Raw genomic sequence first — 70,328 nt, forward strand, 5'->3', positions numbered from 1 at the left:
TTCTGTGGCAAGCCCTGTTCCCAGTCACGTCCCGGTAGGAGTGCTGCAAACCAGATGCCGCTGCATCCAACCCACAGGCAGGATATTTGTCACCCCGCTCTAGAAAAATAAATTCTGCTGGCTTCTAATTCTTATGTAGGTAATGATTAGCTTAACAAATTTACAGTCACCCAGCAAACACTAATTCTTTCATCAGACTGAAAATGAAAATTGTTTGCCATTTGCAAGGTAATAAATGTATTCTGAGTCTCGACAGTTTATTTTTCCATGTAAAACAGATTTTGTACTTAGTATCTTTTTTAATAATCCCAATTAAATAAAACTGGAGGAAAATAGCAGTTAAGCTGCTAACAGATTATATATAAATAATTTACCACTTCTCTGTGTTTCCCTCTCTGCTGTGTTGCTACATGAGAATTGTCAACATTTCCTTTCTCAGGAAAAGCAAAGATGGTTCTCTTCCCCTCTTCAAATATGGGGAAATGTGACTTATAGCCTTACAGTTGAGTGTGTTAGAAGGTTTTCAATTTCTCTGTCTCTGGAGAAGAGTTAATATCAAATACCATTTTTAAAATACCCTACAAAAGAAAGAAATATGTGATTAAGCACTTGGCCTAATGGCTGTTTCCTTACTTTGTTCTTAAACAATTCATGGACAAACTGTAAGAGTAACCGGTATCATTTTAACTAGTATTATTCCCTTATGTGAATTAAGAGAGCTATTTGTAGGTGAAACTGCAACCTTATAACCACTAAGAAACGAGAGGAATGATTCCCACAAGAACAAAAATATTTGCCTGTTGTGGAATATAGTTCGATATTAGTGTTTTGGCTGTAGTAAAAAGACCCTTGACAGCATTCTAAGTTTGTAAGTCCTCCATTCTGTAAAGAAGCTTCAGGTTTGGTGCCAAATCACTGGAAACGGTATTCGGTTGAGTTGAGAGCTAAATTTTGGCCACCAGAAGTCAAAAGGAGTCATGTCATTGTCCAGGATTTAGCAGATGCAAAGTATCAGGTCCAAAAAAAAAAAAAAAAGACCCAGAGGCAGCTTTGTGGTCTTGCAAAACAAAAGAATAAGGTAAAAATAACGTCTTTGTGTTCAACATACCTGTTATGACGGCATGTTATTGCAAAAGAGCTCTGTAAATGGAACATCTGTGGACAAGTGAATGGGCAGTGTTATTACAGAGATCTTAATCATAAGCCATTCTCATCTCAGTGTTTAAAATATGTACTTCAAGAATGAGGATGGAAAAAGTCTTTCAGTGGCACCAGGGATTATCAGACATGTAGGGATTCTGAAGATGCTCATAAATAGTGGGTGAGAAAAATCTGACATGAAATCCCTTCAAAGAAGAGGGATGACAACAGAAGCAAAAACACAATAATCTTTTATGTAACCTTTCCATGACCCATCCTGCGCAACTCATAACGCTGGCCAGAAAAGGGGAAGCAGAAGCAGCTTAGTAGCACACTTGCCATTGGGAAGGAGTGGTATCACTTTCAAAATATTTAACTTCCAAAAAAACAAAGTTTTTGAAAGAGCATTTGTATTTGGTAGCTATTATATATCTGTTCAAAAGTTTGGGCTTTGGAAGTGTATTTGGCCAAAGAATGGTGTCCTGATTATGTTTTCTCCCCTTCTGTTTCAGGGTATTATTGACTACATCTTCTACTCTAAACCTCAGCTAAACATACTTGGCATTCTTGGACCTTTGGATCATCATTGGTTAATAGAGAACAATATAAGTGGTTGTCCACATCCACTCATCCCTTCTGACCACTTCTCACTTTTTGCACAACTGGAGCTTTTGCTGCCTTTCCTGCCCCCGGTAAATGGAATCCATCTCCCAGGCAGGAGGTAGTCAAGTACATCTTAGAGGGTAACCTCAATCAAACTTGTAAAATTGTAAAATCTGAATATAGAGGAGTGAGGTATGGCCAACAGGGATTTTTTCTTAATGATCTTAATTTTAAATCTAATTATTTGATAAAGATATAGTAAAAGCCAGGTGCTATCAACAGACACAATTCTGAGCCCAATATACTTTGTATACTGTTAGACAGGGATTGGTGCGTTTGCGCCTTTCTTTAATTTGTAACAATTAATCTTCCTGTTTGTTCTATCCAACGTGACATTTTTCATGCCTTGAAATAGGGAATTATTAAACAATATATTCTCTTTGCACAGATATCTGTAGCACTACTTTTTTGAGGCCAGTAGTAACATCCGGAGAACATTCTTCCGTACTTCACTCCCTCCTTTTTCAGACTTGTTTGTAAAATACAGAATTTGAATTTAGCCTTTATTGATTGTATATGAACAACAGAAGACCTGATTTATGAGATTTTGTACTTTAAAAAAAATCAGATTTGGAAAATGATTGTATTGTAAACTAAGGCTAAATTTTTATGTTTTCATGTGTTATAAAGGCCAGCTTGTAAAAGAAGTTGCAACAGGTTTTCTCTGCTAATGATTTGCACTGTTAGGGTTTTGTTAGCCCTTTTGTACTACTTTTTATTTTCAATTGAGAACACTGCTTTTTAAACCTGAATCTGTAAAATGTTACAAATATTACCGAGTACATGCATTTCTGGTTTTCTAACTTAAAAACCTAAGTTCCTGAAGAACAGATAAGCTAAGCAGTGAACAATGAGTAGATCTGTGTGGACTGAAAACTATCATTGATGTGTATTCATCTAATCTTTTTTTTTTTTTTTTTTTAAATCTCTAATTTTAAATAAAACTAGGGATGTTTGTGTAAAGCTTTTTAATTTCTCTTGTCAATACTTCTTGTCCTATCTCCACTGTGCCTGCTTCAATTTGTTCTCAACTAGCACTGCCTGTGCATGCAGAGAGAACCTGTTCATCTTCTTTTATCTTTTTTAAATAATGTTAACACTTGTGAAAATTTTATGAAGATACTTTTGTATAAGCTGTGGCATCTTGTTTTCCTTTGTGAAGCATTGAAAATCACACTTTTTTGAACATGTTCAGATTATGGGTACATAGTTTCTAGCTTCTAATACCTATGCACTGCTTCTCTGTGTCATTGCACAGTGCTTTTTTCCACTAAGAAATGCTATCATGTGAATCTTCTTCAGTTTAAATATGTTTCTCAGTCTCAGAGTAAAAAAAAAATTACATTTTCAGTTTATGAAGCAGTGTAAATTAGATGCTTTTTCAGTACAGGTCCCCAAGACAATTCTTCAGATCACTTTTAAAGTGTCCAACTCATATTTTAAAGTGTCAAGTAAGACTTAAAGTTGTAGTATATCCTCAGTGCCATTAGTCTCATACAGCCAAGTATATAACAGCTAGCAAATATAACTCATCTTTCTGTCCTAAAAGGGAGAACTTACCCACTCCTTAACTAATACAGCTTCAATTATCAGTGTAATGAGAGAGAGCTTGGTCTAACTGCTTTTGTTTCAACTGCGGGCAGGGAAGCAAAAGGACACTGAGCATTAAAGAAAATGTTTTTGAATAGTGTGCATTTTTTTTTGTATACACAACATGGATTTTGGTAATAATGATTCTAAATTTTATGAAAGAGAAGTCAGCACTTAAACGTGCACAAACCATTCTGTTTTAAACAAAATTGAAAATTACAAATAGTTCAGATATGTAAAATGTGTGTTTTAAATTTTAGTAGGAAAAATCTTGATCTTGAATCCTTGTCTGGGACCTGATTCTTTTCTTGTTTTGTTTTTTAGTTGTGCAAACACCAAACATGTCCAGTTTATAATCAGTACATTGAAATGCTGGTAGTGTTGATGTAGTAGACTTAATGCGTAGTGTTATTTTTTTCTGTTTGTTTTTTTGGGTTTTTTGTAAAGTGTGAATAAAAAGTGTTTTACTCATGTTTCCTTAACAATGTGTTGGTAATGTGCATCATGACAATTTCCAGTGATGACTTGCTAAATTGGCACGTCAAACTGAGCAAACTCTTTATTTTCCTGATGATCTGGATTATATAATGGGTCCAGAAAGCTTTACAGAAGGGGAAGGGAAGCACTTATTCATTTTGTATTTCTTAGAGGGGAATAATTTACTTAAATAGATGCTGGAGCTTGAGTGCACTTGTTAGATTCTAAAGGTTTGAGCTTTACACAATACATTTTTCACCTGTATTTGTTAGTCTTAAATATATTTGAATTTATGGCAGCATATTAAAACTTTTATGATATATTGTGTCTTTGGAGACTGTAGTGTTCTTAACTAGACACATTGCAATCTATGAATTACTTTTGAATAACTTTTTCTCCACCTTTTTAGATGAAGCCTTCAGGCCAGCCCATTGAATGCAATGAACAGGTTTCATTGACCTCACTGGGTTTGAAACATTTGTAAGAGTGGCTCTGAGGCCTACTAAAGGAGAAATATTTTGAATATATAGGAAAAGACCAGATGCGCCAAAAGTGAACCAAGGTAAACTTTTATCAAGCAATTTTAAAAGAGAATGTTTTCTTGTGTCAAACAGATCTAACTAAAACATCTCAATTTCCAGCTATAACAAACAAAATAATGCAATAAACCATCTGCCTTCACTAAATGCAGAATGTTTGCTTTGTAAATGCTCTACAATATGATTATTTGCAATACTTTTATTTTAAGGTGGCTTTGGATGTTGCCATAATATACCTTCAGTGTTCTTGTTGTAAAAATACATAGCGAAAGTCAGAAAACATTGGTGAGTTTGAGGGATTTCATTCAAGTTATATTGGATATTCTGGGGCAGTTCTTGCCACTTGAAAAAGTACTGTCTGCCATACCTTGTGTAGTTCTTATTTACACACACAAAACAGTTCTGTGCATCTAAATTTTTAATTTGTGGTATTTCTTAAACTAAAGAAGTGGAAACAAATACAAAGCATCAACATGCATATTGCAGCTTCTTAACATAAAGAAGTAGGCAATAAAAAATCTCCAGGGGAAGGTGTTTGTAATTATTTTGTCCCTTTGGCGACTTCAAAACATTTTAAATTGGCTAGCATTTTGACAATAAAACCAATTTACTTTTACAACTACAGTTTGCATACAACTCTGATCTAATGTTAACAAATGAGTTTTTTTTTTTAATAAATTCATTTAGGATTTGTGCTTAGAAAAGTAGCTTTAAGGTGTCAGGTTTGCTTTTTAGCCATGCAATAAAAGAAACTATGTTAAAGACAGAATAATTACAACATTTAAAAGAAACTCATTACAATGTAAAACTTACAGCTGTTTCAATTAACTGCTTTAGTAGTGAGCCTTTTTCATCCAGCCAGACACAGTATTTTTAGTATGTTAACTGCTTTTTTTTTTTCCTTTGGTTGCATAAATTTTAACACTTAAGTGTCTTGGAATGTTAAGTAGTGTCCAAAATAGAATATCTTAGTCTTTATTCACAGTACTTCTGTATAATGTGTAATGCACTGGACTAACTCTTGTTTACCATTCATGTAACAAAAACCAGCACATTATCTGCACTAAGCTCAAAGAATGTTGCATTTGTCTATAGGCAGCTCTTCAATAAGATAAATGGGAAACTGAATATGGTCTGATGGTAAACAAGGGCTTTTACTGTTCTCTTCAGTGGAACTTTCTTCTTGGTCAAATTTTAACTAGCTAGTATTATATTTATATATACAGGGTCTTCTTTTTTTCTTTACCAATGTATTTTCCTACTCATAGCTGACCAATAAATCCAATATCTGTTTCAAAATTTTTTGAAGTGTAATTTATATTTAACCCAATTTCTAAACCTTTCATAAATTGTGTGAATTACCCAAGTAAAGTACAAAATCTGAAATTCCTTGAAGACTTAATCCTTTTGTATAGTAATCTGCACACTAGGAACCAATTCGAATCGTTCCCGTTGGAGAGGCATGAACTGGAACTCAAGATACTGCTTCCTTCAGAATCTGGAACTCTATCTTCAGATCTGAAGTGTGGAGTTTGCCTTTGTTTCTGTACTGGGTTGCACATCAGCCCTCCCATCTTAACACCGTGTCAACGTGGAAGATGTTCAAAACCATATTAGTAGGTTAAACCAGCGGTGTTCAACCTTCTAGCTCAAGTGCCACGCTGTGGGCCAGATCCCATGGGTGGGGTTTGTCGGTGGGCCTGATAGAGCATTGGGTTGGTGTGTGGGGTTGGTCTGTGGGTGTGATCCTGCATACTGGATCCAGCCAGAGAATAGTCCTGTGTGCCAGCATAGCATTCTGCTGCCACCACTCCACTGTCCTATTTCAAGACCCATGCAGAGCTGAATGGGCTGGTGAAACAATCCCATGGGTCAAATTTGGCTCATGCACACACAGCCTGGGTTAGCACAGTACAGGCCTCCCTACTCCACTGTACTAACAACCTTCTCTTCTCTGCAAGCCAGGTTTATCTGTGGGGGGGGGGGGGTGTTTTGAGGATCTGCAAAGCAGCAATTTGCCAATTAAGCTGAAGTATGTAAAAGGGATTTCAGTGAGTGAAAAACACAAGAGGTAAGTGATTCTTGGGTCGGAAAATACTGTTTTAAAGAACATGATTTTTAGAGAAAGATTGCTTCAGTTCAAAATTATAAAATGCCTAAACATAAACGTGTACATAAAGATTTTGTTACCTTTTAAGTTTCAATTTTTATGGAAAAGTTCGTCTTCTTTTGATGCTTCTCTTGACAAAATTTACTTTTTGGTTTCCCAAACACCTTTATGAGCTATTGGACAATTGAACATCCATTAATAATCAACTGGTGACATTCTGGAAGTGAAAGTAAGACAATTCAGATCTTTTTGATGTGAAGGTCTTTGTATATTTCTGATATGTCATCTATTTTAAGTTATTCCTAGTGCAAAGATATTTCCTAAAGCCTTCAAAAGGTACAGTTATGTACTATTTCATTGGCCTTACAGATATTTCTCCTTAGACAACAGTAACAGCAGATCTCATTCAATTCTATTTACCGCAAGCATATATCAAGATTAATGCCTGGAAACGTCTGAGCTAAATCCAGACACTCAAAAAGCCCACGGCTAAATCGCTTCAATCTTTTCAGGGTAGTCTAAGCTGTGTAGATTGAATGGATAAGCAGCGAACAGACATTCACCTTTGATTCCAGAAATGCAGCCACGTGGCTGCAGTGGCCCAGGCCAGAATCCAGGGGTGGGCGCACCAGAGCACACCTCTCTGCTTGGCTGAAGCAGACAACTTAGGCCAAGGCTAGCCTGCCCACCCTGCAAGGGGAGGGACTAGTTTGCAGGAGATGTGCAAAGCATCCTGGGATGCTGGGGGACTGTGAGTTGACTTGAATCTGGAGGGGATTTAGTGACCTGGACGAGGGTGTGGAGAGCACCCTGTTCAAGTTCGCTGATGACACCAAGCTGTGGGGTAAAGTGAATACACCGGCAGGCAGGGACCGCATCCAGGCAGACGGGGATAGGTTAGAGAAGTGGGCGGATCTGAACAGGATGCAGTTCAGCAAGGACAAGTGCAGAGTGCTGCACCTAGGGAGGGAACCAGCATTATGGCTACAGGTTAGGGGCTGACCCTCTCAGCAGCACAGAGGCAGAGAGGGATCTTGGAGTCAAGACTGACTCCAGGATGAATATGAGTTGCCAATGCAACAAAGCAATAGGCAGAGCCAACCGCACCCTGTCGTACATCAACAGGGGCATCACTAACAGGTCCAGAGAGGTCTTGCTCCCCCTCTATGCGGCGCTGGTCAGGCCGCAGCTGGAGTACTGTGTCCAGTTCTGGGCGCCGCACTTCAAGAAGGACATGGAGAACCTGGAGAGGGTCCAGAGGAGGGTCACTCATATGGTTGAGGGCCTCTGTGGCCAGCCCTATGAGGAGAGGCTGAGGGACCTGAATTGTGGCTGCCTACAACCTTATCAGGGGCCAGCAGCAGGGACTCGGGGAAAGTCTGTTCACCAGGGCCCCCCTTGGAGTCACCAGGAACAATGGCCACAAGCTGAGGGAGGATAGGTTTAGGTTAGATATTAGGAAGAACTACTTCACTGTAAGGGTGGCCAGAGCCTGGAATAGGCTTCCCAGAGAGGTGGTGCTCTCATCTTCCCTGGAAATCCTCAAAAGGAGACTGGACAGGCACCTGGCTGGGGTCTTATGACCCCTGCCACCCCCAGTGTTCCTTCCTGCCCATGGCAGGGGGTCAGACTCGATCTGTCTAGATCCCTTCCGACTCATTGATTCTATGATTTGGGTCATGTTCAGTAAACTGATTTAGCCTAAATCAGTTCAGTCTGATACAACATCCATCCAGGTTTATCTTAAACCAGTTGCAGCCATCTTGAAAGCAGTTTATGTGCACTGAACTGCTCTTGTGTTACAGAGGTGAACCGGTTTCTGGTCACTTGCATGAGTTTATGCATAATTTCTGTCCCTAGCCCTGATGTTCAGGATGGTTGGTAAGGCTGTGTAGGATACTTGCACCAGTGAAATGCTTGCTTCAGTTTTGCAAGGTAGATTGTCGCTTCCTTGTTTTCCAAGGGCCAGTCTGGTCTACTCAGGTTCCAATTTAGTTGCACATGATCAATTCCATTGAAGGCCATAGGTTTGTACGTGTATAATTGAGGACCCAGTCTGACTTGCAGTGCTTTTTTTCTACTGGTGCTGAAGTGAGAGAAGGGAAGAGTCCATTCTTCTTCAGTTCAAGGGGTAAATTTGAGCCACCAGTTAAAATTTTGCTAACTTGTAGTGAGAGCATTTGAAATATAAATACAGACACTTGTACTGCCTTTTTTAGTTGTATTTCAAAGCAGAAAAACACTCTTGCAGCTTATATTAAATCCATTTACAATGCAATATGTTGACTTTTCCCCCAGCAGTCTGATGTCCTGTTTTCTTGCCAAACAATACCACCCAGTTCAGGTGGTTCCCATTGTGTTTATTTTCAAACAACATTTGGCTATGAAACTGTTGCAGGCTCCAAACAGAATTTATGAATCTAGCCCCTGGCTTAAAAATGTCCCTTAATAAATGTTATCCCACCCAGTATGGAAATGAGACCTGGAAGATTAATCTAGACCTATGCAGTCCTGCCACTAGATGGTGCACATAGTACAACTGTTATGTATGTTATATTAGGCAGTGGTGTATACTGTTTTTTTTTTCCTCATCACTAGAAACTGAAGTACATATTAAACAATTACTTCCTTGCTGCTGCAGTAGCAGGACATTGGCAGTGCCCTCCTCTCTTTCCCCTTGCTTCACCTTATGGCATGTTACAGGCCAGAAGTTCTTGGTATTTCACTGGCTTTGGCTATGCTTTTTAAATGTGCAGAATTGTCCTTTAAGAATATATTTGCGTTAAAATGTAGAGCTGGTGAAATCTTACATCGTTTCTAGCATTTGCCAGCAGCTGTTGCTGAGTTGGCAGGTGTTTAAATTCAGCCTGTACAAATTCTGCTTTCTTGGAAAGAGAATTGGAAAAGGCATAGTTGCATAGTTTAGCAACGGTAGAATCATTTTAATGCTTTTCTTCCACCATTTTAAATCTGCTTAACTTTGTTTTAAATGATAGGACAGCTAGTCAAGTGTGAACATGGACTCTTACTTGACTCTTCCTGACTTGATACTTATTTGGAGTCCAGTTTACTAGCAAAAAATGAATTTTATGCAAAATATCATGGAGGTACTAAGGGTTCTTCCTGTAGTAAGAGTAAGATACAGAACAATTGCATGCATCCCTGCAACTGATAAAGAACAGGAAAGAGCTGCTCATGCCTCCCAATACTAGTAATGCTCGGACAGCTTTGGCTTCATTATCTTCCACTAAGCTAGATAAAGCCATTGTATAAACACCGTGTGCAGGGTCACTCTGACCACGCACAGAGTAGTTAATTCCTGCCTGTCAGTGTTTGGCCTCTTCCTTTTGACTTTGTCAATGAAACTATAGGCACCTTCATCACACTTGAATGATTTCTTATGTATTATTCCCCCAAGTTTAAAAAAAAAATTTTGGAAAGTTCAGCTAATTTAAATCATTCCAGAGCTTGTCAACAGAAAGTGTCTATTACCCTTTTTTATAGATGTTAACTTTCTCTAAAATAACAAAACAGACAGGAAGATGCTTTCATATTTATTAAATTCAATACTAAATCTCATGTTACAGAAAATAAAAATGCAGTATTTGGTTCTTTAATGAACAAGCCCCCTTAAACATCAAAGGGTGATTTGCAGTACACTGCTGTCCTTTAAAGATAAAGAAATAGATGTAATGTAGATAGATGTGTGTATATACAGATGTATCGGGGGGGGGGGTGTAGAGAGAGAGAGAGCGAGAGATACTATGTCAACCAAAGGCTTAATTGCACATTTTGAATCATAGCTTTAACTTAGGAAAGACTCCTATGCTTTTGCTCTTTGTGTTCATTTTCTTGGTGAAAAATCAGATGCTGGGTTTATTATTTTTCTTTCCCTTCTTCCTGTAAAAGAAAAGAGTAACTCTCAATAGTCTAAAGAACAGTTTTGACCCAACTGGTAACCAACTATCCTGTGCAAAACCCTAGAGCTAAAATTGTAGTCTTTGCATTGCCTTTCTCCTATCCCAGTATTCTCACTCTGAGTATGCAAACTTAAATGGGTTGGAGTCCATACACACACAGACAGTCAGTCTCTCTCTCTTTCTCTCTCCAAGCCATATGGTCTTATACATGTCTAAGGTTCTTAGCTGCTGTAATAATACCCTGACCCTAAACTGTCATGGTATATACATATTATTTCTGTAAAACTTTGGACACAAAACAAGGAAATATAAAGTTCAGTTACAGAAGATGGAGTAATCTTACCTGATGAGCTGCTGGAAGATTGTTTTAATCTGTGTTGCTTTGGGATCCAGGCATATTTGTCTGCCAGTTTTCAAACTTACACTGGAAGAATCATTTTAAAAAAAGCCTTTTAGAATAATGTTTAGAACCTTTGATCATAAAATTTTATTTTCAGTTATAGTAAACCTGAATCGTACATTATTTCCACATTTTCACAAGAGGTAGATTCAGGGAAGATTTCTATGGTCTTGATTTGTTTGTGACCGAACACAATTTTATCTGTAGTCTGAAGGCACAGGCATCTTGCACCTTTCATGTTTATTCCTGTAAATACAGAACAATAGCCGCATCAGTTAATGCGGCTTCTTTGGTAAGCACATCAAGTCCCTAAACAAGTTGAAATCCATCTTGGCTTAAGTTTCAAACTTTTGGTTAAGTTAAGTTTATGTGGGGTTTTTTTTAGTTATCTGCTCTGTAACAGTCAATTAAAATATGAAAACAAAGCAAAGAAACTTACTGTATGAAGCAGTTAGAGTGATGAATGCAAGTATAACAATTAGCTTGCACGCCATCCCTTCTGTGAGATCTTTCTTCCTCTTCTGGGTAAGACTCATTGTGTTGACAAATCTAAAGCTCATGCTGGTAGACCACAGAGCCAGTAGCTTAAATACGTTATGAATGTAGTAGCATCCGATTCTAAATGTACAGCTGTGGAAATGTCAAATACGGTAAAGTAGAATATTTTATTTTTATCCAGTGTTCATTTAATGGAAAAACATATTTTAAATGTATTTCCAGTATAGGGCGAGATTAGGCAATAGTGTCTAAAGATTAGGCTAGTGGTTTTCAAATTTGTGGTCTTTAGATTACCAATGATCGGTGCACTTTATTACCAATAGGATTCTTTTTGCCAGAGACCCCCAGGGATTGACATAGCCCCTCATCCAATATGGTATCAAGTAAACTTTATTAGTAACCCCTAGAAAATATTACAGGTTTCCTTCTTGTAATACGACCTGACAAATCTATCGATTCTTTTTCTCAGCAGTAATCATTGGGGGTACTGGGCTTCGGGTCTTCCGCTGGGAGCGTGATGTTTGGGATCTTCCATAGTCCAGTGCAGGGTGCAGCACCTGTGTCTGTCTTCCCAGAACCACTGCATGCTTGTACACATTGCTTTGTATTAACTAATTTTATAGTTTCATACTAATAATTGTTCGATCCCTTGGCATAAAGGCCTCCCATAGTACACCGAGCCTATCCTACTTTTGGTTATCTTTCCTTAGAGGGAAAGTGCTATACATTGTTCACCTATAATACTCCAAATACAGCACTTACTTCTTCCAGTGCCTTGTAAGGCACTCTGTTCAGTTTTATTGCTTAGTTCCAAGAAGGCCTGGACCCTTGCTAAGAGCCTTAGCATGACTCAGTTTCCCTGCTATATACTTGTGTCTAAAGAGACCTGGCTCTTTGCATGGCTCCCATTCTTTACTTCAGACCCCAAAATTGGTTTAGAAACATCTAAAAATACATTAAACAAGTTTCAGATGTGTTAATGTCACATAACTGATTTCTACAGTTCTTGCAGGGATGGTATTCAGACCCATAGGAGAACATACTGGAGCATGGAGGAATGAATCCAGAAAATGAGACTGCTCTTGGTTCTGGAGTCATTCCACTTCAGTATGTGTGTCATGGAAGATTTAAGTCCCCAAGGGATGGAGAAAGATAACGAAAGTCCAGTGGGGAAAGGAGCAGGGAGAGTCTAGGGCCTGATGACTTGGGGAAGAGAGGTCATGAGCTTCCTTTCGGTGTTTAGCACTGTGTCCAGGAGAGCAGAGAGGAGTCTGACCTGGCCTGTAGAAAACCAAAGACTCCTGTGAGCTCTAAATGGTTTTTAAACCACTGTATGTGGCTGTAACAACTGTCATGCGTAGTTGCCAACATAATTGGCATGTAATACAATAGTGCTGGTACTGCTCCCACTGTAACAAACTGAGAGCTGCAGCCTTCCTACTTAGGAAACTCATGAAAAAGTAATGACCTGTTATTCGTGGTGTGTATGAGTGAGACAGCTGCCATAGGCTGAAATTTCATTTTCTGTATCATTCTAATTTAAGCGTGGCCTACCCGACAATACTTGAGACAGATTTCAAATAACATGTGCCTAAGCAACTAATAAGCATCATCCATGCTCCAGCTCAACCATTAGATTAGCAGGTGCACTTGCACCAAAGCAAGGGGTTGTACTTGGCTGCTACACGCAATGTATTTACATTGAGACGGCTGGTGAGGGAAAAATAAACTTGTCAAGTGAAGAACCCTTTTCTGGCAAGCTGCATTTGCTACAGATTCATTCTGCAAATCCTGGAAATGTTTCACAGCACAGTCCTGGTCCAAAGCCCTTTGAAGTCCATAGTCTAGAGTTTTGCTTTGACAAGTGAAAAAAACCCAACAAAAAAATCTTCACGCTGCTGACTCACCGTTGAGCAGAAGTTCAGAGGGCTGGCTGGGCCAAGTATAAAATCACAAAAATCGCTGCAGGAAAACTCTTCTAGCTGTCTACTTTGCTCAGGGTTTTGTTTGACAACTGCTCATTCACTCCCCTACTAACTCTCTGATGCCCTAGCATGGATGGCTTATGTCCTGCCTTTGTGCTCAGCAGCATGTGTGTCACCACAAGAATGCTGGACATACATTTTGGTGTTGCCTTCAGTAATACAAAAGAAATAAATTCATGAGTCACATTATGAAAATGCAGTGCTATCTTAAAAGAGGATCTTCCCTTTCTTGTTGCCCAAAACCCAGCAGCCAGTTTTTGTGGGCTCAGTGCCACACCAAATTGCATATTAAGATGTTCCATTCTTCACGTGGCTCTGTAGACTTCTTTTACATTTCAAAATAATAAAATAATAGCCACAGTAGAAAAGCCAAAGCAGCCAGCATTGCCATACTCCAGCAATCATTCCATAAACCCATCGAATATGCGCAGCACGGCCCAACCCTGAAGCTTTTGGATTGGTGTGTAGGCTCAAATCCTAGCCCGGTCCCATTAATGTCCATGATCTTTTACCATTCATCTGCTTTAGCCGAAGCTCAGGATTATACATTCTTTTTTTAGACTTGCAAGATCCAGCGTTCTCCCTTCAATTAAACCTTTTTGCCTTGTTCAGGAAGATGCACTGGGTAGTCCTCTAGGTGGTGGGAATTCAGAGATGCTAGAACCTCAAAAACAAGCTCTACAAACACAGGTTATATCGTGCTGGCGCGGTAGTTAGAGCAAGCATTGGTCAACACACTTCCTACTCTCGTCAGGGCTTTGCTAAAGCATTGGCCAAAGTAGGCTTCACTGGAGCAGCGACCAATGTATGAGCTGTTTAGACAAGCTTCAGCTGGGACGTGCATACCCAAAGCTGGTACAAGATAACGGAACGAGACGAGATGCGCAATACTCGTCAAGGAGGAGAGCCAGGTACATCGAGCGTGGGAGGGTGCAACACTTGTATGATAAGAAATAGGAACACAGGGATCAGGATGCATAACAGGTTCGGGGCAGCCTAGTTACCAGCAGAGTATAAAATGCACTTTATGTTTATTAACATGTGTTACTTACTAATGTGGGCTGATCTGTATATAAAAAAAGCTGGGAATCTTGGCACTTTTACTGGCGGGGGGGGCGTAGTTTGTGTTAATACCTTGTCTCAGGCAGCCACAGGCTAGAGGGAGAGAGAGCACTTTAATGTGTTTTACAGTCAATAATGATCTCTGAGTCTTCACAACTGAAGACGCCTGTGGTCTTTCTTTGTATGTGCTGCGATCTTCAGAGACTAGAGTCAGAGATGCGCGGACAGTGTGGAAGAGAAGCTTGTTGATGTAATAGAAAAGGATTTAAACATAAAAAGCACACAGCCAGAGCAGGGTCCTGCTTACAAGAAAGAGCAGAAGCAAGGAACACAAGCTATGCTGCACTGGGGTCTTCACTTCTACCACAAATGCATAAAAACTTGGCTTCAGATCTCTACAGGTCTTTTCTGTAGTTGAAGACTACCAACCCTATGATCCTATGACCCCAGCTGACTTCCTGCCCTTTGGGCAGGGGGCTGGACTCGATGATCTCCCGAGGTCCCTTCCAGCCCTGATGTCTATGAAATCTATGAAACCCTTTCAACAGATCTTGTTGCACCCTGGGATTTTCTTGAGCATTTAAAGCTTCAGCTTACAGGTTGCCTCACTCTGCCAAAGTGCTGGGGTGCTGTTTACAGCTCCCTGGAGCATTGTTTTGCTGATATTTAAAATAGTGGAGAGAGCTGCAGCCCCACCAGACACAGTAAAGTATGCTTTTGGCAAGAGAAGCCTTTGTGCAGTGCCTATGTTTTGCTCTGCTTCTCAGCTCCTAACCACTTTGGAGGCTGAAAGCATTTCACCTCTTTTTTAGTGGAGCAGGGAACTGTAAGTCACCATCACAATGTCAGTGAAACTGAACCCCAACATTGGGCCTTAGAGGCAGCGTTTCCAGGAGTTTTGGTGGGGGCTTGAGTCAGCCTGGCTCGGAGCCCACTGCCGTTCGCTCTGGGGTGGGGGGGTACTTGTTATCTCCCCACGTGTGCCCGGCTGGCTACTGGCTGCGCACCCACCTTTGTTTTCCCCCTTCAAGACCCCCAGTCTGCCGTCAAGTCCACCTGGCCCTTGACCCCGTATCAGTTCTGGTTCGTCGTGGGCTTTTCCTCCTCCCCCTTTTTTCAAGGCCCGATGGTGGTAGAGGGATTCCTTCTCCCTCTCCCAGGCTGTGGGGCACAATGGCAGAATGACCCATGGCTCACACAGCTGCTGGGCCCCTGGGGCTTCCTGCACTCCCCAGCAACCTGGCATCGTTTGCACACCGGCAGGTACATGTGCCTGGGCAGGGGAGCAGCGCTACCTGCGCCTTGCGGCAGCCCTGATTGGCTGGTCCTCAGGGCAGGCTTCCCTCAGTACCACAGGTGTGCACTGCTCAGTGCCCGTCTGTGACCTTAAGCCCATACCCGCTGCCCGGCCACAGTGAAAGCCCTGTGCTTGATGCCCCTGCTTGGCAGTGGCCTGGGTGCCAACAGCTATCCCACATTCCCTGTTCATGACTTCTAGCTCCTGCAAGCCACTTCCTGTCTCTAACACCCCCCTCCCCACCCCGAACTGAGCCAGCCACAGATGGAGAGGCAAGGCACCCACAGGCTGATTGCTACAGGGGCTCTAAGGACGTGGGAAGCGCCGTGAGCTGTGGCCGCGGGGGCTGGAGCTCGTGGAAGGTGGCCCTCTGCACCAAGACTGCATCTCTGTGTGTGTGCTTGCGTGTGCACATGCATCCATCCTTTATTTCTTAGGTCTGCAAGCAACCAGCACTGCCACTCAGTCATGCATCATATTGCACATTGTGATTTTGCAGCAGCATTTCAACCATTTGCAGCAGGGTGGCATCTGTGTTGCCTAGCTTTGGACCAGGAGAGCAGCCCTTGGCCTTCCCACAGCCAAAAGTCCTTGTATGGAAATGTCTTCCTTCCTCCCTCCCTCCCTCCCTTAGAGGATGGGCGCAGTTAGCACTGTTTTAGCAGTGATGATTCCATTTTAGCAGCATATTATTTATTTTCAGTTGCTTCCTAGACAGGGTGCAGCCTGTTGTCTTGTGCAGAGCCTCGATGGGCTTTTAAATGCGGGGATATCTCCTTTCCTTGCAACCCGCTTCAGACTGACACTTCCACCTGCACTGTGGGTATCTGCGTTCAAAGCTAGAGGTTATCAGTTGTTATGAATCATTTCATCTTGATTAGTCCCTCTACCTGTCAGCTTCCAAGAGACCAGGTCTGAAAGAAGAATACATTATGATACATTACCTTTGTTGTAAGTATTTTGCTGTATTTGCCAGCTACTTATCGTTTTATGCCTGCAGTACCTAAACCAAACGCTGGTCAGGAGATGTGAAAACCTTCCCCCCCCTTCTCCCTCCACTTTATTTAATAGTCCCCAATCCATTTCATCGGCTTTAAAATATCCTCTTTCTCCATGCAAAATGCCACCACGCTTTGCAACTGTGGCTAAGTGATGCATAAATGCAACAGAGGGATCGCTTTGTCTAGCAATGAGATGCAGACACTGTCTCTGGGGTGAAATTTTGCAACTGTATAAGTGCACAGAAACACTATTCAAGGTTGTAGATCAGGTACTTAGGAGCACTTTATGTAGCTGATATACCTGAGGGAATGATGTTAAGGTAGGTGCCTGACTGAGAACTTGGACAAGGCACTGCTCTCGTAGAACAGGGCATGGTGATGGTAATGACTGAGCAGAAACTTTCTCACACCTGAAAAGCAGCTCCGGCACTGTCTGTCGATACCAGACTGGAACATCAGAAATTAACACCCCCTCCTGGAGTCCTGGTTCTTGTAACTCTCCCTTTTGTGCAGTAGCATCAGCCATGTTTTATTTAGCTTCTGAAATCTGCTTCACATTATATAGATGCTTCTTTCAAGCTAGGTGTAGTTCTCATTTAACTTTGCTCTCCCATCCACCCAGCTCACCCCCTAGGACAGCTTGTAGCCTCTGTTTGCATTCATGGACTATTTTTCTACTGAAATCTCAGAAATACAAATTCCAGTAGTTTATATAATGGAGCCAGACATTTTAGATATGAATGGGACGTTTCTAAACTATGAAACTAATATATTTTTTTTCCTTGGCAAGCATTCTTTAGGTTTAGCACCTATATTGGTATGGTTAACACTTCAGACGGTTAAACTTCCTCGGTTACTGCTGATTCATGGGTTTTCCAGCTCTATAATTTAGAGAAAGATGCATATCTTATACCTCATGGTAGATAAACTAAGCAGACTTGTTCCCCTTTCCATATCCGTTTTCTCCTTTGTTTCCTCAATGCTCAAATTATGCACTGTATCTTTCCATTCAATGTTCAGCTAGATTTTAACATGCTATAAAGACACACAAATGCTCGTGGCTTGATTTGCTGGTTTGTGATGGTCACTGTCTATTTAATAACGTGGCCAGGAAAGTAGAAATCCCAGGAAAATTCAAAAGTAGATGCCAGAATGTCCTTCCCTTATGCAAGTCCGGGAAAGACTATCTTTGGGTAACTCCATTCCCCTGAAAAAGGCCCCAAACTTCCACCCCTGCAGTGCTGCAATCCTTTCCTGCCTCCCCCTTGAAGGTCCATGATAAAGAGAACCCATTGGTTTTACGAGTGGGCATGGAAGGAGCTACAAACTTGACTTTCTCCCTGGCGTTATAACGTTATAAGAGGGAGCTCGCACCAAACCAGCTCTTAGTACTGAACTAGAAATAACTGCCAAAGGGAAAAAGGTAAATACCAGCTAGTTACAGGGATGTCTCAGGCACTGCAAAATGGGCTCCAAAAGGGGTTTTCAGGATTTCAGCTTTGGAGTTCGGCACTTAAGTTCCCTTTAAAGGCCTATAGTTGTATTTTGCAGCCAGCTGGCAATCTTCAGTGTGTACTTGTGATTGAACCGTGTGAACTTGCTGCCTTTGGGAGAAGGGTGAGGGGGGTTTAGTTTCTCATTACAACATTTTCAGTAAGTTTGCACAGGCTGGTGGTTATTACGTTCCTATTAGTCATGTGTTATCAGAAATAGTCAAAGGGGTAAAAAAAACCAAAAACACCCCCCACACTCAACCCTGGTAAGAAGAGTATGAGCCATAAAGACAGTGCTGCAATGTGCAAATGCTTGCATGCTACATAGATCATTGCATGCTAGTGCAACCACTTCAGTGGCTTTTAGTTTGCTGAGTGTTGCCTATTAGCACTAATGGTTACATTGCTCTGTAGGGAACTTTGATTTGAAGAGATGGTGCAGATCTTCTCAGAATCCATAAACTACCCTAAGAGAGAGTTGCTTCCATTTTACAGGGAGGAAAACTGAGGCCACGAGGCTATGACCTGATGAAGAAATCTTAAGTTGCACTTCTGAAGATGCTGGCTCAGGCCACTAGACCTCCTTATGATGCCGGCAAACCCTTCAGCCTCAGAGGCAGGGCATCAAAGGAGTGGGGGGATAAAACACAGAGGCTGGGATTGCCGAGTGTCCAACAGGAGTAAAAGCAGTAACGGGAGTAGGGTGCAGACTACTAGTCTCAGCTGAGCACCGTTGAGTAGTGCATTAAGCAGCCTGATTAAAATCTGCCATGTGTTGTTTGTTCTTTCATCCTCCCCCTCCGGGGAGAAGCAGTGCAGTGCATTATGTATTGAAAAGCTGCTTTTTTTTTTGCGTTCTTCCTGCAATCATTCCATATTATATTTGCTTGCAACCATTTTTCTAGGATAGTAAATGTGGCTTCACCTCTATCTGGTAACTCAGATCCTCAAAAGGATGTTGGCAAGTCATTCCCCTCGGGGCGGGCTAGGCACCTAACTGCCCAGAGGCTCTGGGCATATTGTTATTTATTTGTAAAGCATCGGTATCTCGAACAGGAGATGCTTAGACCTAGAAAATAAGATAAAATGTTTCAAGTAGCACGGAGAACAGCTGCCCTTTGTGGTTTAAACAATGCAACTGAGTAGAAATATCAGTATTGCCAACTCTCGTGATTTTTGGTGTTCTTAAAGTCTGTGCTTCGGGAACGTGAAAAACTTCGCTCTTGCTTGTAGATATGTATGTAAATATAAACATATATAAAAAAACCCCAAAGTTTTCCACATTCCCCAAGCACAGACTTTAAGAACAACACCAAACAATCCTGAGAGTTGGCAATACTGAGTATGCACTTGACTAGTCTTGTGGGTGACCTGTCGGTCCATCACGTGGCCTGTCTTCATGACGAGACTTGACGGTTCATGGTGCACCAGCATTTCTGCCATGTGAACCGACAGACAACGTCAGCTTTAAAACGTAAACTTTGCTTTGAAAGGAAACTGCAAATGTTAATGACATGACATTTTGGAAGTGGCTGCACAGATCGTTTTGAAAATGCTTCTTCATTTCTGTTTCCAAAGTGTCAGAAGTGCTGGTGGAACGGGCAATTCCAGGTTTTGAGCAGCTCTGTGTTTTCCCCTCTGCCACCTTGTAACTGAGTTCTGTAAAGAGGAGTTGACATAAATCGCATCACCCCTGCTCTTGAGCTGTCCGCTAGATTGATTAGCTGTGGTCAGCCAAATGTCCATGAGTTTAGAGCTCTGTTTATTTGAATCCCCATGTTGAAGCCAGTGAGATTTAAATGTGCTTAAATGCTTTACTGATTCAGTGCTCAAGTAATGATCGGTGTTAGATTGGGAGCAGGTAGATTACATCTGTTCTCCCATGCAACACACCACCTAGGCCACCAAATCATCTCAGGAAAGATTATTTTGGTGTCCCTGTAATACAGGTGTTCACGTGTGTGTGTGTGTGTGTACATACAATATACAAAAGCTGTAATTATTTAAAAAAGGGAGATGATGGTTTTTACAAATCCCTTTTATTTACAATGAATGCTTGCATCTCACATTGCAATGTGTAGTATTTAGTTGGATTTAGTATGAGCTTCAGGTTCATCAGGCGTTCACCACAAAATGCACGTATAATACAAACTGCACAGGAGAAATTGAAGACCAGCATGAGAAGAAGCAGGTAGCTTATATCAGAATTGGTTCATATCAATTTTACCAGGATATAATATAGATTAAAAAGAGCATCTCAAGAAAAATGCCTTATACTCAAGGGCTTCGTTTGAAATGTGTCATTTTCGAAGCAGCTGTCTTCACTTCAGAGATTTCTGAAAGAGAAAAGCAAACACCCAGCTCAGGCAATCTCCACAGCATGGTTTCCTACCAAAGACTCTCCTTTATCTTAAATGCTTTAATTATTCAAAAATAAATGCAGTTCTGACGAAGGTACCAGACGGATGCTTTGCCCATTCGCAGGGATAGGACAGCAGAGAGAGAAACTGCAAACGTGTCTGACTGCAGCACAAGTGTGTCACAGTCAAGCCCTGGAAAGGCCAGGCTGAGAGCACGACTTACACCACTGATCATGCAGACGTGCATGTGTGAACAGCTTCCTTGGCCTCAGTCTGACCACGCACATGTGTAATGTTAACTGCAGCCACAGTTTGCTGGTTCTTGCTGACCTGAATCCTTTGGCTTTGCTGGTGAAACTTCTGCTTGCAGAGTTTACAGCTGACATCTGGCTTTTAATACCATTCATTCCAGTTGGAGGCATGAGCAATTTTCTTTTTTAAAAAGACCATCATAAAAAGAGACACAAGCCCCCATTTAGTCACAAGTTTCCTAAGTTGCTTAAGAATCGGTGCCACTTTCTTGGCTTTAGGGTTCAGACAGTTGCTGGATCCTCTTTTCTGACTGATACTCTAATATGATTAAATTGGATATTACAAGATGCAGTGTGGCTCAAACTTTTAATATGAAGCAGGAGGCAAAAATGGCTTTTACAGGAGCTGCTGGGAGGGAAAAGGTCTATATTTTTAAATCCTGCAATCCAGTCATTTTGTTTTGCAGATGAGTGCGCAAATAATGCCCACGGTCCATGAACAGGTGTAGGTTGTAACCGTGTTGGTCTAAGGACATAGGCCACGGTCCATGAACACACCTGGGCGGGAAGAATTTAGACCATATTGAACAAGGGTCACTGTTATAGTTTCAACAGTCAAAGGGCAGCAGGTTGAATTAAGCCTCTCGGAGTTGCTGTGTTTAGGGGTAGGTTTCATCCTCTTGGATACGTTATGGTGTAGTGTTTTAACGCGTTTGTACCAGTGAGATGGAAATCGAGTGCGTAGCACTAATTGCAAGTGAGAAATGTCAGCAAATGTCAATATGAATACTTTAACTGGAGCAAGGGAAGAGAACTTGTCGGTGGAAAGAAGCTAAAGCTTTTCGCATCCCCCTGCTAGCACGTCCTGCCTTGCAACAGGTGACGTGGTCACCGTCTTGAAATCCAAGAGAGAAGGATTTTGCAAATAAAAATTTGGGGGGCATTCGACGTTTTTTTAAAGTGTCTGGCAGCCAGAGAGAGCAACAGCGAGACTCTGTCCACGGGAGCAGCGCGCCGCTACGCAGCCAGCGGTGGCAGCACCACCACGCTGCTAACCGTTGTGAGCACAGCTCACTCCCCTTTCCTCTCGCTGATTCAAGCATGTTGCTTGCTGGCTGCAGCTATTAAGTAACTCCAGCTTCGCCCATTCGCAGACAGAGGGGAGGGCGAGTGTTAGTGGTGGAAAGCCCCGTGCCAAATTTAAGCCCGAGCGGGAACATGGCAGGAAATCTGGTCAAGGTGAGAGCCCGTGTTATCTGGCCTCTCAAACTTTGCAGAAGCAGCTATGCAGTGTCTCTTCCCCCACAGTTTATCGCTTGTGCTGAAACTAAGCATTTTGACTGAGACCACCCTATTCCCCCGCTTCAGGTTCACGGAGGCAGGCTGGTGCTTCACGGAGCTGGGATTCAAGACCTATTCCTGTGTCTGTGGCACGGCACAGGGTTTCACCACAGCAGGGGACGTCACAGGCCGCTGTAACTCAGGGTAAAAACAGACACTGCTGAACCAAAGTGGATCCACTGTGCTGGGACACGTCCCAGCACAACTGATCTGCTTTAGTGGGCGACACACCTCTCTGCGTTGCTCATCAGGGCCCCTGCCTGATGCAGGACAAGGGGCGATGTGCTCCCCTTCCCTTGGGATTTCCCAGTGCTTTGCTGTCCCGTGTCAGGTGCTGGGCTGACCCGTGTTTCATGTGGAGGCATGGGGAACCGGGGAGTCCCCAGGCGAGGGGAATGCATCCTGCACCTCTGTGTGACAAACGGGTCAGCACGGGTCCCGGTATGAAGGCGCCGGGCAAGTAGGAGTCCCTAGGCCCTCTGCCTCCATGCTGGGACCTGCGTGGGCTTTTCCTGCTTGTGGAGATGTGCCCCTGGAGCTGCCTGGGGCATCCCTGTAAGTGAGGAAAGCCAGGCAGGTGCTCCAGGGACTTGAGGGGCCCGATCCCACCCAGCGTGTGCGGGATCCTATCCCCCAAGCTCTATCGCCACAGAACAAATAGACATCAGCTGCCATAAAGCAACACAAGTTATTATTAGTGTCTTTTGTCACGGCACTGATGTGGCAGACAAAAGGTAGGGACGTCCATTTGCTTGGCATGTTCGCCCACGCGCCACGTCCGGTGACATCTGTTTCTACCCTCATTGTCCCCACTGCAGCAAGCTTTGTTTCATATTTCCGAAGAAAGGGAGAAACAGCAGCTGGCCATTGGCTCCATCCATTAACAAAGGGAAGGAAATTTCTGCCTGACATCTGCAGAGAGCCAGTTCAGCCTTCAGGGGAAACACGAAGCTTTATTTTCCTTGCATGTCTTTGACTTGGCTAGCAGGGCACCAATGTCCACGACTGTAAAACAGTCTAAGCCCTCCTTGAATCCCACTACATTTTATCTTGCTGACGTTCTGCAGCGATGAATTGCATAAGCTGACCCGGCACAGCGGGCAGGAATAGTTCTTTCTGTCTGACTTAAGCCTTCTGCTTTTTATTTCCCGTTACTGTGGCCTCATTCAGACAAGACACAGGGAGTCAGGACGTGTTCATCCATGCACAGGAGCCAGACCGATGCAGGGAAGTGTGTCTTTATATAAGGGTTAGTATGGTCCACAAGCGCAGGAAAGACAGCGCTCCTCTCCCTGTCATGCCCATAAAGAGTGCAGACCAGCGATAAATCAGACCCAGGATCAGCAGCAAGAGGACTAACCCCCAGCAGGTTCACCAGTATCTTTTGCTCATGGGTGGGAGTGCAGCCCAGCTTCCCCATGTCGCCACAGGTTGCAGTTTTGCACCTGTAATTTGGGGGAGCAGGGGACACAGTCAGCTGCTCAGACTTCCAAGCAGCACCTCACTTGGGGTCCACGATGGGCGAGGAATAGTGGGTCGATGCTGGTCTCAGAATCAAGTCCGTTGCCCGCTGCTCACATTTCTTGCCCTCGAGCCGAACACACCAGCGCCTCCTTTTACGAATATGTTTATAAGGGACTTGTCATTACTGGACCAGCCCACGGCGGCACGGTCGGTCAGTGTGTGTAGTACTGACGTGAAGCACTAGCTTGGTGCAGACGTGCTCTGAGCAGGGTTTGAACTCGGTTTCCCGTATTCATTTCTTTAAGCTAGCTCTAAGCACCCTTACCAATCCTACTTTAGGACTTGCCTGGATCATAAGGTTCAAGACAGGGACCATCACATGCCATATATTGGTCCAGTACCTAGCATAAAGGACCCCCAACCCGGGTAGCTGCTAGGCATTCAACTGAATGCTAATTGCGGCCTGCTTGTACAGCGCAGGCTGACGGGGAAACGTAGAAAAGTGTTGAGCAAAGTCATTAATATTAGCGCTAGCATGTCAGCAGCTAGCAACCTGAAATTGATAATCTCTCTTGTTTTGAGGTGAAGAAACAGGACCTCGGCAGGAAAGATGCGATAATGTTTCCGCTCAGCCTGCCGGCGTAGGTCCACGTAACACACCTGGCGCGAGGGAGGGACAGGAGCGGTGTTGGGCAGCACTCCTGAGAAGTGCCAGAAAGTCTTCTCTTTCTAAAGGGATTGTGGCAAAGGGAAAAATGATTTAAGTATCAATCAACTTGGGGACTTTTCTACTTGATGTCTCACCTATCAAATCTGAAGCAGGGGCTTCCCGCTGCTGGTTTTGCTTCACAGTGCTGCTGACTGCAGAGGCTTTCTGTCGCAGAGAGGAGAACTAGCAAGTATTGTCTGCAAGCCACAGGGGTAATGCAAGCAGACATTTGTGGTTAACACCCATCTTTGCTAAGCTTCCTGTGGTGCTTACTGCAGGCAGATGGTCTTTCCAGTAGCCCGGGCAGACTCACAAAACCTGCCGGAAACGATCGACAGAACACGAATACACATGAATTAATGAGCCGGCCAAGAAACTAACCATTGTTTCAAATGGATGGGGGTGTTCTAACGATGCCCGTTAGGATCCTGATCCAATGACAGGCAGATCCCCTTTAACCTCACGGGGTTTGGGTCTGCTGGGGGGCATGCCAAAAATTGTCCACCTTCACCTCCTGAGATATGGCCCCATGTCACGGCCCTGGAAAGAGCCGCATCTGGCAGGCATTCATTCTGGAAAGGATATCAGAGCCAAAGGCGTGTGTATTTACACCCCACCCATTACCTTCCTACCCCCATCTCATGCTGGAGTTGAAAAGCCATGCTCCAGACAGAGAAAAGTACTGGCGCTTCGCAAAGACACCAAGAAACCGGTATTGCAGTGCTCGCGCCCTGCGCTAGAGCCTGGAGAGCGACAGGCAAAGGAGCCGGCCCTGGTGCTGCGTGCGGGGTTTGGTGCGCAGTAACGAGGTTCTCTGGGATTCGCTTGATTCTTCAGATACATTAGCTCGGGCCATTTGCTTTCCTTTTTGTGTTTGTTTTCAGTGAGTCTGCAAGGAGAAGAAAAAAAAAAATGTTCCCTGGCAGAAATATTTGTGGAAAGAAGATAAGACAGTCACTAATAAAGCTCTTGATTTGGGGCACAGGAGAACAATGCACTCCTTTCAGAAGCACGCAGCCGAAAGGTCACGTGGAAGACGCGGGCATCGCCTGCACGGTGCCGTCCGCACGAGGATGTGGAGGTCAGATGTGTCGTTATTCTGTGCCCGTGTTCCTTGCACTATTTTTCCCCTTGGATCTCTGTTCTGTGCACGACTGAGTGGAGACTGCAAAAGGGCTTTGCCCTTAATCATGCTGCTAATAGCACAGCTGGGGCTTTCACTCACTAAAGCCAAGTAAATCCTGCCCAGTCACCAACTCCTCTTTTCCTGCCCTAAAGCTATTTCACCTTCTTTTTACTCCACTTAGCACAAGTCTCCATCTGGACTACTGGTAGCTCATCACAAATCTATGTCCTGAAGAAGCATCAGGGCAGCAATTAGGCACAATTACACTGTTACTCATTTTGAGAGTCGCTTCTCCTAAGAGCTTTCTCTCGCAATTTCCAAAGCAAATGGTCCTTTGGAAATTAACCCGCCGCTTCGAGGGCTACGTGGTTCGCCAGCCGAATACTGCTCTGCTCTCATTGTAAATTAGCTGTGCTCCCCTTTCCAAAACTCTGTTTAATGTGCAACCTTTCCTGCCTTCTGCTGGACATTACCTGCCCCTAACTGATTAATCTTTAGCTCTGTGTCCATCTATCTTCTGCTCCGATTTCTGAGCTTGGAGAATGCAGCACACCTTGCTCTGCTGCTCTCTCACCGCTCCCCCTGCCTTGCTCCCTCACCTAGGTCGCACCGTGCTCAGGTGCAGCGATTTATGGTCGTTGCCGCCTCACCTGTGTGCTGCTCTGCAGGCCGGAGGAGGGGCGCCTGAGGGCACCGGTTACCTGCCCCTGGGCTGTTGATCTGCAGGCAAGGAGCCTGACTGGTTCCTGTCCCCTGGGCTGGTGTACCAAGGCGAGGACGCAGGTGAGTCCTAGGAGCTCGGGGGAACAAACTGGAAGTTGCTAGGAAAAGAAATGACTGAGAGGAAGAGGCAAATGCAGGCACAGCAGATTGCTGTGGGAACGGCCGTCTCCTTTCTAGCTTGCTCAAGCTGCTCTCGGGCAAGAGCAGCAGGCAGGCCTCACCACACCCAGGGGATTTGCTGGCTGGGCTTGCAGTGCCAGACTCGCAGACCAGAGGGGCTTTCAAGAGTCCCACCAAATGGGCAGGGGAGGAAGCCTTAGAGAGAGAGAGTCTGCAGACCTGGGCTATGGACCTACCCCCCAAAAGCCCAGATTCAGTTCCTGCAGATTTGGGGCATCTGGCTCTCTCTCAGCCTGTTAAGGGATGGATTTCCCCCCAGGACAAAACCAGCTGGTTTTATCCTAGGTCAAGAGCTGTCATTCAGGTAGCTCAAACATAGTTTCTAAAATGGAGATGGGCTTTCTGGCTGGAGCGCCCTGGTCGCTCACCCGCGAGGTGAGGGAAGTGTTGGGCACTTCGTTACCTGACCGGCCTTCGCCTTCAGACGGGCAGGGAGCCGATCACAAACATTAGGTGCTTTTGCTTTGCAAAAGCGATTGCGGCCGAGCCGAAGAGCAGAAGGTTTGAGGTTGACTGAAGTCAGCAAAACCGAGTGCCTCTCTCCTGGGGTGTCTCGGTGCTGTTACGGTACCGCCTCTCACGTCTCGCTCTCTGTGCACCCTCACCCTCTCCCACTCTTCCCCTCCTGGTTCGCACCTGCCCCCTGCGTTTTCCGCTGCCTTTTAATGTTCCCTCTCTCGTCTCCTCGCCTCCCTTTGCCCCTTTGCCTTCGTGCACGCCAAGCTCTGGGCTGTGGTTGTTGCTGGCGAGGTGCCCGAGTCAGCGTGGCAGTGCTAAGCACTGGCGTGCCCAAGGGCCAGATCCTAGAAGTCACTTGGACGCTGCAGTGGGACTTGGGGGGAGTTTGTGTCCGAGCTAAACTAGGCTTCTGAAAACCCCCGTTCTGCAAAAGGACCCAGTACCTACGGGGGAAGGCTTCTTGTCACAGGTTCACGTGGTGAATTATAGACCACGTCCACTATAGCCCTCAAGTCTCCTAACTCCCAGCCCTCCTTTTGTGCCGCATCTTTATAGAAAGCAAGCAGCGCAGCACTGTTACCACGGTTGTCTTATTCTAGGCAGAGGGATGCCCAGCACACGTCTTTCCAGCTTCCTGTCTACACAGGCCCTAACCTGAATTGCCCTTACAAGTTGGTGAACTCCTTTATAGTCCCAGCTCCGTCTGCTACAAGGGCAGGGCCTCGCTAGGTCAGCTCTTTGACTTGTTTTCCCCGTGGATGAGTTCTCATCTTCAAGATCCCTGCTGAGTCCATGAAAAGCAGCCTCTTCTCCCTTGTCATTATGGCTCTAGAGACCTGGCTGCTGCTTAATGCCACCTCTTGCATTCACCAGCCAATTCCTGTTGAGCAACAGCAGCCCCTGCTTTCCACCTCCCACGGCCCCAAAGCCAGCCTGCCCCAAAGGAAGGAAACTGGGCCCAGTAGCTGAACGCAGTTGTGCACTGCTACACGGTCGAGCAGTGCACAACTGGGCACCTGAGCTGCTTCAGCCTTTCAAAGATGGGCACGCACGAAAGGGAGTCACCAGCAAAAACGGAGCTGTGCCTCCATATTGCGTGTAGGGTCATGCATCCTAAATGCCATGTTGGCAGCGTTTGCATTGAAAATAGCAGGCACTGTACCGACAAGTAAAACAATTAGGTTGGATGTTTTTTATTTGCATCTGCTCTCCAAAGCACTGATGATACATGCAGTAGCAACAACAGATTTGCTAGGCATTGCAGCCTCATAAATATTTAGTTGAAGAGTAATTACAGAATAAAGCTGGGAGGGGGAACGGGAATGACACAGAAAGGACACGGTATCTTTCCATCCAGATGGTGCCTCAAGAAAACGGTTAGCACATACAGAAGGGGAGCAGGACACAAACGAGAGAGCGGGACAGTCGGGCTGCCCTCTGGTACCTCGTCCTTGTTGCACGGGTCAGGAAAGCAATGCAATATTTCCCTCCTCCTCAAACTCTCTCCCAGGGCTCCAGTGGGCACCGAGGCCATCGTGGGCTTTCCATATGGCTAAGATGTGCCACTAATACACTGCACCGAGACACGGATCAGACCTTGCCCCCTTCCTCCAATCTGCTTCGGTTTTGTTTTTCTGCAGAAATAAGTTTCTACATGTTTTTCACGAGCGTAGCTTTCCACAAAGGTTTCCCTCCTAAGCAGAGCCAGCAGCCTGCTGCCATCACTCCCCAGGTGCCAACCAATTCACTCCTAATAACCCAGCGATGAGAGCTCTGCCCTGCACTTCTCTGCCAGGTGGGGAGGGTTATGCCTGTCTTTGAGTAAAGAGAGGTGCATTTGTATTAGCCTGCCTCTCGTTTACAGTCTGTGACAGCTGAAATGGCAAATCTACAATTGATTTTGTTATGGAAGTTTTCCACCTCCAAGTCACTAAGTGCCCTGGCAATCCTCTATAGGAGTCATTAGGCTGCAACACATCCATTTAGAGCCTCATCTACACAATGCAACTAATACATCTAAATTGCTCTACAATCAGCAGTTGTAATTAATGGCAGGTTAAAATAAACTGCTTCTACATGTCTCTTGAAAATATTGCTTGAAGCAAAGGCACTGTGAAACATTTGTGTCGATTCACACTTCCTTAATGAAAATGCACGTGCAGGACAGGGGCTTGATCTCTGGTCAGCATTCAGGAGCTTTTCAAATGCTTTCCTGCTTCTGCCATGGAAAACGTAGTGGTGGGCAGAGGCCTGTGCTCTGTTTTAGCAGAAATCCAGATTATTGACTCCGGGTTTGTCTACACAGGAGAGTTATTACAGAATAAGAGGGTGTGATATTGCAGTGCACTAGCTCCTCTGCACGCACTCCCCCTGTGGTCACTTATAAGCTAAAAACAGAGGTCCTATTTCTCCCAGGACAGACTTTTATGCCAGTACCCTACAGATGTACATGCCTGTTGTGCCACTTCAAGTACCTGTGAAGTATTTGAGAGAACAACTGGGGCCTAGTCCGCGTTAACTGCCCTTCAAGCCGGGTGTATAAATGACTGTCCGCATGGGACAATCAGACCCAGGATAAACCGACACCTGTTTTTACCCCCCGTGCTGTAACCTCCTTCACTGAGGCTGTCTCTGTCCATCTCCTAGCAGATGTGGCATGAACAACTGCTGAGTTGCTTTGTATTCAAGGATAGGGGCTGGTGTACGGAGAAACACAACCTGCTGATATAATGCACTTGCACAAGGCCTTTCTTCCCCGAATCTTGCAGCGCTTCATGCAAATATAGGCCAGTATTATTAGTAGTGCAGTACAGATTAGGAAACTGAGGCACAGAAATTAAGCAACTTGCTTAAGGCACTACACTAAATAAGTGGCAGACTTGCATTCAGAGCCAGGATCCTGTGGTTTCCAGTCCCTGGAAATGCACCTCCTACAGTACCATGGCATTTGCAGTATTGATTTGTGACCTATTTGGCTTCTTACACGCTACAGGTGTGTTCTGTAGGTGATGCAGGTGTATCCAGCAGTAGGTGTGGAAAAGCTTTATGCATGCATGCGGAGTAATATAACGCTATGAAAAGAGTGAGAGTATGTGGGCTGCTGGGTTTCATGTGGCTCCCTACTAAGACTGAAAGAGCAGAGCATTTTCACTGCACTCTAACAGCAATGCAAGGCCCATGTTAACACGCCTGGCACAATGAGCGCCTGGTTCTCCAATCCCTTCCCACACCGCGCTCTAATGGAGTGTGTTCATGAAAGGCTTCTTCTAATTTTTAGAGCATTTCCATGGAGACCTATTTAACCCACAAGACATCAAATGGAAAGAGAGCACAGTTGCTGTGATACACACCAGGCTTTTTCAAAATCTGTACTCCATCATCAGAGAGAGCATATTGCATACTGCCCAAGTATCCTTCACGAGTTTCCTTTCACAGTAAAGCAAAAAAAAAACCAAAACAGACTTTTGTTTGCTGCTGTATTTCTTTAAGAGGGCAAATCTGATATCTTTTATTAGACCAACTCAACTTTGAGTTGGTCTAATAAGATTTACCCAAAGAACCTTGTCTGCCTATGTCCTTCGACCAACACGGCTGCAGCCTACAGCTGCAGCTTTAAGAAGGCAAATTGCTGCTAATTGTCTGCCAACAGATTCAGTCTTGGAACATCATTCGATAATTACGACATGAAGCAGCGCACTAATCCAGTAGCGAACATTGAAGTTGTTGCCATTGAGCGGTCTGTGACGGTGTCTGCAGTGGTGATAAATGGAGGGGTTTGTTGCCTTATCGTGAAGGGAGGGCGTTCCCGGGTGGTGGAAGCTGTGATCATAAGTGGAGCGCGATGCAGGCAGGAAGGCTGTTATCCACCTTTGGCTACGTTCTCTGGGTGCAGGACAGGCACGAGCAGTGGATGCCGCCGATCAGATGCAAGATGCTGTTATAAACTCCTGCCTCCCACCATCACTTGCTGCTTTCTTACGCTCTCCCCTCGGAAAGTAAAGGGTCTGAGTATCTGAACCGCCTCTGTGCTCATCTGTGAGAGATGCAATGGGTCCAAATGTGTCTGCTTCCTCTGCAAACCTATTCTGCAGCCCTCTTCTCTGCTTAATGAATGCGAGCAGTAGGGAGAATTTCCAAGTAGCAGCGCCCACCATTTCTTGCAAATAAGATTACGGCTCAGCATCCTTCTCGCTCATACTTCTGCAATGGCCGGAAGCAGGCAGGCTGTAACCTTTGCTTCTTTCCAGGCACATTTGCACTCGGAGATCCAGTTATGGATCAGGGCTTTTTTAGCTACGTGAAAGCATTCCAGGTGTCTCTGCTTACCAAGAGCCTCTCCCGTCGCTTTTTTGGTGTAGCTGGAAGAATCCACCTCCGCTTTTTCAGCGCTGTCTGCTGTTTTGAACAGGCTATATTGCCGCCTTAAAGAGCATCTCAGAATCTTGTTTCCTGGAAATTTCTCTCTGGTTGGCCGTGGCCATATCCGCTTACTGCTAATTAACATGGTGCAGTTTTCTTTCCGAGTCTGATCGCTTCCTGGTGCTGACCTCTCGTGGTTTTTCAGGGATTTCAGCTCTGGGAAGCGATCCCCTCTCTGGACTGACCCAGGGGAGGGAAGCCTCGGAAAACTGAATATCCTGGGCAGATTTGGCTTCTTTGTAGGTTTATCTTGAGAGTCGACTAGATGGGTTTCATCACTGCTGGCATTACAAGGGCCAGTTTGTGAGTGGTCTGTGCTTAAGCTTTCACTGGAGACAGGACCCTTATAATGATGAGTTTTTCCTGCTTGTGCATATAGCTTTTCTAGAGGATCATCCCTGGAGCAGGGGTACGGCTTTCCCTCTTCGCAGACTAGACGGGCTATTTCTAATGACATGACGTTTGAGATGATGTTGGTCAGTTTACATTTGGGGATTGCTCTCGGCATTGCCGCAGGCTTCGGGCACTGCCAGTCTTCTTGAAGCGTTGTCTTGTCTCGGACCCTCGGGCGGTTTTCGGGTATCGCGGGGAAGGTGGGTCTTGCTAACTGGCAGATGGATTGAAGGTAATCTTCGCTGGAGCACAGATCTGGGTTGGTAGACAAGCTTCCCAAACTTTTTGCATTGCTGCTTAAATCCTCCTGCATTTCCTCGTGGGTTTCACATATGGTTGGGAGAGGCTTTGTAATATTCAGTCTGAGCCGGGGCGCCATGGCTACAAAAAAGGTACAAGACATAATTGGCACATGCAAATGAGAAACTCTCTGATACAGGAACTGTAAAATGAATACAATCCTCTTCCTATTCCTTTTTTTTGTAGTGAAGAAGCAAGCAATAACATACAGGGGAACCCTTTAAAAATACAGCTGGTAAATTTTTTTAATCGGGGGTGGGGGGGGGCCTGACAGGTCATGAATAAAATATACTAAATGGCTAATTATTCACGTGGCAAATGATAAAACAATTCAGTAAAGAGAATCACGCAGCTCATCCCTGACAATCAGACAGCCCAGCCCTACATGCACCTGCTGGTTCAATATAATAGGGACCTACTTAATTCACAGTTTTGTGTGTTTTGTGGGAACAGTGAAATCCGGGATGGTCTGTGAAATCTGAAAAATCAGCAAAAAAAAAAATAAATAAAATGCCCCTGCCCCCAGTGGGACCAAGCAGTCCCTCCTCCTCCCTGGGCTCTCCACCAATCAGCCCCAAGGCGCAGGGCCGCCGCGAAACACCCACGACATTGGCTTTGCACGCCCCAAGCAGGCTGTGAAAAACCCTTTGTCTCGCCACAATTTAGGTATGTCCCTAAATACCGCTGCCTGGGCGACAGGAACAAGAGCATCAGAAGAAGCTTCCAGGTAATCCTGCTCCCCGCACCGGATATGGCGCTCCCGTTTATCTGCACAGTGTGGCAGGGAGTCTTGCCTGGGGGGACGTATGGGGGACTATAGGATTGGGGCCCAGTTAGTGGAGTCCATCTTTGTTCACGGATAGGAGCTGGTTCTCCACGAAGTGAAGTATTGCACAGGGCAGTGATATTACACTTGGTCTGTTCCCCCCCAGAAATGACAAAAAAATGGTGGTTCAAAAACCCACCCCTTTTCATCAGTGCTGCCGGCTGTGCACCAGTAGTTACGTCGGCTCAAGGGCAAGAAATTCAAGACCATCCCAAGCTGAGTGATCTTAGTTCCTGCAAAGTCAAGGCTCTTATTCTACTCCTAACAAAGCCAATGCAAATGTGGCCTACCTCGTTTATTAACTAGCATCCCACCCTGAAGTGGTTTCAGTTCCTAAAGTACTGTTTCTGGGGTAACTCTTGGCTTAAGCATTTGCTTGCAAAAATGCTCATATAACCCAGATCCAGTTTTTGACTTCCAGATTTTTATGTGACTACTTAGTCAAAATTGCACTGCTCCATTGTGCTTTCTAAATGCATACGTGTGGAAATAGCTATTTATGTGCATGAGTGTTGTGGGCTTTTTCTTCTTCCTTTTATTACTGGAAATCAATTCCAGCTTCAGAAACCCTCTGCAGCAAGGCATAGACCACATCTGAAATGCAGGGGCTGTGCCCTTCTCCAGCATACAGAGTAGAAATTGCTGCATACTCATGCTTTCTGCTCTGTTGCTGGCTCTATTACAGGTTTCATTTCAGACAGCTAGAAACATCAGCCCCGTCTGGACCTTGCCAATGTAACTTTTGTCTGTGCAGCACGCTGAAAAGGCTTTCTGTTTTCATTCCTCATTCTTCGATGCCTTTAGGTGAGAAATCAAGTTCTCGTGTTGCTCCCGTTGGAGTCTTTCCCATTGGGAGAAATGGTTTGGATCTATAAGTGCCAGGCCCCGGCAATGCCCCTTTCTTTACTTGGTGTTACTCACATGCCCGCTCCGTCCGTCGAGGGGCACGTTTGCAATAACACCCCTGTCTGGGTCTTCCTCCCTCTCCTCCCTTGCCTATTTGCAAGGATTTCACCTGATCTGGCTAAACGGCTGTCACAGTCACATCAGCACTGCAGGGCTAGAGAGCTGCACGGCCGAGTGCTAGCACATGACCTTGTATCTACTGGTTTGGGCTGGTCCCGGCTACAGCAGGACCTGGGCTGTCTCCCTGCAGGTCTCTGCTTTCTCCTGTGTTGGAGATGCTCGAAGTTTCAGCAGCTCTCACCCTTAGGATCCCATTTCAGCAGCCTCCAGCACAAGGCACAACTTCCAGCTTTTAAAGCACCCTCCTTTTCCTTACCTGAACGTCTCTCTCCTCTCGGAGCCGGGCGTGTTTCTACTCCGCGGTTCCCGAGTCCTGCACCCTCCTCGCTTCCCGGAGAGAAGACGAGCTGTCTAACACTAGACCGTGCATCAGGCTTACTGCTTCCAGTCAGCTGATTCTGCTGCTTTTTTTTTTTGTTGTTGCTGCTGCTAAATATAGCCTGCTGGATCCCTTCCCCTTCCTGCAAATCCTAATTTGATAAATGCCCCGTGTCTCTGAAAGGACAGAACAGAGTCAGCGAGGCAGGACAATTGCATTACCGGCAGAGCAGCCCCTACAGCACATCGCTCCGGCTTTGGGAACGGGCTGACGTGTTGACATTTTTCCAAGGGCAAAGTGGAAATGCGGTGCCACGTCCACGTCCCCGAGCCACAGCTGGGGTGCGGCCAGATGTGCGTCGTATCGAATTCCTCCGCGCGTTCGCAGGAGGTTGGTTTGATTCTCGGGGTAGGAAATGCAGGGGAAGGAGTTACGCTTCCTGGCTGCCAGGGCCAGGCGGCATCGCCCCGGGGTATTTCCAGAGCCTGGAGGCTGCACTGATTGATGCTGGCAACCTCGGGCCCCTCAAGGGCACATCTGCTAGAGAGAGGCCCCGGTGCTCCTCGCGGCTGTACAGGCACCGGGGACGTTGAGGCGGTTGTCAGCCCTCCTTTGGTTGTCCCCCCGTCGGGGACTCCAGGGTGCCGGCAGGCACTTCGCGGTTACTTCCATCGCAGCTTTTAAGATGTGATCCCCATCTTCACGTCAGCGAGTAACTCGCGGGGCGAGGCATCCAGAGAGCTGCTGGCAAGTGGGATCTGAACGGGCCGGCCGTGCTGGCGGCAGGCGCAGCGGGGACTGAACCAGGGGAAACCTCCGCAGGTTGCTGTAGCATGAAGTAAAGCACCCACGCGCCGTCTCAGACCCGTAACACGCACTTTCCTGAGACCTGCCCCAGCACAGCACCTCTCGTGCCATTTATGTCGCACGGCCTTTGACTCCAAGACTAGCGCCACTCGCTACGCTGTTGTCTGGAGAAGTCCAGGCCCTGCCAAGTGCCCAGAGCCCTCCCCGCGCACTGGAAAGAAGAGCTCATTTTACCGGAAACCTCAGCACCGTCATGGTGATGCTCAGTGGGGTCAAACCACGCGGGGAGGTTTCCAGCCCCCAAATTAGCAAACATCTTCTGCACTCTGCGAGGGGCAAGCGCAAGCAGGGAGGGCAAGAAAATACTGTTTTAGCAGACAAGAAACCCAGTCTGGAAATGCCACAGAACGTGTGTTGAACAGCGTGCCGACATGCTCAGCAAGAGACAGAGCCATCCTTTTAGTCTGTTCTCCATCGCCAGGGATCCTGGTTTTCTCTGATTTAAAATAAAAAAAAAAAAATCCCCAATTTTGGGATTTAAAAAAGTAACTCAAAATCCACATTTTATTTTTTTCCATGATTAAAATGAAACGCCACTAATTAGTCTTCAAAAGGAGGCTAGATAGACACCTTGCCGGGGTTGTTTGACCCCAGTGCTCTTTCCTGCCATGGCAGGGGGTCGGACTCGATGATCTGCTCAGGTCCCTTCCGACCCTACTGACTATGAACCTATAATGTATTGATTGAAACACCACTAATGCGTACATCTATATATTGGTGGTGTTTCATTTTAATCATGGAAAAATGTGGATTTGGGGGTTTGTTTGTTTTTCTAAAATCTGAAAATTGGGGACTTTTTTTTTTTGATGGGAGAAAAACAGGGTCCCTGTCCCTCACTATATTAAGCAAATATGCACTCGGGGGAGCTAGTGTCTCCACTTGGAGGAGGATCTTGAGGCTCGTGTCTGAACTGCTGTGTCTCAGGATTGGATAGGGGAGAACTACAAGTGCATTTATATGACCCCGGGTTCGTATTATCTAAAACGAACACTAAGCTGCAAACTTCACTTTCCTTCTGCTTGCAGGAGACAAATGCTGTCGTTCTGTAGATAGTGGAGTAGACCGCCAGCGGGGAGGCTTCAGATTTGCTTTGGATGCCGTGAGGAGTAGCATTCATGCCAAGCTTCATTTCTGCAGGAGTTTCTTCTTCTGAACTTTTGTATTGTTATTCGGGGAGGACCGAAGTCCAAGCAGATGGCCCTAAACCCATCTTGTGTCTCACTAAACCTGCAAATGATCTTTTCAAAGCAGACAACATCTGCCGCAGAGAGCAGCTAGCTTTGTAAATCGTCACTCAAAAGCTCTTGCCTCATCTTCATAGTCCCATGAAGCGCAGATGAGCGAAAAGGTACGGATGAATTAGCCCCTCTGCACTGACTGTGCCAGTGAACTTGCCGTACTTACGTACAGCCGTGGGCTGGCGGCTGATGAAGAAATGTGGCTGATGTGAATCCAGGGCTCCTTGTCTATTCTTCCTCGTATGGTGCCTCTTCAAACAGGGCTGCCATGCAATTCCTCCGCAAACTTTCCCTTCCTCTTATTGGTGGAGGCACACATACATCTATCTGGAGCCGCTTCAAAAGGGCAGCATCTGGTACTTCTAGTTGTTTGGTGCGGACAAACTAGGAACGATGCATTTCCTTCCCCGCTTGTCCCATCATACTGATTAGGACATAACCACAACTGCCCTTTGGAAACATTCCCCTCTGAAACGGCTCCAGATGTAGGTGTGTGTCCATGCCCGATTACTACCAGTAGCCAGGATTCATTTGGCCTTCCCCCCAGGAGTGAAATGATGGGTAGTAATCTGTGTGGGCCCCACACAGCAGAAAAGCCCTTGTGCACACGTGCAAGTCCCAGTGATGTCCACGAGACTGTCCTGAGTGGCAGTGGATGCAGGAGAGCAAAGTTAAACCGTATCAGATTTTAAGCGAGCTTTTACTAGCTTTATTCCTGCTCTTTTCACCTTGTGTCAAAACGCTGTTCACCATTGAAGGCAGGCTGTGATTAGCATAATGTTTTTGACATAACATCTGTTAGATAAAGCAGAAATATTTGAGGGGAAAACAGCATCTGGCATAGATCTTAAATGTGCTTTTGTTTTCCACCACCTATACAGACAGAGGACTTATTTCTTAAATCAGAGGGAGAAAAAAGCAACTCCTTACATGTGCTATATGGATGAAATATATTGATATATAAATTATGTAAGTTTTATTTTGAAAGGTTGACAGAGGACACTAGATCTGGAAGGCAAGGGCATTTGGAGAATGAGTCTTTGTCTTAGGCCCTGTTGACTGGACTAGCAATTCGATATCATCTATTTCCGAATTGTCTCCTCCTAAATACATGAGTGTATTCTGGAACTGGATCTCCAGGTGAGGAGTCAGAAGAGCATTTCTGGACAATCAATTCTAGACAGTTTCCCGCTAATAGATATGGTTTGTCAAACTCTTGCTGCTGCCCCCACTGCTTTTCAGGACCCCTTCTCAGGATCAGAAGTGTAGGGCTGGAGGGGACCTCGGGGCTCAGTACAGACAGTCACAAATCCTGAGGCTGAAATGATTCAATCTTCAAAGGTTAGTCTCAACCAGGGGTGGGCAAAGCCCGGACTCCGTTTCCCAGCGGCCCCTCAACCACCCTCAATGCAAAGTTACGCCTTACAGACTAATGCATCACCAACCAGTGGATCTCGATCCACCGGGAGATCTCGGAGCCTCTTGGAGTCGACCCGAGGCTGGGGTGGGAGCTGAGTGCCCGTGTGCATGCATGTGCCCCGGCCCAGCAGGTCAATCCGTGGGGGAGGGAAGGGGCAAGGGCTGGATCGAGGCCCCCGCAATGAGGGACAGTGCCGCAGAGGCAGGCGCAGGGGTAAGTTGAGTGGGGCCCAGACAGGTGGGACTTACCTGTTGGGGAGGCGCACCCCCAAATAATTTTTTCTTGATCTGCCCCCCACTTCCCTCCCCACAGACTTACCTGCTGGGGGGGGGGTGATGGCAGTGCATGGAGCTTTTGGGTTGCTTTTAAATGCCAAAGGCGCTCTCCTACTTAAAGTTTGGAGACCGCTAGACTAACTGAATCAGAGATGCATAATCTTTCATAAGCAACTGCAGCTTCATTCTGGGCACCTCTCCACGTTCATTAACGTGCTGTAGTTACCGCACATTAAGCTTAGTCCCTGCTTAGCCAAGTACTAAATGAATGTGCAGTAACGCCAGCGCACGGGTTTTTAGTGACACGTATTGCGCAGTAGCCTGATGCTACTGCTCAGGAGCGTATTGGCACCGTTCCTGCGCTGCACGCTACTGCGCGGTGTTATTAAGCTACTCTGCAGTTAGCATCTCATGTAGACGTACCCTCTGCCTCCTACCTGACTTCAGACGAACATGGCTAATGACATCTCCCCACCCCACCCCGCAATGAGAGTGCTTTCTAATAATCCCCTCTACATTTCCCTTGCTGCAATTTAAGACCATTGCTCCTTATCCTGTCCTCTGCAGTCACAGACAGTGTAATATCCCTGTCCTCTCCGCAATGGATTTCAAATACCCGAAGGGTGGTTATCAACCCACCTCACCCTTTTCGTCTCCAGATTAAATAATCCTAGTTATTTCAGGCTTTCCCTGTAAATCCCATTTCTCTGCCCGATTCAGCAGCTTGTTGTGTGAGCAGGCCCATCGCTTTCGGTGCGACTGCTCTCCAAACAGAGAGCGCTTGTAGGAATCGGGTACCAGGCCAGGCCTCTAAACAGTATTGTACTACATCAATTTGTGGAGTCTTTGCTGTTGCCATGCTCCCCTCCCTCTCCCTGGTAGAGCTTTAATACTCTAAAAATAACTATTGCTTCTTAAATATCTTGAAGCACAGTATGTTATTTATTACAAAACTCTGATTCAGTGGTCATAAAATTGCATTCAAATCCAGGAACATGGAAAGAGGTATGTAACCCCAGTATAGACCACTGATATTCTCTATCTTTCCCTTCTCTTTTGTTGACTGAAACGTTGCTAGGAAAAGATATTTCCCTAATCACCTTTATGGAAACGCTCTTCTGTACCTTACCTCCGCCACAGCCCTCTCTGCCTTGCTGAGCGGGTGAACCTCTGAACGTTTCTTTTGCGTCTTCTTGAAAGCGTCTGATGTTTCTCTCGTGCCTTTTTGAAGAAAGCTGGTGAACCCCCCCTTGCACTTCTGTATTTATACCCGTCAGACTGAATGCAATGAATCAGCATTCCTGTGTGCGTGGAAAACCGTAACCAAATGGGATTAGCAGTAAAGGAAAACAGCAACGGGCCCAGTGCCTGGACCGCGGACTTCCCGGCCAGCCGTTAGCCCTGCATAGCTTAACTGAGCCTGCGAGTGTTTCCGTGCGCGGTTGTGCATGCGTCCAGTTTTTGTTCCTCTGCTTTGAGCAGAAACCAGCTTCCCCCCCAAATGACGGGGGGGGGGGAGCTGCCTCTGGCTCTGATTGAGCTGGGGACAGGGGGAAACGTGAAAACGGTTTCTTAACCCCGGTGGTTTTGCCACGGGCGGGAACTCGTTTGCTTGGCCAAGGGCTCGACAGACTGAGGTCCGACAGCTGCTGAGTGTGTTAGATGCCCTCCAGAAAAGTAGTGCTCAGCATCAGCAGCTGGATTCCCTCATTTACTTCTCCAGAAAGTCTGGGTGTAACCTACTCCCTCGCGGCTTGTTGCGGGGGTCGGGCTATGTCAGCGGACACCTCCCTTTGGCTTAGCCCACTCAACTCTCCGGGCAGCGCTGAAGGTGGAAGTCTGGCAGGGATCGTACATCATCCCTCTTCGAAAGCCCTGCCCTGCCCTAAACGCGTGCATACAAATGATTTTAGGATGACTCCTGAATTAGGCTCGCTCGCACGCGTTAACTTAAATCGGCTGCATGAATGTGCGGAGAATCAGACCCAGAGTTTACGACTGTGCAGCCGTTAGGGCCAGCGCTTGCTGTCTTGGCACAGGTAGTCCCATTCGAGCCAAGAGGTCAGCTAGCCAGACAGACAGATCACGGGGCTGGATTTTTCTAATGGATTTAAGAAGATAAGGACCCAGGTCCTTACAGGTGTCAAGGTGCCTACTTGTTTTGAATGGGAGCCGGGGCTGTAAACAGTGAAATCCAGGCACTGGGACTCAACTCTTGGCCCCCTTTTGAAAATCCCAGCCTACGGCGTCAAGGCTTGAGCACACGTTCGGGGGAATGGCGCTGTGGTCATGTAACTGCTTAGGACTGAACAGAAATATTTCCAGTCAGACCTTTATAACCTAAAATATGCCTTGGCAACGATTTCTCATGTGCATTTTCTTACCTGCTTTCATTCTGCGGCAGCGACGTGAAAAGCAAGCCAGGTCCAGACCGGGGTTTGACAGGCAGTGGTTGGTTACAAGATTCAACACTTTTTTTTTTATTTTTCTGAAATATGACTCTTTGCAAAAGGGGAAATAAACTGCTCAAAGCTCCTGGAGGTGTGGGGGGCCTGGCCTGGCAAGCAGGGCCTGTGCAGGGACTGGAAGGGGGGCTAGGGGCCACGCTGGCACATCTGCTTGCAGGATGTGGGCCAAGAATAGCAACCCAGGGTGACGTAAGTCTTGCCTGGCGTCGTCAAGGCACCGGCTGAATTGCTCTCCGTACAAATGCATGTCGAGGCATGTCTCAGGAGCAGCCAAGCCCAGCAGAACGGGGAGGATGGGGCAGCGGGGGACCTGCCGCATTGCCCTTTCCTGGCCGCTGGAGTCAGAGCTCACAACACACAGCTTTTCAGCACAACCTCTTTTCCCTCTCATTTCAAGGCTTTCTCTAGCGCCGCGGGCACCAAAACGTCGTTTTTGTGCCAAAGGATCACAGAGTCTCGGCCCTGGAGCCTGAGCACGTAGCACACGGCTGGGGCTCCCCGTCATCCCCCTTCCCCACGTGCAGGGACTGAGTGGGCACGTCTAAACCGGCGCAGGAGCGCCGCGGCGGGGACGCCTCTGCTCCACGGGTGCTACCTCCCAGCACCCGTGATGCAGCTGCCGTGGCGCACAAACCTGGGAGGCTCGCTGGGGCAAGGCCCGGCGCTGCGTTGCTTTTGCTTCGGGAGGCAGCGCGCGGGGAGCGGGCCAGGAGCGACTTGCCGCAGCAAAGACCTGCCCGGCGAGTTCGTTCGCAGGGACAGGAGGAATCTGCCTCTGCAGGTCTCGTGCAGGCCGGTCGGCCTCGTGCAATTGCCGCCGTGAAACCACCCCGTCACCGAGTGACCGCATCTGCCCGTCAGTGTTGGGGGCTCTACAATGGGAGGACCAGGCCTCTGGCGGCGGAGGGCACGTAACCACGGTTTGGTCACGATCCGCTGGGGCTGGGAGAGAGCACCCGCTGGTCCAGAAAACCTCTGCTCCGGGCCCTCCTGTATCCCAGAGCCACGAGGCAGCCCAACATCCCACTGCAAGTGGTGAATCTAACACACCTCCCCTTACGTTTTGGCAAGGGAAGATAGTAAGAGAGACTAGGGCAGTAGCTGTGTCTGCAGCCCCTGCCCTGGCAGGTAATATTGTTATGGCCCCTTACCAGTGCTGTGCTCTAGGCGTGACTGCTGAGCCGATGACAGCTGATGGCTTGACTAACCAGAGACCAGGGGCTCCTTTACTTGACTTTTTTCCCTTCCCAGATCAGTGGGGTCTGGCTTCGTATCCCTGAAATCTTGGAATCCATCAGCGGCAGCGCTCGGGAGTGATTACCTCCCGGACCAAAAACACCATCTGTTTCAGGGCAGCGCTTCCCACGGTTGTATTGGACGTGCCAGCAGAAGCCGGGGGTTCAGGTAACACATCAGCCAGCATGAGACCCCGGGCACGTCTGTGAATTGGAAACACAGCTACCCAGATCCTCTGGTGGGAATTTGAACCTGATTTTTTTTCCAAAGGTTGTCTGGAAAACAGAGGCGTTATTGGTGACTTGTCAGAGCAATGGGTGTTTGAATGAGAGAAAAGGTACTGACTGTGTACGGGAGTGTCGGGAATAGGCCGAGCTCTTCTACCAGATGACTCCAAAAACGCGACGTAGAAGGGACGCTGCTCCTTCTGCATGAGGAGGTGAGCCAGTCTCCATGGGGGGCTAAGAGGATGATCTTGGGCTATCCCACATCTGCCTGCTACAGATTGCTTGCACCTCCCTCCGAAACAGTCCTTACTGGACCCTGTCTCCAAGTCCCGGCGGCCCCCCGGGTCCCATCCGGAGCGGCGATGCCTACTTCTAAGGTGTTGAGCAAGTAGCTCACGTACTTGTTACTAACATTTCACATGAAAGAAAAACTGTTTTGACCTGACTTATGCCCATGCCAGGTGACTTACCTTTGTTAATTATATTAGCACAGGCCATTAACCTGTTATGCATGACAGGGGACAGATGAAACAAAGGCATGGCTGTGCAACATCCACGGGCTGTTTGATATTAACTGCGTGGGACGGGATTAGGAATCTTTTACCGGCAGCTCTCGCTCTGACTGCAGCTCACACATTAACTCCTGCCTGATGCTTGCTCGAGCACCGTGGTTGTTGCACACCACGGATAGCCCAGCACTGCCATGCTGCTTGTAGAGGCTCTGGGAAGGCAGCGGTTCAGGATGAAGGCCTTCATCTGAACGTGATTGCTGAAGCACTTGAAAAGATGACATATGACAGACGATTTGCTATGTGGGGAACAGGCCCAGAGTCTTGCTTGGAGCGGGGATCCCCCCCCCCCACGATTTTAGGAGCTCACATTCGACTGGATCTCAGTGGAAGTTGCAAACCCTCTGCTCTGGATCTTAACTTCGAATGTTGGGTTGGGGTGATGGTTTCAACCCACAACTGTAATGCAGGGCCTTACTTACTCAGCCTTTTTTTCCCCCTGAAGAATTCAATCCAGTCTGACCGTTTGCAATGTTCGAGACCCAGCTCCTTGCTTCGCGTGGATTTCAGTCACTGGGGAAGAAGCAGCAACAGCAGCTTGAGGCTGGTAACCGGCCACCGGCACGCCAGCCAACAGGTCGCACCGATTCTGAAATCAATTGGATGTTGCACCTTCTGGTGCACGGATGATTCAGTAGCCAACTGCACAGAGTGAACAACTGCACAAACATCAGGTCTACCGCCTGGTAGTTCACAAAGGAAAAAGGAAACAGCCTTGCCTTTGCTGGGTGAATGATTCCTCGTGAATCGCTTGCCAGGCTTTAAGTTGTTAACGGCTCGAACTGCCTGACCTAGGTGCTTCCATCCCTCCGAGCTATCTGTATTCCTCAGCACGAGGTTTTGTTTGATGAAACTGCATGGCCAGTTGAAATCAAACCCGCACTGAAAATCCTGCGGTGTTAATTCTCCTTAATCTTGCCTTCTGCTAAAAGCCAGTCCTCTTGGCTTGCTGTAATTATCCGAAGTAGTAGGGCCATGCAAAGCTTCGGTAGCCGAGTCATTTCAGAGGAGATTCGACCCGATTCGGGGACTGAATCTCCAAATCCAAACTGAATTGGGAGACCAATTAGAAGCTTTGAATCGATTCGAGGCATCCAACTCAATTCAGAAAAGATTCGGCCATAGACTAAACAGGCAGCTGACACGGCTGCCTCCAGCTGCCCCGTCTGTTGGTGTTGGGGGAGGGATGGATTGGGGCTGGGACAGGCTGCTCAGCCGGGGGGGCACAGGATATGGGTGTGGCGGTGCTGCGAGTGGGGACTCTGCCCTGCTGCTGCTTGTCCAGCTGTTTTTGGGGGGGGGGGGCACAATGCAGGTGCGGCTCACCCCAGGCAGAGGGGGCAAGCAGCAGCAGGGTACAGCCCCCTCTCCCAGCGCAGCTGCACCTGCATCAGTGCTGGGAGTGGGGAGTCTGTCCTGCCGCTGCTTGCCAGCTAGCATGGAAGGACGGGTGCCCAACTGGCACGGGGAGGGGGCGCAGTATGCGGGTGCAGCCGCGCTGGGAGCGGGGGCCATGCCCTGCTGCCGCTTGCCCCCTTCCACCTGGAATGAGCCGCATCCTCATCCGCGCCCCCCCGCCCAACACACACGCTCACCCTGGCAAGCAGTGGCAGGGTATAGCCCCCACTCGGCGCTGCCGCACCCCCGCTGGGCAGCTTGTCCCAGCCCCGATCCTGCCCTCCCCCAACCCCACCCCCAACAGACTTACCAGCTGGAAGCAGCTGTGTCAGCTGCCTGTTTAGTCTATGGCCGAATCCCCGAAGCAGCGTTGAATCTTTTGGATCCGATTCAGCTGAATTGAATCAGGACAGTGATTTGAATCTCTGAATTGTATCGCTGTCCTCCGAATCAGCCGAATCTGAATCCGAAGTGAATACTTGCTGCTCCGCACAGGCCTACGAAGTAGTGCAAAGCCTTTGCAAAGGTCAGGTGAGGGGGGGCTAGGACTACCTGTCTCTAGGATGGAGTTAGTACAGGCTTCCCTCACCAACCACAGTTTTGCCAGCCATGGTTTTGAGTATACACGCTTCAGAGAAGGGGGGTGTACAGTTGGCACAGCCCCCCCGGCCCTGCTCTTGCCTCTCACTCCTTCCCCTGCCTCCCCAACAGCCCCCACAGCCTCACTGGTGCCCCTCACCCCCCAGCCCTGTTGGTTTTGCCAACCAGGGGAACTTTCAGGAACCTACCCCCGTGGTTGGCAAAGGAAACCTGTGTCTTCTGTTCGGCGTACCTCTAGTCTCCTGTCCTGGATTGAGCGCGGTAGGCCCACATTGTGCTCAGATGCATCATCGTAGCACAGATCAGCAGGCTCAGGCTGGTTTTCATCTCGCCGGCTCCGCTACCCAGGTTGGTGAAACCACAGTAGCAGACTTCAGGTACGAGCCTCCCTGCGCTGCACTGGGATGCCCAGGCTGCTGTGGCTTCACTGCTCTTGGTACCCAAGTCAGAGCAAAGTGAGCTTGAGTGCATCTACCCAGGCTACGATTGCACCCCGACTGCAGTTAAGACGGGCCCTGGGTGGCTGTAAAGAATTTCAGTCTGTTCCCCTTCGAATACAGGTGTGTGCTAGCGCACTGCTCTCACTCGCTATACCAGGCCTCCATCTAGTGGCAGATGGCTTGCAAAGCCTGCACTCAAAACCCCTGTTAACTAGAGGATGGGTAGGTGTGTCCCGCCTAATGCTGAAACCTTGCTCAGCTAGCCCCGATGCATAAGCACCGAGGAGGCAACTTTATGCAGCCAGGCCCTTGCAGGGCTCTTCTGGTGAAGCCTAATGATGTAAGCAGGTTCGGTGCTGGGAGGTCTAGGCAACAGTGGCTCATCCTGTGGTTCTCAGCCAGGGGCACAACATCGTCCCACGGGGACTCTCATCATCTGCATCCCTGTAGCTAAGGCGCAACATCAGACCGGCAGCGCATCTGTGCAGGAGGATTTGGGGAAACGCTGAGACACCATCTTCTTCCCCGCCTCCAACCTATTCCGGAAGGGAGCAGCTTAAAAGGGAGGTCCCCACGTACGCTACTCAACTGCTAGACGGTCCTGCTACTTTTAACAGCTGTTGCAGTTCAGCCTCTGTTTTTATATCGTGGCACTTTGCCTTTGCATAGCATTTCCCCAAAGATGTAAATTAGGAACGACCTGAGGCTTGCAGCGCTCTGGGGAGCACAGGCAAGTAACGCCTAGTTTGCAGAAAAGGAAATGGGAAGGTAGGGCCGGATTAACCCTTCAGTGGGCCCTAGGCAAACCAACTCGTGGGCCCAGGCTCGGCAAGACCTCCCCCCCACCTCCACCTCCCCACCCCGGCTCTGCTGCCCGCGGGAAGCAGGGCTCAGAGCGGCCGCTAGGAAGCAACAGCAGTGGCAGCGAGGCCTGTGGAGGGGAGGGCAGGGGAAGGGAAGGGAAGGGAGGCAGGTGGAGCCCCTCGCTCCGCCACCGTGGACCCCACATCAGGGCCCTGGTTTGCTGATGCATTAATCCAGCCCTGGGGGACGGGGGTAGATGCCAGGCCCTGCCCCAAGTGCTCAGTGCCCAGAGTTGGCCCCAGGCTTTCAGATTTCTTCTAGCTCACCCTTTGTTGCGGCATATCGCAGCCCATGGAGTTGTTTTGATGGGTTTGTGGAGCCAGGCCTAACTTTGCATTCAGGACAGACCATACACGAGTACTTGCACTTTGCGGTGACTGCGGGAAACGAGATGAATGCAGAATATCCTAACGAGACGGAGGATTCTGCCCTCGGCAACCATTTTTCATGCTAATGTTTCCTTTTCTTTCCTTGCCAAAGAGCTTCGTGCTTTAATGCACCGCCTGTCTACAGCCGAGTGAATAAAGTGCCACAGGTAAGTTATTCAGTAAGTGAAATCTGTTCTGAGAATTGCCCACAGCCCACTTCAGACTCTCCTGCACGCCTTCATCTTGGTCATTTAAGCAAATGTCTTCGGTGTGCGCCTGTCTGATTGCTGGCTGCGATCATTTGCTGCGTGGCGCGGGAGTGGTGCTGTTCATCTCCCTGTGGACGGGCAGACCTCTCAGGGGCAGGTATCCAGTGCAAGTGCTCGTCCTTGCACTGTTGTTCTCTAATTGCGCTTCCCAGAGACATTCCTGGCACCGAACTCATTTGTTAGCATCCGCAGTCGCAACCGAAATCTTCGCTCTTGCTCAGAGCTGTTCTGTAGCAACTCTCTCCACAAAGACTTTGCAGCCTCACTAGACAAGCCAGGGAAGGAAGAAGTAAGAAAGGGTTGGATGGGAAACCGTTTTCCAGTCCTGCAACACTTTTTTTTTCCCCCTGAGATTTCAAATGTCTCAAGTTCACTGAGCTGTGGAAGAGAGCCAATTTTGAAGCCTAAAGATTTTTAGGTTGAATTGGAGCTACAAGCATTTCCAAACATAGCCATCCCCTGCTCTGGTTTCTCAGGGCCAAACACATTGAAATTCAGCTGCGTTTGTATGGAGGAATTCTGCAACACGGTAATAAGTCAGAGCAGCTCGAACCGCAGCTATATATTTCATTTCAGTTTCTAGGAGGATGCGTCTCAGACCCTGTTTAATATTTAAAAGTGAGACAGTCAGATTTAGAACAGAGTAGCAACTACTTCCTTGAGCTATTAAAAACATCCTGAAGCTCAATGTAACAAGGGGCTGCTCTGAAGCCCAGAGGAATCAATGAGCCTTTCCACAGACGTCTTTCAGCAGGAGGCTAAAATCGTACCAGATACGTAAGGATCAGGGGAAGACCGAACCCCAGCCAGAGTGTAGTTGGGTAACAAGGGCATCGCCAAGGGTCATGTCTCCCCACGTTCAGTCAGGGCCTTTGAAACCTCAGATGATGCTGAGCGCGCGGGTTACCCCGACTAAAGGACATGCCGTTCTGCACTGCGCCAGCTTGCCCTGTGCGAGCTCCGGACCGACGAGGACAGTGGCGCTGCGCCAGGCCCTGCAGCAATGCCCGTCTGCCGGGGGCTGGACCTGCCTATCGCACAGGTGCTGCAGGGAGACGCCTGGGGAGGCGGTTCTCGAAAGGAACAATTGGGCTCTAAACCTCGTTGAAAGCAAAGAAAGAAAAAAAGAGCCCAAAGAAAAAGCAAATCGCACACACAGCTCAAACTGAGGCCTGGATGACCGAAGTGAAGCATTTGGCAGTGCGCGGAGTAACCCACCCACTTGGGGACTTGAGCAAAACACCTGGGACCTGGTCCTGAGGCTGGCGGAAAGCAGTGCAGCCCGTCTACCTATTCCAGCTGGGGTTTTGGTCCGGAGACTTCAGCGCCTCTTGGCTGGGATCACGAGAGCCCCTGGCAAAAAACTTCTGCCCTGCCCCGATCCCCGTTAACCAAGCGCAGGCTCTAGACGGGGAATCAGCGAGTCACCGGAGCACGAACATACCTGGTTTCCTCCCCCACAGAGTGGTACTTCGGAGATAAGGAGTCCAAGGGAAGTCTCACACTTTGCAAAAGACCAGACATCTGAACTTTAATAAATTATAAATTTAGAAGTTCTAATTTGTATATACATTTTAATATACAAGGCATGGCTATTGATGGCGATTGCTGTTAAGGCATATGTATTGTAAGTGAACGGCAGTGCCATACAGACATTCAGATGAACGTAGCTAATGCTGTGCACTGTAGGTGAGTAAATAAGATATTAAATGCATTATATAATAAAATAAATCATAACCCTTTGAGTACTAGTAAAGCACCACTTCAAAACATTTTCTGTTTCTTAAAGGATTGTAAGTAGGTACTGTGAGAACCTAAATATTACATGGAAGGTGTTTAAAACCAGGACTAATGTATGAATAATAGATAATAACAATTCTTCAGGGAATACTAAGCGAGGGAAAAATGGGGAGTTGATGGAGGCCAACGGAAATATGGTTGGTTTAGGGTCTCTCTTAGGCTGACCCTTGCTTTTTAAAAAACAGAACTTTGGAAAAATAAGAAAGATGTTAACTTGGAAAGCTGATCTGCTTGTGCTCAACACCAGGATGCACAAATACCTACCAGGAAATGCATCACTTTGCTGAAGCTTTCAGACCAGGGAGCCTCTACAGGAGAACCAGATCTATACGGAAACAGATTCTTGGCCTCTTCCTGGGTGTTGTGTTGAATTAAATTGGCACTTTGCCCTGTATTTGTGATGCATCAAAAAGTAGTACTTAGGCGATGGATCAACGTTCCAAGGACGTATGCTATAATTACGCTTTTGCCCAATTATAGTTATACACGGGAGGCGGCACTGCAAAAGGAAGCAGCTGTCTAAAGTTTCACAAGCCAATAAGAAATCCACGTATTGCACCACATGTAAAGGCACAAAGAGTAACCAGAGGAGAGGTGCCAAGCTGTTGGTTGCTCTTAATCACTGATCTCTTGGTCTGTTTAACATGTGAATGGCTTACATTGCTAAGTTATCGGGCTGAGGTTGTGACGAACACGTTGTTCTCTGTGGACTTGACGCGATGCGCTTCACGTGGCCGAGGGAAGGGTTCTCACAGAGAAATACTGTCGAGAGGGGACGGCGCGCAGCCGTGTCCCAGCAAGCAGAAGCGGGGGTAAACATGCACGGGTTGGTATTTTAACCCTCTTCAATTATTTGGACTGAAGAGTTTGACTCTGGCACAGAAAAGAGAGAAGATTACAATGTGGACAGAAAAGGAATGCAGTGTATTAAAAAGAGCCAAGGGGGGAAAGCCAGGTAGAGTGAAAACCCAGTACGAAGGGATGAAACGAGTCACAGGTCTGATTTCTATACACAGATGAAACATGGCGTGCCGTTTTGGGGGGATGCCAGAGATGCATCTGCACCAGCCTGGCATCCTGCGACATTTGCTGCTGCTCAGGACAAGTTCATGGAGGGCTCGAGCTTTGTAAGAATCGGGGTCACTGCCGGCTCCTTTCCCTTTAATGGAGGCCAGTAATGGGTGACTGGTCACCCGCTACAAAACCTCTAGGCACTGGCTCCTAAGGAGCGATTTATTCAAAGAAAGCAGAACACCACATTTCAGCTCCAGGGCAAGACGTTACTCTCACGTTCCTGGTGGGAGGCTCGCAACCATTACACCCAGTATCCCCTCTCCACCCGCTCTTTGCAAGGCTGTGGGTGGGGACTGGGCACGTCATCTTCTCTGGCTGGCCAGACTCTGTCCATGCGCTGAAGAGCAGAGGAAACCACGTTGTACAAGTCAGCTCGAGCCTACAGCAGAAGGAAGAACTACAGCTAGAGCAGGGCCACAGCCCATCCAACCCAGACCCTTCAGGGACTCCCTGCTCCTAGCTGTGTCACTTGATAGCACACTTGGATATGCTCCTTAGGTGTACAGCCAAGGTTCGTGGCTTCTTTTAATCCTGTCATAACCTTATAGGCCAGATGGTAATTTAAAAGGGATGAGTATTACTTGCACTGAGTTGTAACAGCCGAGCAGAAGAAAGATGGAAAACATGAAACGCTTGATATTCCTGCCAGCGAAATGCAAATCCAGCTTGGCTTGTTCTGCATCTAGATTTCCTGTGTAATTGCAGTGATTCAACTACTTCTTTCTTACTTTTTCCTTTTCTCCCTGTTCCTGGTACCGTACTCTTTTAGTTTATACACAGGCAACCAGACCCCTGCAGCACTGGAAACAGCTGTCGCTGGAGCTTGCCTTCACTTTGGACGTGACTGACTCCCTGTTTTTCTGCATGACAGTTTAATATTAAGCTTTCATTTGCTAATCTTCAGCTGTGCACTCCTCTGCTCCGATCCCAGTCTACGTGCCTGGGCCGCCATCCCTGAAAAACTGTGCAAAGGGGTATTGGCTAGGGACCACGCTGGAAAGCATCTGCCCGGTGGAGTTTAGACTGTGCCCACTTTGCAGCAGGGGTTGTCTACTAATGTGCACGTACCGCGCCTAAAATAATGGGACCCTCATTTTGGCTGGGTTGGAAGCACCGCTGTCAGAAGCAAACATGCTCGATGACGGTAACGGCCCTCCTCTCGCCAGGGCACGGCACTAAGCGTGCAGATACAGGGACAACTCGACCTCTCCGCGGGTGCACGCTCGGCCCGAGCCAGGCGCAGAGACGCCCATTTTGTTGCATACTGAACGTGTGGCCAAAAAAAAAAAAAAAATCACAAGCTTGGTAGAGTCCCTGAAATCACAACGCTTCCTCCCACGGTCAGCCGTGAGCTGGCAGCCACCATTTCCTCCCACTGTCTCTCCGACCTCTCCTCCGTCACAGAAGAGGTGCATTGGTACGTGCAGTTTTCTGAGTCTTGCTCTTCCCTTCACCGCCAGAGCTGGGGGTTACCCTGCTCCAGCGTCTGTAAGAACATCAGCCCGCCGGCATGCAGCGAACATCTCAATATGCCCCAACTCTGACCAAGGCATCACTGAGCGCTTGCCTGGATCCGAGCCGTTACTTCAGCCGGACGGCACGTGCAAGATGCCTGCCCCTGCCTACCTTAGTGGCACACGCTCTCCATCCGGCGCGGTGGGAAGAAACAGCAGCAGTTACATCTGTGCCGCCTGCAAAGGCAAAGTGTGGCTCTTTGGAGCATCTCCAAGCCTGCATTTATCAGCTCATGCCGTGGGGGGTCCTCCCTTCAGATCCAGGGGTCTCAGGGTTCATGTCCTGCAGAAGCCCCGGACAGGATGGTATTTCCGACTGATATTTGTATCGCTCCCTGAGATGATCCCTATTCTAAAAAAGCTCTTTATCTAGTCCCTGAATATTCGTGGTCTTGTCGGAGCACCTCGGAAACATTTGCTCAGCTTTCTCCTTGCTCCAGCCCGTGAGGATGGGCACGTGAAGGAGCTGAACCAGGGAGAAGTCTGGCACTTGGACTCATAGTCCGAGTAAATTATTTTGGTTAAATGTTGGCTTTGCTCCCTTCATAGCTGGGTTCCCCTCGTGCTGCCAACAGTTCAGTGCAGGGGGCTGTGCTCTGCCACGGGAACTGCTGCCTATCCGGCCGTGGTTTTTCAAAGCAGAAGCCGGGTCCCCGTCCTCAAGCGTGCGGGAAGAAGTCACTTGTGCTTTGCACTGCAGTAGTGGCCTGGCTGCCAGCAGCTAACCCGGGGACATGTTCTGGGGCATCTAACTTCTGTCCAGCCTAGCTCTGCAAAGGCCACTGCAGGCTTGCAGCTCCCACGAGGAAGGGGGAAGGGCCGGATACACTGCTCTGAAGACCGGAGTAGCAACCTGAAGGAGACCGTTTGGCCACTCATTTTTCACAGACACCAAGTGAGGATCTCGAGGACTCTGCCGCCTGCCACGTATTGCTGACCTCGAAGAGAGGTGAGGAGGTGAGGCAAATATGCTTCTCGTCCCCATCGCCTTAGTGGTAAAGTCACCTGAACCGCTCCTTGGCCCAGCCTTCTCGACATGGCAGACACACTTAAAGCCAAAGGGGCCGCGTCCACACGAGTGTGGCTGTGCTGGCTGTGGCGCCGCAGGCGTGTCTGCAGTGTCACGGACCGCACGTTCGGCTGTTCTCCACACTGCAAGGGGGGTTGATGCCTGGATATCCCGGGGTCAAAAAAAATTTGCACAAAACAACAGTGGGGCAATGCACGCAGGGGCAGCACGCGCCACTCAAAATGGAGCCCGGCCGGCCGGAGCCACGCTCCAGCCAGGCTCCGAGTGGCAGGATCGCCCTAAGAGGCCCCCGGTGCTAGCCCCAGCCTCCTCTACTGCCCCGGGGTAACTTGCAGAGAGCACGTGGTACGGGTGTCCCTGGGGACAACGCATGGAGGCACAACGTGGGCCACCGCTACGTGTCCCCAGGGGAACCAAACGTCCACGTTCGTGTGGATGTGGCCAGGCCACGTCCTGTGAAACCCTCAGTTCCTAATGTACACGTCGCTTATCCTGCAAGGTAACTATAAGGCTATAATTTCCTTGCAATACATGCTGGCATTCAACAGCGAGCATGGCTTTACCGAAAGCTATAAACCAATCCATGCCTGTCTTCTAGCGTGAGCAAAGGAAAACACAATGCTGCGGCGTATCAGCTTGTGGAAGACCCTGAGGGGGAAGGAAGCACCCAAAGGATTGTCAGGCTACACGGCGCTAAGATCTACGCTGGCTGACACCGTGTGTATAAGGAAAGCGTAACGAAAAATCAGTTGTTCACTTCGGCAACAACAGAGCTGTCCTAAGGAAGTCTTGATAATACAAAATATTTTCCTCCAGGATAAAACTGTACTGTGGAAAAAATGTAACAAACAGAATTACATTTTCTTCACAAAGCACCAATAGGAAAGGAAATGAGAATCCAGTTATTTGCAGTTAAAGAGCGTGTGGGTAAAAGGCAGACCCAAGACATGCCAACTCTGACCACTGTGGCTGTCGTTACAGGAATTCAGGGACCACAGAATAAAAATCCTTGTAAACAGAAGTGCCGGGGCACCGGCCGTCTACGCGGGATAAATCCAACCGCACACTGGGCGCATCTGTTTAGGCTCAAACTTTTAGAGAAATCCCGTAACACTTGTTTATGGGAACATGCAAAATCCCTGTGGTTATGTCTGGGCATTTCTTTAGTGTTACCCAGACCATGGAAAGGTCCAAATTAAGAAAGGATACACAAGCACAAGCCCAACCGAAACCAAACGAGTAGTACCAGTACAGTCCACGGGACCGTTTGGTGCTTCAAGTCAGGCGTGTCCTTGCATACGGTCCTGAACCAGAGACGAATTTCGTGCCTGATCTTATCAATGCTTACAGGTCTTGCTCTGGATGTTTGACCACTCGTGGAGACAGTGGTAGGTATTGGGGTCTGCTCTCCGTGCTGAACGCACTCCCAGGGGTTACACACACGCGCAGAGAGATGAACAGAGGCCGTTAATAAACCTGCCGACCTAGCCTAGGCACCATGGTTCGTATGGATTCAGTGAAATACTGTATCAATATGACATTAATACTCTATAGCACCCTGTAAACCTGCCATCGTTGTGTTTATAAAAGCATTTCTGACACAATCTGACCGCTCCATTTCCTGTAGACTTTGGAGGCTGGCATTTCTGCCATAGCACCACTCTTTCTTTTTTTTTTTTTTTTTTTGTCTCTATGACATGGGCATTACTATGGTTGTTGGTAACATCTCTATAAGAGAAAAAAAAATGTTGTTTGTGCCACGTTTCCATTTTAAGTTATCTTCCTAAGAGTCTCTTTTTTCCTCTTCTCAGCAATCAGCTCTTGAATTCTTTGGTTCCTTGTCTTTTCATAAGGCAGTCTCCTTCGCGTGATGATGTTATGTTGAGAGACGTCGTTATCCAGCCCGACAATTTTATAGGGCACATCTACCGCATTAATTTCCGGGCGGTCGTCAGTTGTATTGGGAGGCACGGCCGTGCCCCTGGATTTGGGGACAGGAAGAGGACTGGCCGTGGGCTGTGCGATGGGAGTGGCGAGGGTCGACAGGAACTCCTCCTCTATGACGTTCGTTTTATCGATGCTGGAATCGGTTACGTTTCTGTCCTCTGTTTCGTTGTTATACAGGTTACAGGACTTGCAGCAGAGCTTATTGTAACCAGGAATTGAGCAGTACCGAGAGAGGACCTCCATACGGCAGAACATGGACTTGTCTCCTTGGCACCGCTCCTCTGAAAGAGAGAGAGGACAAGTAAATAAAGCGCGCGTGACAAAGAAAGCTCGTGCCCGCAGAAAACATTTAAAGCATGTGCCCTAAAAGTCAGAGGAAACCAACCGCTGCTGAAGCCGGGCAACGGGGACAAGGTTTGGAGTACAAGCTGGGACAGGATACTGTCAGACAGGCCCCTTTAGTTATACTGGAGCTAAATCCTACACCCACGCAAGTGAGGCGATCACAGAGCCCGATCTGCATTTTGCACGGTGGGCTCCGAGTCCTGGCCTTCACATTACCCGAGCGCTGGATTCAAAGCCGAGCTGGAGTCGTACGGCCTTCCTAGGTGGCCATAAAGCAGACCATTACCAGGACTACACGGCTCCTGCAAAGTGCCTTGAAGCTCCTCAGCCACTAAAATGAGTAGTATTTGCACAAGGAAGTCATTGCGCCTTCACCTGTCTAACGCTGGGCTGCAGCACAACAGCAACGCTGCTGCGGACGAGGATGTAGACAGCCAGTAACCTCAGCCATGGGATTATTTAAATCTGAGCTTCTGAAAGCCAAAGTCTTATCTGTGCATGGACTGGATGTTCCTGGAACTGAAGTCATTTCTTGGCCCTTCATGCCGAGGATGGTATCTCCTGAACCCCTCCCTACGTGCAAGATAAGACTCTGGCACAAACCCTTTACGCCTTTACAGAATCCCTTTGAATCCTCTGAACTTATTCCACAAGCACACACGACTCCTGCCAACTTCCCAAAATGACAGGGAGGCTCCACATAGTCCTGACTTGTGTAAACCAGAACAAAGAAGTGTAATAGCAATGAGAAACAAAGACAGTTCCCAAAGCTGAGGTTGGAGGGACTACTACAATAGCCCCCAAGTACCTAATGCCCCACAACAAATGTGCAGGGCTAGGTTTGGTGACATTCAACTGCACATGACAAAACTCAGCATAAGGAGATGCAAGGGGCTTTTCTTATTCCCAAGCATTAATCCAAATGTAATCTGAAATCACTGGCACGGACCCTGCCGGTCTGTCCGGCGACAGGGGAGATGCTATGAATCCTAGCCGCTGGATGGTAGGAGCCAGCAAGGCTACAAATCTCCACCGGTTTCCTTCTGGTGCAGCCTAGGACAGCAAGCCACCTGCCGCCGAACGCCTGGGCACCCCAGAGCTACAGACACTGTCTGGTTTGATGCCGAGAGCCAGGAGCTAGTGGGAACTGCAGCAAAAACGCAGCTAAAGTTCGTACCCATCCCCCAAATCATTGTGGACGCCTGCCCTCTACTAGGAGTCGGTAAGGTCACAGGTTATTTTCTCAGCAGTCCCAGTGCCCCGTGGTGGGGAGGAGCATCATCCCATACTCCAGTGCCCGGTACCGCAGAGGGGGCTGGGCTCTGTCGCGGTAAAGCGTGTGCCCGCCTTCGTTCAGAGCACGCGTGACTGCAGGGGTGTGCTCAGCCGGGGGAGCTTAGCATTACCGATATCAGACTTTGGCAGCTCAAAGCGAAATCTGGTCAAATCTCGCGGCAACATTGCATCAAACTACAGCACGGGAGCAGGTTAGGAGATAGTAAAGTGAGGCTAGAAAGCAGAAGTGCGGTTTCTTCACTCATCCTCAGCTAGGGTATGGTAGGTGTTTAATTGGCAAACATATCAGTCTAGCATATGCTAATGATTATTGCTCTTGCTTTGAAAATCTAGCAATGACTGACAGGATTAGAAACACTTTTCTTGCAAGCAGCCCAGTTTTGCACTGACTCTCGCATTTTCTGTAGAAAAACAAACATACAATTCCTTGAGTCAATGCATTTTCAGAGTTTCCAAATCTCAAATCAAGTAGGTGCCCAGAAGACAACTCCCTTCGGAGCAGAAAGACTGTGCTTGGGACGCGTGTTCAAACTGGCCTCTCCAGCTGCAGGTGCAAGCTTTTGTGCACATGACTGTGCCTCCGTGCAGGCACGCCTTGCATTGAGGCCCCTCTGAACACTGTGCCCTGCGTTTCTCTGGCTCTAATTCAAACTTTTCAATATTTTTTGCAAGCTACTATTTCAATTTAGGTTCAACAGGGCTGCTTCTGTTTGGGGCGTATGTTATACGAGGCAGTAGAAGCATCTTTAGAAAAATGCCTTATTTTTCCAGGAAAAAAAAAAAGGGTGCAATGCTCACCATAAAAAGCTACCTAAGAATCAAATTCAGTTATGGAATAGCCTTCAGTTCCATATGATATTTTATATTAACAAACATGAACCTCATAACTCAGGAATGACATTTGGTATTGTTGTTCCAAACCAAAGTCTCCAGGTTTGCTGCACTTTTATTAGTTTTATTTGCAGTAGGCATGACAGGCTCTAAGTAGGTCTTTAAATCATCAGTAAGAAAAAAATAAGTTTCACAGTCACTTTGGTACACATCAAATTGGTCTCATAAAAAAATATTGAAAAGCAAACTGAATTGGCACATCTTTAATATTATGTTAAATACATACAAAACACTAATAAAATATCCCTGATAAACCAAAGTGCATATAGACATAGTGCACAATGCCCAGATACCTTATTGCACCATTCTCTATAGCCACCCATATCTTGTAACATCACTAAACAGTTGTCTAGTTAAAGGTAACAGTCATGAATATATTTATACAGTTAAACACCAATAATTTTACATAACAGTATTCAGTGCCAGATACGTGTCTTTGCTTTTTCACCTTGTCAGGTAAATTGTTAACATGTTTCAGGAAATCATCATATTCACAGCAAAATTTAAATATGTGATCACATGATAATGACAAGTTTGAAGTGCTACATTGTTGACGATCCAAAGTGCTATCTTCCTAAGGGATATGAACAATGGAGTAAGGTAGCAATGTGCTGTGTTAAGTCAAGGACTGCTGTCTGAAAAGCGATGTGCTTCTACGGTTACTGGATGTCAAATGGTTTTTATGATTCCAAATCCTCAGTGTAAACACGTGAGGTACAGCAACAACGCCAATTCAACGTTGAGAAGTTAAGTAATGACCTTTTCTTCACAAAATGAGCATGGACTGTGCAAATTAACCATGGATTAAATCTGCTTCCTTCTAATGTCATTAAAGTAAAAATGCTGAATATGAAGATTAACTCGTGGTACCAATGTACTGTTTGTATTTAAAGCTGGATCTTGTAGTTAATGCCATCTACATTTCAACATTTAAGGCATTTTTCTAAATCTTTTTTTTTTTCCTAAGCAAAAAAGCAATAAAAATTGAGGTAATTCTGTCGTTGTTCACACTGTTATGTTTGCCAGTTGACACGTCTATTGAACACACACGCACACACGATCGTACCAATCAAGTCAAACATGCATTTGGTGAAAAAAGACCAATGGATGTAATGATCAGAAGTAGCCCAACGTTGAGCAGGGCGAGACATCATATGAATGAAAATGTCATATTGCCTGGACCACTTAAACTCACAAACCTTTTGCACGAACCACTTGCATTTTATAAAAAGGGAAAAAAAAAACCCTGCAAAACTGGCAAAGCTGTGTGAAGAAAAACAAATGTCGCAGCTTTTGAAATAAAATATTGAAAACACAAGCAGAGAAGTTGAAAGAAAGCATACGGCACAGGAGCAGCATTTAAAGTACAAACAGAAACGGAGCTACTGGTAAGTAATGAGCCCGTCACAGTAACGAACACAAATTTTAGGTCGGGAATACACTGGAGCAGCACAGGTGAGCAAGCACTGGCACCGGGACAGAGGATGGAATGAAGCGATTCTTTCATCCAACAGACTACCCTGTAAGAAAAACTGAAACTAGAGCGTTATGGGACTTAGGGCCATTAGATAAAGGAGAACTTTAGCACTACAAGGTGTCATTATTGTGATGTGATCACATTCACAATAAGTTCTCAGTTTTGCTATCAAACTGAACATCATGAACCAGTACGAGCCTTTTTTCACCATCACCAAGCGACAAGCAAACTGATCCCAGCTCCCTTTCAGAGGACTGCAACATACTGTGGAGATCCTACTTCACACATCCAGCCAACTTGGAGACCTCCACCACCAGGGCTACAGCAGCTCCAGAGAAGAAAGACACTGTGCACCCAGGGCACAGCGTGAAATAAAGATTCAGCCCAAGATTTGACTTGGAAAAGTCAAGGGAATTTTCCATATAGAGAGAGGAAGAGAGCAAAAGGCAAAGTCCACATTTGATGTGGCATGCATTTAAGGGCAAAGGCAGAGTTATAAATGGGTCTTTTACTTGAAGAGATTTTCTGGATGGGATAGTCCGGATCTGGTCTCGACAGCCATTGTATCATGTAGGTTTTCTTTGACAGGTCGGAAACATTTCCTAGAATAGAGGGGGAAAAATAAGTCAATACAAGATGTGTTAACAAGAAACAGATTTACAACTAAATCACCGTATACAGCTTGGCTCGGAGGATAAGTAGAGCGTTGCTATGCTGTGTAATGGGCTGCAAGTTCAAGGCCTCCCATCCTGTGCTCGGAGTGTGATGGCAAGCTATGAAGGAAGAATGAGAAGTACTAATTTCGCACGGCCTTTTAAGGGCCATCAGATCTGGGCCTAACTGCTCCACTTAAAGTCTCCGGGCTGGGATGGATAAGTGAGAGCCTGGTGATCACGTTAGAAAAGTGACCATATTCATACTTGCAAAACAGCAATGCGAATGTTGAGAACTAATTTATAAACAATATGAAGTTGTTCACTAAATCTTAACTGTTATGATTTTAAAAATGATCCTAAGTAATACATGCAAATGGCAGACAGGCCGGTGAGGACAGACAGGTATTAATATTTTAGCCTAAGCAGCCAACAATTTATGACCCAGCAAGGAAGCCGGCTCCTTGTCACAGAAGGAACAAAGCGAGACCCTGAGCTGTCATCACTGGCGGTGGCTGAAGCAGAAGGCCCATGTCTGCATGGCTGGTACTGCTTTTTTTGGGTATCTTGTGGAGAAGCCCCAACACTGACCAGCAGCAGGTAACAGGTTTCTAACGAAGGGGGAGCTGTTAACCAGCAGCTTTGACACCTTTTACCTCTACTGGAGTGGGGCCTGTCCTCCTGGCTTCCAGCCTGCACTGGTGGGTATCCCCTGTCCACACTGTAAAGTTTTCAGAGGCATAGGGAGTGTGGCAAACTACCCCTGGCAGGTCCATATGGCAGCCGCACAAACAAAACTCTTTGGAATCATCCTGCTCCCACCGGCACTTGATTTATGGCCCACATTGCTAAGCAGCAGCTCCCCGAGCAGGGGTCTCCTGCAGGCATGCAAGTTCAGTTCAAGAATTGCAGCAAATGCAGTTGAATTTTTTTTTTCCCCCCAAATTGTACATGTCAGACACAGAGACAAAGAGCTGAGCACTCACTGGGGCAGGGAGGTAGTCTGCAGATCCTGACAGTCTCAGGTTTATCGTCTTTGCAGAAGCCAATGGCATTGTCTCTTGTCCGGCACAGAACCTGGCGGTCCTGCGTGCCGTTCCCACAAGTCACTGAGCACTGGGGGGTGAGAAAAGGCATCAGTCAGGTGTTGATTTATCTTTCACCTATTGTGTACTGGGTCTCTTTTTGTCTTGAGCTGCAGCAGGGGCTGCAAATAATTTGACTTGAGAATTTTGCCGGACATTAGATATGTGCATACATACACACACAGCACCAGCCTGGAGACCTCTGACACACCAGCACACATGAAAAAGTGTAAAATCTTTATGGTGGGAAGCACATTAAGTCACACATGAAAACTGCTGCAATGCAAGACATTGCTTCCTCACATGTATCTTAAACTGTATTAATTGTGCTACTTAAACTCGGGATGAATTCTTAAAACTTAAGTATTAGTAAGTATTAAGTTGAGTATTAATACTTAAGTATTAATTCTTAATACATAAAGCTCAGGATGAATTCCTCAGGTCCTATTTATGTGGTAAAGATCTAACATGTAAATGCTGTGCTACAATGCAGCCCCTCTTTGAAGCAGCATCATGAAGAAGTGCACGACCAACTGGAAAGATATCAAAACTCCAAGCGGCAAGACTTGAACGCAATGCTGTGGCACAGCGCTTACTCCCTGCTCGCTATCTGGTGGTGACAGAGTATTTGTCAATATGAACAGACCAAGACTTCCTGGTGCAGGTAAATGCTTTGCAAGAGGGAAACGAAGTACAAGGAGACTACATGGCTTGCCCAAAGGCAAGCAGCAGGAGAGTGCAAGAACTAGGTCTCCTGACTCCTTGCACTTGGCTGGATTCCTGCCACATGAAAGTAAGCAAGGGAGAGGAACTCCTGTCCACTTGCTCTCAGTTAGAAAACCTTTATCAGACTTAAATTGTTTCCTCACCCTGCAGGGGCATTTCTTAAATTAAGATGCCTGACTCCCGTTTCATTTCAGCGAGGCTTGGACGCTCAGCTTTTGACAGTCCTGGCTGTCGTGCTTACTTTAAGGGAGGGGTGCAACTTGTATAACCGAAAACCCCCAGACCAAACAACCAACAAACATGCTGGACTTTTGAGCCAATTAAATCAATCTAGCAGAAGAGTGCAGGTGGCAAAGAGGACCGAGAGGCCGGAACGGCTGCTTCCTTCCTTCCTGCAGCTGGCACCACATCCAGAAACTCTTGGCTCTCCACTGTCAAACAGCGACCCTTCAGGATGCGGCTGCAGGCCGTCTCCCCTGCTGTCCCCACTGACCTGGCCTCTCCTGGTGAGACGAGCGTGCTCTCCACGTAGGTAAGCAAAGGCTGGCCAACTCAATGCCTGGCGGTGGCTAGACAGGACAAGCTGCTGAAGACTCTTCCTCCCACCTTACACAATCTCATTGCAAAGCTGACAGAGGCTTACCAGCGACCAGGGTCCTATCCTCCACTGTGCAGGGCAGAGCTCGCGATTGCAGGGCCTCCTGCCCTCCGGGCGATCGTTGTTGCAGTATTTGGTGTGAACAGAGCGATTAGTGTTGTCGTGCAGTGGTTGGATGCACCGTACAGAACGGACTTGATAGCCATTTTTTCCGCAGCTTTTGCTGCAGGGCTCCCACTCTCCTGTAACCCATCTGGTTTAAAGAAAAACAGGACGAGTGAGGCACAATCCTCTCTCATACATTAGTCATGTTAAAGCTGTTGATTGAAAGAGAACTTAAAGTTTAAGTTTTCCCGAAGGCTGATTTTAGCAAATGAAAGCATTGAATGAAAATAACTAATGGTTCTGAGAAGGCTAAATCAGCCATAATGCTGAAACCGCCTAAAAGACCCAAATCTGGGGACTTAACTATCTAACTCCCATCTAATTCCTCAGGAGGAGTTAGGCACCTAAAATACATTAACGAAGCTGGACCCACGTGGCTAAATATGTCCAAGCAGTGTCTCCTATTCTGAAAAGAGGATGCAACACGGAGCCTCGTGTCTCGGTACTGGCACTTCTGGCCGTTGTAGATAGGGTTGATTTATGCCTTAACATCCCACGCTAAGTTCCTGAACAGGAGGAATCTGTTTCATTAACTTAATATTTTAGATCCAGCAGCTTACAGTTCATGCTATGGCAGATTTGTGTTGTAAGGGACCTCGAACGAATACCCCATAAAAGTAAGTTTTGTACATCTTTATATAAGGGAAGCTTGAACTCTGAATTCCTTTGTATGTCAAGAGTTAGCCATAGTCCGACAGGTCATAAACTTTGTTTAAAATGTTACCAGGCACCAAAAACCATGGACCGAAGAGACAGATGTTTTGCAGCCCATTTTAACTTACTTCTCCCTCCCTTCACTTCTCTCTGCTCCATAGGTGATAACTGCCTACTTCTTTTTCATGTGGTCATATTCATTAACATAATTAGATTACACTGAAGGCACAGCAGCATGGCATTGCACAGACTAATCAATTCAGAGAAGCCTAAGGTCTCATAAGCAATAGCTTACTTTGTCAGATGCTATGAACTAAGGCAATTGTTGCAACATTTACTTAGCTTGGATTCTGATTCTTTTCCAGAATCAATAAAAGGCAATTGAAGCCCAAAGGCTTGTCTTATCTCTCTCCCAACTATACAAGATAGCACCTTGCAAACTTAACTTTCTAACTAGGACAGTATTAATTAGGTTTTCTTTATCACTTGAGATAAATCTTTGAATATAAGCCTACTTTGTTTGATGTATTCTTGGTTAGAAGTTGTTTTTTTAAAGGAGTGCATGTAAAAGTTGGGACTGGAGTTCTCAGGCCGACTAAAGGACTCAAAACACATAATTCATATTGATTTTCAGGGATATTTGGGCACCTAACCCCTTTTGTTCCTTGAAGATCATTGCTATAAACTCTTTGAATATCTTCAGACAGATCCCAATTATCCCATATTATGTATACGGCCAAAACTGGAAAGCTATTTTTCATAAGCATAGCTCTGTACAAAACTGGCCACATCCTGTTACCAGGATTATTTCCATGTAGGTGCACTCTTTTTTTTTTTTGGAATTAGAGGGGTGAGAATTGTGTCCTACCCTCTCATTACAGGCATTACTATTTCTAATCCAAAAACCAAAGCATCCGGCCACTTAGGGAAAGTCGCATCTCATGGTGACATTCCAGAAAGACTCTAAAAGACCAATATCAAAAATACCTAAGCAGATTAAGAAGGTAAGTCCCACTGGGCGTAGCTACATGTGCGTTAATGTGCCTTTTCTAAGGCACGTTAAATGTAGTACCTCCAATGTGAAGTACGAAATTAATGCGCATTAGGCTGTGCTAATGCATAGTAGCATACTTGCACTTTTTTAGTGACACGTAATGCGCAGTGGACCATTTTACTGTGAGTTAGTGTAATTTCATGGGGCTTTATATGACACTAATAGCAGTAAAATAGTTCATTGCACATTAAAGTGCATGTGCAGGCATCCCACCAACTTACTCTCAAGGCTATATTGGCTTCCAGGGGAACGCGAGACTAGACCTACAAAGCGATTAGCAGATAGGCATCTTATCAGTGTACAGTATCAAGCTAGCTTTTATTGAAAGCCATTGGGACTTAGGTGCTTAATCCAGGTAAGCACTTTGCAAAGTCTTCCTGGCACCTAGCTAGCTTTGTAAATCTAGATGCTTTTGAAAAGATTATCATGGCCTGCAATTTTCCCCAGCTCTATACAATTCACCCTGGGAATCACAGGTCACAAGTAAGATTCTAAGCAAGTTTCAGATAGTAAATACTGGCTTGCAAATATTCTCCTGCAAGGACAAGTAACTCTACCTGCAGAGTGCAATACAACAGTTCTGCATTAGGTCTCTGGATACCAGCCGTGCCAGATGTATATTTTGCAGATGCTCTGAATTTAAAAGAACAATTTCCCTGCAGCTTCGCTAACAGTAGCTATTTGTAAACCTCTAAATAATTCATGCTGAAACCAACAGGGAGATAAACCACTGAAACAACTGTTGATAGCAGATGCAAAAGAGTAAGTCTTATAGATGAGTTTACTGCTTCACGTAGGGCGACAGTTCCACCAACCACCTAGAAGGACCATGAAAAATATGGCCTAATTTGCCAGAAGACCAAAGACAAGAGCCAAGCTGTTTGTTAGGCAGTTATGAAGGCTTCAAAGCAATATATCCATTCTCTCTCAGGAGCCTTCTAAACCCCTGCAGTAATATTGTAAAAAAAATGGAGTATTAACCTCTAAACATCTTGCTTTGTTCAGCATTCACTATTGTACAAAGCATATAGGCAGCACAGTTACAATGGGATGATAATATGCAGACTCTTACAGATACATATTCCCCTCTTGACTCAAATACATAGCTCCCATTAATGGTAAAAGGAAATCCATAATGGACAGAGGAGAAGCATACTTTCTTTAGTAAATTCAGAATTAGCATTACTGCAATCCAAAGGCCCCAGTATCGCCTCTTGCCTATGGAGGGAAGGGTGGAGCAGGTGACTGGGGGGGGTCACAAAGGAGAGGAAAGAACCTCAAAATACCCTGGAACATTTTGGAAGATGCTCTGAATGTGTCCATCTCTCCTGGATCCAGACTCTGGTCCACCCTGAGATACCGTTTCCGCACCAGGCTCAGTTTAGAGAGGAAGTGGTTTCTTTTCATGGGGAAGCAAAGCTTGAAGCTGAGGCTTAGATAGAGCTGATCAAACTACGTTCTGCTGACAAAGTAATATCTTAATAGAGTTGTAACAGAAATCACAGCTCACTGTGAGCAGAAGTGACATATCCCCTCATGTCATGGCAGAAGACGACATAATCACTGTAAAACTGAGTGCTGCAACGCGCTGATTATATAGAAAGGGGCTCTCTAAATAAACTAGCTATCCCAAGGGCATTTTAGGAAATACTCCTTTAAATACTGCAGCTAAAAGCGAGCTGATGGGAGGATATTCAGTTATAAAATATCTCGACTGAAATGGCTACTTCCTTCATAGATTTCATAGACATTTGGGCTGGAAGGGACCTCGGAAGATTATTGGGCCCAGCCCCCTGCTCCAGGGGCGGGAAGTCAGCTGGGGTCAAAGGGTCCCAGCGAGATAAACGGCCAAACATTTCTTAAAAGAGTCCAGCGTAGGCGCTTGCACCACCTCTGGGGGGAGTCTTGCTGATGTTTGGATATTCACCTGTTAATACTAAAATTACGGGCAATGCTAGTATCAGGTAGCACAGAGAAATAAGACAATGGGGGAGAAACGCGGGGAGAAAACAGACATTCATCTTGGAAAAGTCCAAGAAAACGCAACTGGAGAAGAGCCATCTGAAGCACAAACACTATCAGAGAGGAAAGCTGGGAAGCAGCGTTGTGGAAATAGCTAAAGACGAGACAGAACACCACGTCAGACGTAGCTACTTGAGAGTATTTTGCCCAAAGGCCCTTATGTCCCATTTTCAAGCACAGCTCAAGGGAGTTGGGCTCAGATGAATTTGGTACCTAAATATTTTGGGGGATTTGCATCTTGGGCAGTTAAAATGGGACTGAAGTACACGTGTACCTACCACTGGCAATGAGGCCTGTCTGGAAACCCCCACCATGACCGCACCTAAAATATAGCATTCGACTTGGGGCACAACTTCCCAAGGGCTGTAGAGTCAAACTGGAGGGAGCTTAGTCAGAGAGCAACAAAAGTGACCAGGAACTGGTGGGAATTTGAGATTAGATGCTGACTGGTACACGTGATAACAGACTATACATATTTATGGATCACCGTCTCTGAAGATGGAGCAGCTGCATTTAATGTGGATGGCAGGTACAACCTGGCAGAATGGGATTTAATTTAAACAAAATAAATTTAGGGCATTTTTCAATCTACATCTGAGAGGTGCTGCACTGGGGAGCAGCTTCACTAAGGACTCCTGTTGTTAGGGACACTTCAAAACTTTGCCTGCACCACGCAGGAGAAAATATGCTGCAGGGAGGCATCCTGCAGGGACCTGAAGATGGACCGATAACTTTGTATAGCAATTTCCTCTGCAAACTTCTGTGATTTTATGAGATGGCCCAGAGAAACACAGCAAGCTCCTCAAAGCACAAGGTCATTTTGTCTAAAGTGATTTCTGGGACAAAGATGCTCCAGGGATCGTGCGAGGGAGCAGAACCTCACAGCGTTGGTTTGTTTCTGCTTCCCTTAATCCCGCCTGCAGTGCTCCATGCTAAGGACGCCTCTCCAAGATTTGCCTTTCCATGACAGAGGGTGAGAAGGTGAGGCTGGTGTGACCTGTTTGGAAAATATTCTGTTTGGACAGACCTGACATGAATCCATGCCCCACCCAGGACAAGGTCCATCCTTGGTACTTCCAGTGCCAAATTATAAACCAGAGGAGTAAAACTAATCTAATTAAAGAGGATTCCTAACCAAACCCCTGCATCACAGGATTCCCAGACCCTGGGGGTGTGGACCCAGATCCAGATCTAAATTTTGAAGCTGACCATTTTTCCATAGGGCTATGGCAATACTCCAAAATCAGGCACGCTCCAATTCAGAGTCTTTAAAACTTGTGTCAGGATGCTGTGGCTCATGCATCTTTCCTTTTTCGCATCCTTGTGACAAGGTATTTAGCTGAATTCAAAGATTCATTGGAAACTGCCAGGCCATGCTGCAAGCCCTTCTGCTACAGCCTTAACCTTTAGGCTGTCAACCACGTGCCTTAGCACCCACACCACCCCAGCCCTGGCTCATGTAACTGCCATTTATTTTAATTCATAGCTTTGCTAGCCAGAGGGGTATTCGTAACTAAGTAATAGAAGAGTTTTGCCTTCTCCAGAGACTTGTCATTATTATTACTAGGTCATTGCTTCAGTTCTGGTAAATATATTAAGCCCTGATCTTTGCTGTGTTCATGTAGCACAGTTCTTGGCTGCTGCTTCTCTTAGCTTTTCCCGTGGCAGGGTTTATGAAACCTTGGCTGGTACTCTTTAGTTATTTATGACATTTTCTGGAATCTAGACTTGGTTCCCAGAGATAAAAGCTGTAGATCAACTTCTCCTTACGTGTTGCGGTAGCAACAGGGGCAATATGTGACATGTGACAGGGTTAACTTGCTGCCAGTCAAAAAAACACCTGTAAAATGTGAATAAATATGTTCATAACAATCCACTATGTAAAACATGGAAGTGTGAATAATAACCCCTTACCCAGAGGAGCTGGGATTGGAATAAAAGTCAGTAGAAATGTTTCAAACAGGTAGTGGCATGAGCCAAATATTTTCACCATCTTAAAAAATACGCCGAGAGCTTTCCTGGTGTTTGCACTAGAGTACGAGATGACATTTGTTCCCAAAATAACTATTCATTTTGGTTTTAGATGCTTAAATTCATACTTCATAATCTGAACTTCATACTTCATAATTTGAAATTCATACTTTGAAAACCAATATAATTTCTATATAATTTCACTCTTGATTTTGATGTCCAAGAGACGGGGGCAAGCACAAGTGCCTGGATCACTGCAGCGGTATTTTTCCAATTCAACCTATTTCAGAACCATTGTTCCTAGCAACAGCATTTCGCCAAGCAATGTGTTAGCAACGATGCCGCATCACTGCGTATAAAGAAGGACAAGGGCCCAGCGTCGGCAGGGGGAAGGTGCTTGGGGATAAGCTGAAAGCGCCGAGTTCCAGTCTGCTACAACTGTGAGCAGCTGGCTCCGGGCTGCGAACGATCTGGACGGACAGCAATGCTTACATTGGCTGGGAGCATTCCTGCAGGTTGCACACTCTGCGAATAGGCTTTGGCTTCTGGATCAGTTCGCAGTAATTCCGGTGAACCATCTTGTGGTCAGTCTTCCTTCGGCAACCGTATTTCGTGAACTGATAACCTTAAGAGAGACACTCCTCTTATCTCCAGCATTTGAAGTTTTTACACACAACTCAGACTGTACTCAAACTGTGCATGAAAGGGATAGCAGGACAGCCTGAACCGAAGGCGTTGCTTTGCTATATATACAAAAAGCTATACATTTGGCACCCCAGAGCAACCAATTCCCGTTATCTTTTCACAATGAAGCTGCAATCACAATTAGCAGACTCCTTTGGAAAGAGGCATCTTGGCAGTCCAAGATCCAAAGGCTCAGTTGTGTTCTCTATACTTGCACACCCAAGCAGGCACACAGGAGGGCAGCTGAAACGCCAGGCCAGCTCTAGAGCTGGACTGAGTATCTAGGCCAAGTGCTTCCTGGTGCCTCTTCTCAGTGCAAAGTGCAGACTGCCAGGTGCAAAGGACTCGGGAATAATCCACCAACGGGTAGCGGCTGTGGTCGGTTTGCTACCTGGGTGTTTCATCAGCCCAAGGCCAATGCTTAGATAGTCCACAGAATTTCTCGCTAACACAGAGAGGAATCAGAAATGAACACAGAAACTCTTACACCAGCTCTGACCATTGCCAGATAGCTCATCTCTAGAAACAGTAACAGATGCTTATGTCAGCCACAGATGAGACATTTATAAAATCAACTGCCCGAAGAGAAAGTTGGTCCTTGCCCGAAGCAGTTTGTGTGCTGAAGCATGGTGGTTACTGTGATTTATTTGTCTGACACTCTTCTAAAGGGACATGCTGTTACACTCCTGGCTTATTAATATCTTGTGGTAACAAGTCCCACAGATCATGGGGTTATGTTTAAAACCCCCCCCACAGCCCCCTCTCCTTGCGTCAGCTTCCAGTTTGTTACTCATTTCTTTTTACCTCCTCCACAGGGTTTCGAGCACTGGGACCATTTTTTCAGAGCCCATTCGTACGAGACTGAATCTTCCAAAACGTTGTTGTTATCTACGTTTAAGGAGTCTTCATGGATCATGTATTTGTAAGTCAAAGAGATCTTGGTATTGCCATGTGGAATCACCTAGACAGCAAAACAGATGGAGAGCAAAAGCTTTTCAAGACTGATTTTTGAAGTCACCTTAAATAATGGTGCCACGGATACAGAAGTGGGACCAACTTTTCAGTGTATTAAGTGCGTTTCAGCCACTTAACGCATCTTTTTTTGTACTTGTGGCCCTGGGGTTCTTATACTACACATTAGGAAAGGGTGCTGTTACTCTGAGCTGGATTGGCTTTGCAGGGCTGTACGTTCCCACCTTCCAGCCTAACAGAAAGAGACGTCACAATAAAATGATATCTCTGCTTTCACTGAAGACAAAGACTTACTCAAACTTATTGACTGTCTAAAACAGGCAGAAAGAATGTCACTGAAGACTAACTGATGCAGGTGGAAAAATGCAACTCTGTATGATATCAACACAGGCCTTCTCACAGCTGCCTTGCAATAATAAATTCATTGCCAGATCGAAGTGTGGTTCCTCATGCAAAATGGACATCGAGCCAGTTTATTTTGTGGCTTGAAAGATGGAACGAGGTGTGGAATATGGTGCTGTTCAACACAAGCAAATGCATCAAACCTGCCCCTGAAGAAGACCATTTTTATTCTTACCGGAGGACAGACTTTCAGCCGGTACAAATCAGCACAGTGCAACTGGCTCCACTGGCCCAGATTTCCCGAAGCGGAAGATCTGTATTTGTTCTCATGTCATTTATTCTTTTACAATGAACAGTCAATGCAGTTTGAACTCTCTCTCAATTAAGACAGTGATATCACATAAACCACTGAAGCCCTCTCTCATGTCTGACTTTGCAGGGCACATTGCTGAAAGTGGGGCAAGGGCTGGGAAAGGGTAACATGCATTTAACTACAATAGGCTGCACTGATTTTTCTCTTCATGTTCCCATCGCAGCTGTGATTAGTAGGCTGGCTATCCTTTAGATAATGGTAATTTTCTAGGTCTTCCACAGGAAATAATCAGGAATGTCAAATGCTTGACATATAACCCTGGAGCTACTGTATAATGCAATTCTTGTAAGTGATAATGAACGAGAGGAAAGGGATTAAAATACATCTCTTTCTATCTTTTTTACTCTTACAGCAAATGTCTTCCCATGATTCACAAAAGGGATCTCTAATACACAAGAGTGCTATGACTCAGCATGACCCTGACGCTACGAGCCGCAGGACAGGGTTTCATTTCACTTACCAAAATAACTATCCCATTACGCAAAGGCCCCATGGTCTGCACCATCTCCCTGCCATCATCGTTCCGGTATTCCCACTCCACGCCCATGTCAATAAAGGCCTTCGAATCTGGCACGTAGTTGTCTTCACTTAATATGAGCTTCCCCGTTTCCCGATTCTTAATTGCTGGAAATAACACAACAAATGTGAGTCTGCAAGGGGAACCTCATGGCTGAAGCTGGCAGGGAAGGTGCCAAGCAGAGCAGTCTGCTTTTTCCCATGCACTCTCACTGGATCAGGAAGGATCCTTTTGGCTTTCACTTTGCACCCCTTTGCTGCCTTTTTCTGGCAAAGAGACACCTACTGTTGTTTTGGGCCTTGTGCTCATATTTATTTCGCTCCTGTTGGCTTTCAGGGATGTGCTGCCTGGACTGTAACCTGTTCCTTCTTCGGTTCAGCCGCAAGTTCAGTTGTTCACCTTGTGCGGACATCAGGTTCCCCAGCTGGAGACTGAGCAGCCAGGTCTGAGGTGAGCCCACTCCACAGTACATATATGCTGCCTTGCGTGCCCTCCCTTTCCCACCAGCTCAGCAACTGGGGCTTGAGCATGCTGCACTTGGACACCAGGAGTCACAGGCTGCTTCTCTGGGTGCAGGTCTGTAACACCTAGGTACAAGCCAAGCAGTCATGCACTCCTCCATCACTGCCCCACAAGCTCAGCTATCTGTTGCTGTCTTCTCGCCCTCCCGTGCTTCGACAGGATCGCTCTCCCTGCCACTTGGTGCTTGCCTGACCCAAATTCTGTGTTGACATTAGGAGATAAAGGATTTTGTTATGCACATGTGAGCCACTCCAGGAACTAGCAGTCCCTGAATCCCAGCCCATGCTCCCTGGCCTCTCACTCAAT

General features: G+C 46.7%; 4 protein-coding genes and 1 long non-coding RNA gene across 6 annotated transcripts in view; 2 read left to right on the forward strand and 3 right to left on the reverse strand.

The window, feature by feature from the left end:
• The window catches only part of CNOT6 (CCR4-NOT transcription complex subunit 6), a 42,182-nt gene extending 36,471 nt beyond the window's left edge, over nucleotides 1-5,711 (forward strand). Inside the window, exons 11-12 of one of the 2 annotated variants that reach the window (XM_019535181.1) lie at nucleotides 1,653-1,861; nucleotides 4,280-5,711. In XM_019535181.1, the coding sequence (XP_019390726.1) occupies nucleotides 1,653-1,861; nucleotides 4,280-4,283 (213 nt within the window). In that variant the 3' untranslated portion in view covers nucleotides 4,284-5,711. Of the gene's footprint in view, nucleotides 1-1,652 lie in introns of both variants that reach the window. The other variant, XM_019535182.1, reaches the window with a different exon arrangement.
• Nucleotides 5,712-9,940: 4,229 nt separating this feature from the next.
• LOC109310294 (alveolar macrophage chemotactic factor-like) lies at nucleotides 9,941-11,450 on the reverse strand. Its single transcript, XM_019535387.1, has 4 exons — nucleotides 11,279-11,450; nucleotides 10,959-11,085; nucleotides 10,783-10,863; nucleotides 9,941-10,419 (listed from the first exon to the last, which is right to left on the reverse strand). Exons 1-4 carry the CDS (start codon nucleotides 11,397-11,399, stop codon nucleotides 10,383-10,385), a joined length of 366 nt encoding a protein of 121 aa, XP_019390932.1. The 5' UTR covers nucleotides 11,400-11,450; the 3' UTR covers nucleotides 9,941-10,382.
• Nucleotides 11,451-27,965: 16,515 nt separating this feature from the next.
• On the reverse strand, nucleotides 27,966-33,679 carry LOC109310140. The gene is made up of 2 exons (XM_019535183.1): nucleotides 33,648-33,679; nucleotides 27,966-31,981 (listed from the first exon to the last, which is right to left on the reverse strand). The coding sequence occupies exon 2, from the start codon at nucleotides 31,977-31,979 to the stop codon at nucleotides 30,981-30,983; it is 999 nt and encodes a 332-aa protein (XP_019390728.1). The 5' UTR covers nucleotides 31,980-31,981; nucleotides 33,648-33,679; the 3' UTR covers nucleotides 27,966-30,980.
• A 9,630-nt stretch (nucleotides 33,680-43,309) lies between these two features.
• On the forward strand, nucleotides 43,310-51,533 carry LOC109310142. The gene is made up of 3 exons (XR_002101146.1): nucleotides 43,310-43,322; nucleotides 49,691-49,695; nucleotides 51,147-51,533. It is a non-coding gene; the product is annotated as an uncharacterized LOC109310142 (long non-coding RNA).
• Nucleotides 51,534-52,422: 889 nt separating this feature from the next.
• Nucleotides 52,423-70,328, reverse strand: part of ADAMTS2 (ADAM metallopeptidase with thrombospondin type 1 motif 2) — a 236,069-nt gene continuing 218,163 nt past the window's right edge. The window contains exons 15-21 of the mRNA XM_019535184.1: nucleotides 69,444-69,607; nucleotides 68,101-68,257; nucleotides 67,105-67,237; nucleotides 60,792-60,999; nucleotides 59,324-59,453; nucleotides 58,197-58,286; nucleotides 52,423-53,956 (exon numbers count right to left, since the gene is read on the reverse strand). Of these exons, the coding sequence (XP_019390729.1) occupies nucleotides 53,499-53,956; nucleotides 58,197-58,286; nucleotides 59,324-59,453; nucleotides 60,792-60,999; nucleotides 67,105-67,237; nucleotides 68,101-68,257; nucleotides 69,444-69,607 (1,340 nt within the window). The 3' untranslated portion in view covers nucleotides 52,423-53,498. The remainder of the gene's footprint in view (nucleotides 53,957-58,196; nucleotides 58,287-59,323; nucleotides 59,454-60,791; nucleotides 61,000-67,104; nucleotides 67,238-68,100; nucleotides 68,258-69,443; nucleotides 69,608-70,328) is intronic.

Source organism: Crocodylus porosus, unplaced genomic scaffold, assembly GCF_001723895.1.
Source record: "Crocodylus porosus isolate Cpor-Errol unplaced genomic scaffold, CroPor_comp1, whole genome shotgun sequence".
NCBI lineage: Eukaryota > Metazoa > Chordata > Crocodylia > Crocodylidae > Crocodylus > Crocodylus porosus.

Bases quoted from the DNA above. Each gene is read 5' to 3' on its own strand.
- LOC109310294 (XM_019535387.1), bottom strand. From the start codon at position 11,399: ATGAGCTTTAGATTTGTCAACACAATGAGTCTTACCCAGAAGAGGAAG. The intron at 10,864-10,958 runs GTACGATTCAGG...TGATTCTTCCAG, and splicing joins TGTGAAAATGTGGAAATAAT to TGTAAGTTTGAAAACTGGCA. The intron at 10,420-10,782 runs GTAAGATTACTC...TTTCTTTTACAG, and splicing joins ATCTTCCAGCAGCTCATCAG to GAAGAAGGGAAAGAAAAATA.
- LOC109310140 (XM_019535183.1), bottom strand. From the start codon at position 31,979: ATGGCGCCCCGGCTCAGACTGAATATTACAAAGCCTCTCCCAACCATA.